This window comes from Hemiscyllium ocellatum, chromosome 16, assembly GCF_020745735.1.
Source record: "Hemiscyllium ocellatum isolate sHemOce1 chromosome 16, sHemOce1.pat.X.cur, whole genome shotgun sequence".
Lineage (NCBI taxonomy): Eukaryota > Metazoa > Chordata > Chondrichthyes > Orectolobiformes > Hemiscylliidae > Hemiscyllium > Hemiscyllium ocellatum.
In genome coordinates, this window is record NC_083416.1 from 24,976,257 (window position 1) to 25,048,345 (window position 72,089).

At 41.6% G+C, this 72,089-nt stretch overlaps 1 protein-coding gene across 1 annotated transcript; it reads left to right on the forward strand.

Annotated features, from left to right (window-relative positions):
- Window positions 1-15,889: 15,889 nt before the first annotated feature.
- LOC132823162 (gastrotropin-like) lies at window positions 15,890-39,749 on the forward strand. The gene is made up of 5 exons (XM_060836737.1): window positions 15,890-16,015; window positions 21,043-21,113; window positions 27,864-28,036; window positions 39,376-39,465; window positions 39,573-39,749. The coding sequence occupies exons 1-5, from the start codon at window positions 15,993-15,995 to the stop codon at window positions 39,624-39,626; spliced, it is 411 nt and encodes a 136-aa protein (XP_060692720.1). The 5' UTR covers window positions 15,890-15,992; the 3' UTR covers window positions 39,627-39,749.
- The last annotated feature ends 32,340 nt before the right edge of the window (window positions 39,750-72,089 follow it).

Consider the following 72,089-nt stretch of genomic DNA (forward strand, 5'->3'; position numbering starts at 1 on the left):
GTCCATCAAGCACTACAAGCCAGAGAGAACCTCACTGACTCCACTTCCAAAAAGCGAGAACTGAGTGCAACAATCATAAATTGTAAAATGTCAGTTGTTTATGATGTCAAAATCTGGTTTGCAATATCGAGGTGAACTTCAGCCTCTATTGGTTTTCCTTGTATTGTTTTATCCTTTCTGGAAATAAAAGTTCATATTTGGAATTGTGCAATTGCTTGCCTGTTTGTGATGTTCCTTTACTGGACAATGACAAGCTACATGTCTTTTATGGACATTGGAGACAGGTCAGCACTGACTTGACATATCAGACTTTCAGTGGATATCCCATTGATTGGTGAGTTGGTCCTGAAACAGCGCATGGTAAAATGTTGCTGGAATCAGATGGGATGGCCATTATAAAGGCAGGATAGGTAGTGAATGCAGCGAGTTTGGTAAGAAATCTCACTACACTTTGTGGTAAAAGATCCTCCAAAAAACTCAACACAACTCAGATTTAGCCACAAAAAAAAGAGATCCAGCTCTGTGTTATTACAGTTAATAGAGTTTACATTTTGGAACACAAATATTGGGCTTTGAAAGCAATACAACTAGTTTGGTATTTTATAAATGTACCCGTACATTGTAATGGAAAATTAACAAAATTAACATTTACTCTGAAATCTTGAAAGCCAATGCTTTACTAAATTTAAAACTTTCTGATATTTTGCAACCTTGCTGAAGTCTGAGTCGAGGGTCAGCTTGTCTCTGCAGAACTTTGTAAACATTCAACAAGAGAAAACCAAGCCCTCCGTTTCTTCCTCTCCCGACGTCCCAACAGCACCCTTCCATCGACACACTCATTCATTTGGTTGAACTGGTCCTCACCCTTAACAATTTCTCCTTTGAATCCTACCATTTCATCCAGACCAAAGGGGTAGCCATGGGCACCCGTATGAGCCCCAGCTATGCCTGTCTCTTTGTTGACTACGGAGAACAGTCAATCTTCCTTAGTTACACCGGTACCACTCCCCACCTCTTCCTCCGCTACATTGATGACTGCATCGGCGCCACCTCGTGCTCCCGCAAGGAGGTTGAGCAATTCATCCACTTCACCAACACATTCCACCCTGACCTTAAATTCACCTGGACCATCTCTGACACTTCCCTCCCTTTTCTGGACCTCTCCATCTCCATTAATGACGACTGACGTGACACTGACATTTTTTACAAACCCACCGACTCCCACAGCTACCTGGATTCACCTCTTCCCACCCTACCTCCTGCAAAAATGCCATGCCGTATTCCCAATTCCTTCGCCCCCACCATATTGCTCCCAGGAGGACCAGTTCCACCACAGAACACACCAGATGGCCTCCTTTTTTAGAGATCACAATTTCCCTTCCCACGTGATTGAAGATGCCCTCCAACGCATCTCGTCCACATCCTGCAACTCCACCCTCGAACCCTGCCCCTCCAACAGTAACAAGGACAGAACCCCCCAGTGCTCACCTTCCACCCTACCAACCTTCCAGAAACCTCATCATCCGCCGACATTTCTGCCACCTCCAAACAGACCCCACCACCAGGAATATATTTCCCTCCCCACTCCTTTCTGTCTTCCGCAAAGACTGTTCCCTCCGTGACTACGTGGTCAGGTCCACATCCCCAGCAACCCACCCTCCTGTCCTGGCACCTTTCCCTACCACCGCAGGAATTGCAAAACCTGGGCCCAAATCTCCCCTCTCACCTCCATCCAAGGCCCCAAAGAAGCCTTCCACCTCCATCAAAGTTTTACCTGCACATCCACCAATGTTATTTATTGCATCCATTGCTCCTGATGCGGTCTCCTCTAAATTGGGGAGACTGGACGCCTCCTTGCACAGCGCTTTAGGGAACATCTCCGAGACACCCGCACCAATCAACCCCACTGCCCTGTGGCCCAAAATTTCAACTCCCCCTCCCACTCTGCAGAGGATATGCAGGTCCTGGGCCTCCTCCATTGCCGCTCCCTCACCACCAGATGCTTGGAGGAAGAACGCCTCATCTTCCGCCTCACAACACTTCAACCCCAGGGCATCAATGTGGACTTCACCAGTTTCCTCATTTCCCCTACCCCCACCTTACCCTAGTTCCAACCTTCCAGCTCTGCACTGTCTCCATGACCTATCCTAACGGCCTATCTTCCTTTCCACCTATCCACTCTACCCTCCTCTCTGACCTATCACCTCCATCCCCACCCCCATTCACCTATTGTACTCTATGCTACTTTCTCCCCACCCCTATCCCCCATTTATCTCTCCACCCTACATGTTCCTGCCTCTATTCCTGATGAAGGGCTTTTGCCTGAAACATCAATTTTCCTGCTCCTTGGATGCTGCCTGACCTGCTGTGCATTTCCAGTCTCTAATCCAGACTCGGGTTTCTAGCATCTGCAGTCCTTGTTTTTACCTAAAAATATAAGAACAGTATATCAACAACAAGGGAATGAAAAGAATAACAACGCAAATCTTCACAGTCTTTGTCCTTGAGGGCATGATAAGAAACAGTATAAGACGAATACCTGAATTATGCTCAGGGCCCTTGCACAAGGCATTTTTGTCAAGTGCGTATGATTTCTCTGCAATGTAGAGGTTAAAATTACTAAAGCTCTTTTTGGTTGCTCTTGCTAGTAGTTGAGTCGAGTCAATTTAATTTCCACGACAGTAAACTTGGGGGCTTTTTCCGGGATCCCGCGACTGGGTGAGATTCTGAGGATTCCCAGGAGGCGCAGGTGCCATTGCCTTGAAGGTCTTTCACTTCATCTCGAGTGCTGAATTGGCCCTTTTGCGTGAGAAGACTGGGAATCTGTGGATCGCCTCAGCGCCAGGGTCTAAACTGAATAGGGTTGAGGTACAGAGAGACTCGTTCTAAGAGAATAAAGGATCAGGAAAAGGGTTCAGTAAACTCTCGCGTAGTATTTGAGCAAAACCCAAGGGAAGGGGATTGCCGTCTCTAGCGTGTTTAAGAGATAGCAAGTTTAAGGATGGTTTTAGGCTTGGAACCACCGCTGGCTGAGTTGGACTCGTCAAAGACCTATTGGGTACGTGATTTCTTGGTTTATGAAAACCAAGGCATTGAGGCAGATGCACCCATTGCGAGGTAAAAAGCAAGTCAAAGGGAGAAAGATAATGGTAGCAAGAGAGAGAGAGAGAGAAAGCTGAAAATGGGGTCCGGCAAGAGCAAACAAAAAGAGGGTCCACAGAGGACTTGAAATGGTCAACAAAAAATACAATATATGCGAAATAAGTATAGCCCAGAGTCTGTGAAGCAGTTAGAATTGTGGATTAAGGAATACGGTTTTCCGGAGAGAGGAAGTTTTAGTAAAAGATAGTTGGAAATATTGAGGTCAAGAGAGAAGGAAAAAAGGGAGGGAAAAATAGAACCTGTGAATTGGAGTGCTTATAACATGTGGAAGGCTGAGGCTGATATCAGAGAAAGGAAATGTCAAGTAAAGGATAGATCAAATACACATGCAAACACCAGCGCACATGCAGACATGCATGAAAACAACCTAACAAGTTGTACTGTGTCTTCAGTCTGTTTCAGATCCTGACGTTGATGACTGCCCTCTAAGACTTACAGCCCCCTACGAGATCTGCCTGACGAAGGTTCCAAGTCAGCGATCACTGCTGGATCACCGATAGCAAATTGTACCTGCAACCAAGTAAAGCAAGAAGCCTAAAATGAAAACGGCCACTCCAAGCCGGAAAGGCAATCAGGGCCTGTTTGTGACCACCCTACGACGGATGATGAGTGAGATGGTGAGGGGTTGACATACGATCATCTTACCAGGTAGTTCTGCAAGCACCAATGGTTGAAGTTGCAGACCCAGAAGGGTGCCCAGTGCTGGTCCGCCAACCATGGACCATGAAGGATTTGGAAAGTGCCATATGGGCAGTTGCCTGACCTACGTATGGTTGGAGGTAATAAGTTTGCTGAAGAAGTGACAAAGTTCTGGACCGAGTTCCGTCCCACGTTACACGAGATGAGACGTTTTCTGGGACGAAAACTTGGAGCCGATATCACCAAAATCAAGTATAGATGGCCAGCCATAAACATCCACACCAGATCAACTGACCCGCAAGCAGAAGAGAATGGAGACTTTAATGCTTTTGTTACAGCGCTGGCGACCGCCTGTAGGGAGGCATTCCCAGTGCAAATGGAAATGACCAAACTAGCAATGTGTAAACAACAAGAAGGTAAGACAGTGTCTGAGTACCTTACGTGCCTCATTGAAGTCCATAATGCCCACAGTGGACTGAGACCACCCGACGAGATCACATCGTATGAAGCACAACTGAGGAACAGCTTCATCAATGGGATGAAGGATAAAATAGCGAAGAAGATAAAGGACACATGTATTACCCAGAACACGGGAAAGCTGAATTTGATAGAACAGCAAGCGATACATGCTGAAAAATTGCTTACCCAAGAGAAGGATAAGCAGAAACTAAAGATGGAAAAGCAAGCACATAAAGCTCAGCTTACTATGATGCAGATGGTCACCCAGCCGTTGGAGAGAGGTGCTGAGAAAAAGTTAGCAGCTGGCAGCGGCAGATCTGGCGGGTGCTTTGTTTGTGGAGCAATGGACCACTGGGCGAGACAGTGCCCACACAGACAGCCTCAATTGGCCCTGGAGGCTGGACAGCAGTATGACTGACAGGGGAAGGCTGAGGTGGAGGTGGGCAGCCCACAAGGTACAGGTAAGCCTCTTTCCCTTATGCTTGGCAATAAAGACTTGCTTATGCTAATCTCTTCTTCGAACCTTATGGGCACTGAAACAAGTCCCACCCCCATAATGAGTGTTGAGGTTGCAAAGCGTGGACCACATGTTCAGTACAATGATGATGCATTTAAGTCAACGCCTACATTTTATAAAGGGAAGGTATCCCAGTTATCTTTTTTGGTAGGTACAGGGGAAACCCTGAAAGGCTTAGTAGTGACAATGGGCCACCAATTGTCCATAATGCCTTACAGTAAGATCAGTGATTATTTGGGAATAAACATGAGACAACACTGTGCCTACCACCCAGCGAGCGGTGGGGCAGTGGAAACAGAAAATGCTACCTTAAAAAATAAATTGACAAAACGTAGTGAGGAACTAAAGGTGGCATGGATAAAGACACTTCCAATTGTGCTAATGTATATGAGATCTAGGAGGAGAGGAAGAGCTAATCTTAGCCCATTTGAGATTTTGTTCGGGCGGCCGCCCAACACAGGTATTGGCCCAAGACCTAAGGTAAGACAGATAACAGGTCACTGTGTGGATGAGATGTTGTGTTACTGTATGAAACTCTCTACACTTTTGTCTGAAATACAGAATCAAGTGAAAGCAGCACTACTGCAACCAGCAGAAGGGAAGCTGCACCTGGAGACTGTATAGTGGTGAAAGACTTCAGGAGGAAAAACTGGAAAACGAAGAGTTGGCTGCGACCAATTAAAATGCTCCTTACAACACAGACAACTGTTAAGATCGCTGATTTTAGCTATCTGACTCTATAGATTTTTTTTAATCAGGCTCTATTTTTATTGTCCTGGTTGTCATAAAATGACAAAAAGGGGGAAAATGTAATGGAAAATGAACAAAATTAATTTGTTAATAAAAGTAATAAATAGGGTGGAACAGTGGCTCAGTGGTGAGCACTACTGCCTCAGCACCAGGGTCCCAGGTTCAATTCCATCCTTGGGCGACTGCCTGTGTGGACTGGTTGCACATTCTCCCCATGTCTGCGTGGGTTTCCTCCGGGTGCTTCAGTTTCCTCCCACAGTCCAAAGATGTGCAGGTCAGGTGAATTGGCCATGCTAAATTGCCCATAATGTTAGGTGCATTAGTTAGAGGGAAATAGGTCTGGGTGGGTAACTCTTCGGAGGGTCAGTGTGGACTGGTTGGGCCGAAGGGCCTGTTCCCTCACTGTAGGGAATCTAATCTAATCTTAACATTTACTCTGAAATCCATTTACTCTGAAATCTGAAAGACAATGCTTGTCAATGTAAAACTTTCTGACACTTTGCAACCTTGCTAAAGTCTGCAGTCAAGGGACAGCTTGTCTCTGCAGAACTTTGTAAACATTCAACAAGAGAAAAATATAAGAACAGTATATCCACAACAAGGGAATGAAAAGAATAACAACTCAAATCTTCACAGTCTTTATCCTTGATAGAGTGATAAGAAACAGTATAAGGCGAATACCTGAATTATGCTCAGGGCCCTTGCACAAGGCACTTTTGTCAAGTGCATGTGGTCCCTCTGCAATGCATAAGTTAAAATTAATAAAGCTCTTTTTGGTTGCTCTTGCTAGTAGTTGAGTCGAGACAATTTAATTTCCATGACATACATAACAGCCACCAGAGGGCTTTATTGAAAGGTTAAAAAAGCCGGATAGATTTAGAGATAATTTTATTTTAAAACATATATGAATAAATGAAAACCTGAACTGATGTTGTCAGTGAATCCATGCAAATTATAATTAACTTCACAGCCTACAACGTAGTTACATCTTTCTATTCTGATATGTTGCAACTTGAGTAATGGTCTATCAACTGCAACACCAACATTGATGTTCGTTATAAACACAAAATTTTTGCAAGTGGGAATCTGCTCATGGAGATATAGCTTCCACAAAGTCCTTGCACTTTCTCTTCTTCCTTGCATATTTACAGCAATGCTATCTTTGGTTAAGATAACGCACATTCAAAACTTACAACTTATTATCTTTGATGTATAATCTACCTATGTATAAAATATCATAAAATCCCATAACCTCCCTTACCACAATGGAAAATCCAATTTAAGGTATGCAAAAGGCTGCTTCAATTTTTTTTATCCACACATAAATTGTCCAACAAAGTAGAAGGGGTAATCAGGAAAAATGTCTCCACACAGAAGATTAAACTCAGAAAGAGGAGTGGAATCAGCTTTAATAGGAAACTTTGAAAGAAAATTGGATAAGTACTTGAAGACTAATTGGTAGGGTTGGGGGGTATAAGCTGGGTATAGCTACAATTGGCCAAATAACCTTCTTCTGTGTTGTAAGATTTTATGGCTTTGTGAAGCATAATAATATCCCACAATGTGGAAAATGCTAAAAAGACATAATAAAACAAGCAGAAATAATAACGTAAATTAAAAATCAAGTAAGAATGAAAGTGTTATAGTAGATAAGATGTTAATGGTTACAGTTATGATCTGGTATGACAAATTGTATTTATCTGTACCTATTTGTCAGGAGCATTTTTTGATAATTATTCTCTGCCTCCACTGCTCCTCTCTCTTTAGTTACCATGTCATAAAGGGAAACACAGATTTCTGTACTGGTCAATAGTTATACTTGACTACCATCTGCAGTGTTTTATTTTTATTTTCTACAGATGTTTGATTGGTAGCCTCTCCCACACCTGCAATCAGCCATTGGAGTCTGTTGAAAGGAATGACAAGTTGATCCTCAACCAGTTTGGCCATATTATCAATGCACATATCTTGACCATCCAGTCCTAGATTGGGACTTGCACCCAGAGCTTCTGGGTCAGAAGCAGAGATATTCCCACTGTGCTGCAAGACTTCCCTGATTTGAAACCCCTTTCCATAAAAATGAGATGGTAACTTTGGTTGCTCCCAAACATTGCCATGGGAATTCCATTGCCAAATTGCCCCACACATGTTCAATGTGAAACAGGCAACAAGGTATCTTTTCATGATAGGTGCTCATTATCATGAGTTCTGCATTAAGGCAGCAGTAACTACCCTGTTGAATGGCTCCACACATTTGAATGGAGCTCCAACTGTAACTTGTCATCAATGGTTAAAGTCACATCTGTACCTCAAAGGGGACAATAGATAATAGACAATAGACAATAGGTGGCACAGTGGTTAGCACTGCTGCCTCACAGCGCCAGGGACCTGGGTTCAATTCCCGACTCAGGCGACTGACTGTGTGGAGTTTGCACGTTCTCCCCGTGTCTGCGTGGGTTTCCTCCGGGTGCTCCGGTTTCCTCCCACAGTCCAAAGATGTGCTGGTCAGGTGAATTGGCCATGCTAAATTGCCCGTAGTGTTAGGTAAGTGGTAAATATAGGGGGTCTGGGTGGGTTGCGCTTCGGCGGGTCGGTGTGGACTTGTTGGGCCGAAGGGCCTGTTTCCACATTGTAAGTAATCTAATCTAAGGTGCAGGAGTAGGCCATTCTGCCCTTCGAGCCTGCACCACCATTCATTATGATCATGGCTGATCATCCTCAATCGTAACCTGTTCCTGCCTTATCTCCATAACCCTTGATTCCACTATCCTTGAGAGCTCTATCCAACTCTTTCTTAAACGAATCCAGAGACTGGGCCTCCACTGCCTTCTGGGGCAGTGCATTCCACACACATACACCACTCTCTGGATAAAGAAGTTTCTCCTCATCTCTGTCCTAAATGGCCTACCCCTTATTTTTAAGCTGTGTCCTCTGGTTCGGGACTCACCCATCAGCGGAAACATGTTTCCTGCCTCCAGAGTGTCCAATCCTTTAATAATCTTATACGTCTGAATCAGATCCCCTCTCAGTCTTCTAAACTCAAGGGTATACAAGCCCAGTCACTCCAATCTTTCAACATAAGATAGTCCCGCCATTCCAGGAATTGACCTTGTGAACCTACGCTGCACTCCCTCGATAGCTAGAATGTCTTTCCTCAAATTTGGAGACCAGAACTGCATACAATTTTCCAGGTGTGGTCTCACCAGGGCCCTGTACAGCTGCAGAAGAACCTCTTTAATACTCAATCCTTCATGTTATGAAGGCCAGCATGCTATTAGCTTCCTTCACTACCTGCTGTACCTGCATGCTTGCTTTCATTGACTGGAGTACAAGAACACCCAGATCTCTTTGTACTGCCCCTTTACCTAACTTGACTCCATTTAGGTAGTGATCTGCCTTCCTGTTCTTGCCAACAAAGTGGATAACCATACATTTATCCACATTAAACTGCATCTGCCATGCATCTGTCCACTCACCTAACCTGTCCAGGTCACCCTGTAATCTCCTAACATCCTCCTCACATTTCACCCTGCCACCCAGCTTTGTGTCATCAGCAAATTTGCTAATGTTACTATTAATACCATCTTCTATATCATTAATATATATTGTAAAAAGCTGTGGTCCCAGCATTGATCCCTGCGGTACCCCACTGGTCACTGCCTGCCATTCTGAAAAGGAGCCATTTATCACTATTTGTTTCCTGTCAGCCAACCGATTTTCAATCCAAGTCAGTACTTTGCCCCCAATACCATGTGCCCTAATTTTGCTCACTAACCTCCTATGTGGGACTTTATCAAAGGCTTTCTGAAAGTCCAGGTACACTACATCTACTGGATCTCCCTTGGCCATCTTCAGAGTTACATCCTCAAAACATTCCAGAAGATTAGTCAAGCATGATTTCCCCTTTATAAATCCATGCTGACTCTGACCTATCCTGTTAATGCTATCCAGATGTGTCATAATTTCATCCTTTATAATTGACTCCAGCATTTTTCCTACCATACTACTATAGACTAAATGGTCTATAATTTCCTGCATTCACTCTCGTTCCTTTCTTAAAAAGTGGTACAACATTAGCCACCCTCCAATCCGCAGGAACTTTAAGATTAGATTAGATTAGATTACTTACAGTGTGGAAACAGGCCCTTCGGCCCAACAAGTCCACACCGACCCGCCGAAGCGCAACCCACCCATACCCCTACCATCTTTGGACTGTGGGAGGAAACCGGAGCACCCGGAGGAAACCCACGCAGACACGGGGAGAACGTGCAAACTGCACACAATCAGTCGCCTGAGTCGGGAATTGCCCACGGTGGCACAGTGAATCTATCAAACTCTGGAAAATAATCACCAACGCATCCACAATTTCTAGAGCCACCTCCTTCAGTACCCTGGGATGTAGACCATCAGGCCCCGGGGACTTATCAGCCTTCACACCCAACACTAATTCCTGGTAAATATAAATTCCCTTCAGTTCAGGTCCTTCAGCCACTGTTACCTCTGGGAGATTGCTTGTGTCTTCCCCAGTGAACACAGATCTGAAGTACCAATTCAACTCTTCTGCCATTTCTTCCCCATAATATATTCCCTTGTTTCTGTCTTCAAGGGCCCAATTTTAGTCTTAACCATTTTTTTTCCCTTTCACATACCTAAAAATGCTTTTATTATCCTCCTTTATATTTTTGGACAGTTTACCTTTGTACCTCATTTTTTCTCTGCATATTTCCTTCTCGGTAATCCTCTGTTGTTCTTTAAAAGCTTCCCTGTCCACTGTTTTCCCACTCATCTTTGCTATGTTATACTTTTTCTCTTTTGACTATATATGTTTCTTAACTTCCCTCGTCAGCCATGGCATTATACACAGAAATATCTGCCATTGTTCCTCCACTGTCATCCCTGCTAAGGTATTGCACCATTGAACTTTGGCCAGCCCCTCCTTCATAGCTCCATAGTTCTCTTTATTCAACTTTGAAATATTGTCACTACCGATTGTACCCTCTCCCTTTCAAATTGCAGATTGAAACTTATTGTATTATGGTTACTACATCTTAATGGCTCCTTCACTTCGAGGTCCCCGATCAATTCTGGTTCGTTGCACAATACCAGATCCAGAATTGCCTTCTCCTTGGTAGGCTCCAGCACCAGCTGTTCTAAGAATCCATCTCAGAGGCACTCCACAAAGTCTCTTCCTTGAGGTTCAATACCATCCTGATTCTCCCAGTCTACCTGCATGTTGAAATCCCCCATAAAATCTTTGCGACAGGCCAATTTCAGCTCCTTATTCAACTTACACCTTACATCCATACTACTGTTTGGGGGCCTGTAGATAACTCCCAAAAGGGTCTTTCTGCCCTTAGAATTTCTCAGCTCTATCCATACTGAGTCTATATCCACTGATTCTAGGTTCCCCCGCACAAGGGACTAAATATCATCCCTTACAAACAGGGCCATCCCACCCCCTCTGCCCGTCAGTCTGTCCTTACGATAACACATATAGTCTTGAATATTCATGTCCCAGGCCTTGTCCACTTGAAGCCACGTCTCAGTTATCCCCACAATATTGTAGCTGCCAATTTCCAAAAGAACCTCAAGCTCATCCATCTTATTTCTAATACTTCGTGCATTCATATATAGTATTTTTAATTTGTTACTGCCCTCACCCTTCCTATCAACCCGAATTTCACTCAACCTTACGGCATGATCCCTTTTTGAGTTTTCTGCTTCATTGATACCATTGTCTTTCTTGACTTCCCTTGTTCTAACTTTCTTTTCAATTTCCTTCTTAAACGCAGCTGTGTTGCAGTAGCAAACCTGCCTGCCAGAATGTTGGTCTCCAACCTATTAAGGTGCAAACCGTCTCTTTTGTATAATTTATGCTTACCACAAAACATACCCCAGTGATCCAAGAATTTAAATCCTTGCTTCCTGCACCAGTTCCCCAACCACACATTCAAGTCCATTATCTTCCTGTTCCTGGCCTCTCCAGCCCGAGGAACGGGAAGCAAACCGAAGATAACCACCCTGGACATCCTGCTTTTCAGCCTTCTTCCTAGTTCTCCGAAGTCCTGCTGTAGTATGTTCCTCCTCTTCTTCCCGACATGTACTCACCTTCATCCTTGAGGATTTCCTGCACTCTGTCTGCGATGTCCTTAATCCTGGTACCAGGAAGGCAACACACCATCCTTAAATCCCGCCTGTTACCACAGAAACCCCGTTCAGTTCCTCTCACTATGGAGTCCCCTCCATGCCAACTTTTGATTGGCAGACCTGACCGCTCGCAGACTGGCAGTGTCATCTGTCTCTACTGTTTCCAAAAGTATCAACTAGTTCCTGGCAGGTGCTTCCCCCGTGGTCTCTTGCACCTGTCTCCTCCCTGCCTTCCTCATCGTCTTCTCTCTTCTGTTCTCTTCTGGTATGGTTGGTGTAATAACCTCGCTGAAGGTCTTGTCCAGAAAGATCTCATTCTCTCAGATGAGCCTAAGGCATGCTCGGATGAGCATGCATTGTGGCTGGAGCTAGGAATCCTACACAAACTAAAACTAATCTGGGAAGAAGTGAAGAATTGGGGAACAGTGAGATCTAGGTTTTTTGGATGCTGCACTGGAAATCTTGAAATCATGGAGAAGAGACCCTACATTTGCACGGGGCCAATTGACCTTAAAGACATACAGTGAAAGACTGTGGGAGCAGGTGACCACAATACCCAATGACAGAAGTGCAACCTCAAGGACCCAGGTGCAGTACCACATGAAGTTCATTGACCTCATAATGTCGGTAAATGAATCTTCAGATACCACACCCTGTCAATTGCACCAGCAATGCCAGATACTATTTAACTTATCACAACAGGATTCATACCTAACATTCATGCGCTGCACTTCACCTTCACACAAAAAATACTACTGAAAACGGCACAGCCACATTACGTAGCTTACACATGCTATCAATTATTTAACTGCAATAGCCATATTGCCCAAGTAATTGCATGACACTCACTAACATAGTTTGTTTTGCTTAGCAAGACAGGTGATAAATAATCAGAGGCCATGGGTGCTAACTAGAGGAAGGTACGGATAGTTACATACTTTAGGATTCGATGATGCAGGCCATTACTGGAAGGGATATTGCTAAGGCCATAACAAATGATGGAAGTCTGAATCTTCAAATTGCGTTCAAACTTTTTGTAATTCATGTAGCAGGGCACTCAAATTCCCCTGTACCGCATAGCTCTAAAATACATATTACACAATAGAAATATAAACAACACACTTCTATAAGGTCTCCCCTCAGCCTCTGATGCTCCAGGGAAAACAGCCTCAGTCTATTTGGCCTCTCTGTATAGCTCAAACCATCCAAACCTAGAAACAGCCTTGTAAATCCTTTCTGAACCCTTTCTAGTTTCACAACATTCTTTCTATAGCAGGGAGACCAGAATTGAATGCAAGATTCCAAAAGTGGCCTAACTAATGTATAACTGTAACATGACCCCCCCCAATTCCTATTGTCAACACGCTAACAAATGAAGGCAAACATACCAAAACTTTTCTTCATTATTCTGGCTACCTGCGACTCTAATTTCAAAGATATATGAATCTGCATTCCAGGGTCTCTTTGGTCAGCAACAGTCCCAAGGACCTTACCATTATTTGTGCAAGTCCTGCCCTGACTTGCCATTCCAAAACAGCACTTCACATTTATCTAAATTAAACTCCATCAACCTCATCTTGGCCTGCCAGTCTAACTGAGCAAGGTCCCATCTTACTCTAAGATAACATTCTTGGCTGTCCACTACACCATCAATTTTGGTATCATCCACAAACTTACTAACCATACTTGATCCAAATCATTTATACAAATGACAAAAAGTAGTGGACCAGCATTGATCCTTGTGGCACAATGCTGGTCACAGGCCTCCAGTCTAAAACGCAACCCTCCACCACCATCACCACCACCACCTTCTGTCTTCTACCTTCAAGCCAGCTCTGTATCCAAATAGTTAGTTCTCCCTGTATTCCATGTGACCTAATTGTACTACCCAGTCTACCATTGGCATTGTCGAATGCCTTACTGAAGTCCATATAGATCTCATCCATAGCTCTTCATCAATCCTCTTTGTTACTCCTTCAAAAAAACTTAGTTAAGTTTGTGAGGCATGATTTCCCACACACAAAGCCATGTTGACTATCCCTACTCAGTCCATGCCTTTCCAAATACGTGTACATCTTGTCCCTCAGAATCCCCTCCAACAAAGTCCCCATTACTGATATCAGGCTCACCAGTCTATAATTCCTTGGCTTTTCTTTACCAGCTTACTTAAAAGTGACACCATGTTAGCCAACGTCCAGTCTTCTAACACTTCACCTGTGGCTATTGATACCAATATTTCAGCAAGGAGCCCAGAAACACTTCCTCAGCTTCCCATAAGATTCAAGGGTACACCTGATCAGGTCCCAGTGATTTATCCACCTTGTAAAACATCCAGCACCTCCTCTTCTATAATATGGACTCACAGGTAGGATTTGCAACCAAACACATTTCCTGCAGACATAATCATAAGTAACACTGAAATTCTCTCCAATTTCCCACATCTAACAGGAATATCATCTTTGCAAATTGAGTCACAGGCACACAGGACAGTGAAGAAGACTTTTTGCACACTGGCCTTCATCAGTCAGGGCATTGAGTATCGAAATTGAGAAGTTATATTGCAGTTATGCAAGACATTGGTGAGGCTGTATTTGAAGTATTGTGTTCAGCTTTGGTCACCTTTCTATAGGAAAGATGTTATTAAACTGGAAAAAGTGCTGAAGAAACTTACAAGGATGCTCCCTGGGCTCAATGATCTGAGTCAGAGGGAGAGGTTGGACAAGGTAGGACATTTTTCTTTAGAGCGCAGGAGACTGAGGAGGGATCTTATAGGAGTATAAGATTATGAAAGGTATAGGTAGGGTGAATGCACTCAGTCTTTTTTCCACGGTTGGGGAATCAAGGACTAGAGGGCATTAGTTTATGTTTAGAGGGGAAAAATAAAAGGGAACCTTAAGGGCAACTTTACACAGAGGGTGGTACACATATGGAATGAGCTGCCAGCAGAAGTGGTTGAGGTGGGTACATTAACAACATTTAAAAGGCATTTGGACAAATACATGGATAGGAACAAATTAGAAGGATATCAGCCAAGTGCAGGGAAATGGGGTTAGCGTGGATGGACATTTTGGTTTGCATGGACCAGTTAGGGCCAAAGGTCCCCATGTAGTAGGATTCTATGAGTCTATGACTGATGAAGGCCAATGTGCCAAAAGCCTTCTTCACTGCCCTGTCTACTTGTGCCTCCACTTTCAGAGAACTGTGCACCTGAACTCCAAGGTCCCTCTGTTTCACAACACTCCATAAGGTCCTACCATTCACTATCAAACCCCTACCTTGATTTGACTTTCCAAAATGCACAAACACACACTTATCTATATTAAACTCCATTTGCCATTTCTCAGCCCACTTCCCCAGCTGATCAAGGTCCTGCTGCAATTTCTGATAGTCTTCCTCAGTGTGTACACTACTGCCAATTTTGGTGTCATCAGCTAACTTGCTAATCATGCCTTGCACATTCTCATCTAAATCATTGATGTAGATCACAAACATTATTGGGCCCAACACCGATCCCTGAGGCACTCCACTTGTCACAGGCCTACAATCTGGCAAGCATCCTTCTAGCATTACTCTCTGCTTCATACCATCATGCTAATTTTGTATCCAATTTGCCAGCTTGCCCTAGATTCTATGCAATCTAACCTTCCAGAGCTGTCTACCATGTGGAAGCTTATCAAAGGCATTACTGAAATCCATATAGACTATATCTACCATCCTGCCCCCACCCCACTTCCTGATCACTTCATCAAAGAACTCCAACAAATTTGTGAGGAATGATCTCCCACTCACAAAGCCATGCGTAGCTTAGGTTATCACAGATAGGTCTGGAATTGTTTTCATGAGCTATGGCATAAGTATGCTTAAGAAGCATTTAGATTATCATCCTGTACAGTAGGTGAATAATGAAGGGCTTATGCCCGAAACGTCGAATTTCCTGTTCCTTGGATGCTGCCTGACCTGCTGCGCTTTTCCAGCAACACATTTTCAGCATTAGGTGAATGATCCAATCCAATCTTCATTATCCTTTGACTTCACTCAATGATCAACAATTGCTTGCAATCCAGACAGGATTTCTTAATCGTTCATGTTTTGACAAAAATAACTTAGGGTCATTTAGAGAACTGAGGTTCATAAAACTCAAATGATTGAGTTTTGAATATACTATGTATTTTGGTATGTTGTGACTTCTGTAGAACGCAATAACCACTAGAGGGCTTTATTTGATGAGAAAAGAAAAATAGGACGCATTGATAGATTAAAAGACTGCATTTATTCTTACTAATGACTTAAAACCTGCATGAGTTGCTCCTACCTGTGAATGGTATCTGTTTACCAACTCAGGTAAGTTTTTTTTAACTCTTGTCTCACATATCAATTAATGTGACTGCTTAGAAAAAACCCAGTTTCAGGAAGTTACTATCCTGTACTAAATTCCAGAATTTCATTTGGTAAAAAATTCAATAGTATTTTTACATTATTAATAATTTCCAAGATTTTACAGGTTTTGTGTGCTCGTGATTTACAATTTAGCCTTCAGGACTGTGCAATTCTTAAACTTTGTTTTGCCAAAGTGAAATCTATACACATAGTAGCCAGTATACTATGTATAACATTGTTGAAAATGTGTTGCTGGTTAAAGCACAGCAGGTTAGGCAGCATCCAAGGAACAGGAAATTCAATGTTTCGGGCCAGAGCCCTTCATCAGGATGAAGGGCTCTGGCCCGAAACGTCGAATTTCCTGTTCCTTGGATGCTGCCTAACCTGCTGTGCTTTAACCAGCAACACATTTTCAGCTCTGATGTCCAGCATCTGCAGACCTCACTTTTTACTCTATGTATAACATTGCAACTCACTGACCTGAGCTCACCACCTCCCTTATTCTATTGCTTGTAGAAGAAGAGCTTTAAATTAAAGGAGACTTTTTTTGGAGAATGGAAATCTCTTTCTGACAGACAGCAAAAATTATTTGGGACTCTCTCAGACTCTCTCTTGAGTGCAAAGAATTTTATGGCCTCAAAATTTCACAGGATGTTTGCCACAAATCATGTTTGAGATCAGGTCAGCCAATCTCCCCCTTACTGAGCATCTATTATGAGAAGACTTTGGTACTGATGACTTAATAAAGTCTGGAGAATTATTCATATTTTTCACTAGAATATTGCAGAATGCGTGCTGATAAAGTAGAAGTTTTTTTTTAAGTTAGGAAAAGAGGCAGTTCAACTCATTTACTCTTGTAGCTACAATTTTCTAGCCTAGATAATACACATTTAAAAACATGATTTTTGTCTTGTGAAACAGATGTGTCAGCTGTATAAATAATATGATACCTTCCTACTCCAGTTGAAAGTTGAATGTAATGTTTATGATGGTTGTAAATAGCAGAGCAGTAAAGTTACCAAATTCACAATAAAAAATTAAGAACAAAGATAACTAACTTCAAAAAAAAGAATCAAAGGTCATAACAAATATTATCATGAAAACCATTAACTGCCAACTGTCAATGTCCCCTGATTTTTGATTAAAATGTCCAGTTAAGTAATTTGTACAATTTTAAAATATTATTTTAAGCTAATTAAAAATAACTTGACATAGTGAAATGTCTCCTGATGTTTCACAAGGACTGGAGATTTATGATTTGAATCATTCATTCTTTCAAGTTAAGTAACATTTTAATAAGACAACAAGGTTTGAATTTTGAGCTTTCAGATTATTCAAATGAAGTGACTTTGGAATAGTTTACCTTCAGATTATTCTTAGATTTGACAAGAGTTATATTAAAAAGGAAGTTTGTAAATATCTGGAATCTAGAGTTGAATGTTATTATTATCCCATATGTAAAAAGAAGCCATTATTAACTGTTCATCTCTGCATATATTTAGTTACAAATCACACAACACCAGGTTATAGTCCAACAGGTTTAATTGGAAGCACTAGCTTTTGGAGCATCGCTCCTTCATCAAGTGGTTGTGGAGTACACAATTGTAAAACACAGAATTTATAGCAAAGGTTTACAGTGTGATGTAACTGAAATTATACATTGAAAAATACCTTGATTGTTTGTTAAGTCTCCCATCTGTTAGAATGACCATGATAGTTTCACATCTTTCATATGTAAATCACAAAACCTTTTTTTAAAAACAAAAAGTTACATTCTCAGGTTAACTGTAACAATTGGTGTTAGCCAGATAATAAGTTGAAGGTGTTAGCCCCCAGTGTTCCCTGTCTGTGTCATAATGATTAGACTGATTTTAATCTAAAAAGTGAGTTAACAGAGTCTTGCAGGAATTCATGCAATTTTTGAGCAAAGTACAATGTAACTCTGCAAGTACAAATTCACCCCACAAATGTATATGTATATATGTACATGTGGGTTTTTGTGTGTGTGTGTGTGTGTGTGTGTGTGTGTGTGTGTGTGTGTGTGTGTAAGTTAAGTACATTAGTCTAGAGTAAATGTAAAGTAGTAGGGGAGTGGGTCTGGGTGGGTTATTCTTCAGAGTAACTTGTTGGGCCGAAGGGCCTGTTTCCACACTGGAGAGATTCTATTAAAAGATAATGTATTTCAGCGTTGTAAGCAAGAAAGTAATTTATTTGTTTGAAACCCTCTCCGTTTAACAAGAAGTCCATCATAAATATATCAAAGTCTGTAATTTGATTTTGTTACATATTTTAGGGGGGAGGGCTTTAAATTTGCAGATGGCCTAGACCAATTTAGCATTCAGAATATCATGTGCTGATCCTCAGTACTGAGCTTACTTGTATTTTCTCACCTTGAAGTTCAAAGTTGATCCAAGAATTTGTCATGAACCAAACAATTTTCCATACAATTTCTGAATGGATACTTAACAGTGCCGCTTCTGTCATTTACATTTCACTGGATACTTATTGTAGTAAATCTTCTTTCGCTGGGCACTTGTCATTTTTTAATTCATGAAATTCCCAATGTTGGATGTTTTAATTAATTGTTAGATCTCATAAAATTAGAGAAGGTCTTTTTCAATTTAATAGTGGAAAGCACTGGAGTAACCTAGCAGATCTGGCAGCATCTGTTGAGACTACCTTAGTTTGCTACATTTACTGGCGCATTTCGTAGCGATCATGCATTGAAGGTTACATGGGAGTTAGGTACATTTTATTTCTGTGGTGAAATGAGAGGTGTTCTTGAAGTTACTCAATTGAATATTCATGTTAGTGTGCAGTGTTGTATTGACCACTCTGTGTTACATTGTTAAAGTTGTAAGCTCACTTGGCCTTTCATTCCATGCATTGTAAAAATAAACATTGCCTGAGATCACTCTGAGATCAGCAGAAATAGTGGAAAAGTAGGAGGTAAATTCAAAGCCTGCTAAAGGATCTTGTTGGCTAACACTCTGACGTGGACCCACAAGATGATGTGCTGAACCTGCCATTGAGGACTGTCATTTTCTTATTTTTACCATGTTCCAAATACCAATTCCCAGCTTTACCCCACTCCCCCACCCCCCACCCCCTACCCTCACCCTCTCTAGAAGTACAACTCCAAGTACGAGCCTTTTCCCCACTCCAAACATTCACATGTGTCTCTGGAGTCGTCATGACATGCAAATACATTACATGTTTAAATAAAACTGCCACATGATGGACTTCAAGCCTGCAACATCATAAACACACCACTGACATCATCTCTGCACTTCAACCTACTGGTGGGGAATTGAAATAGCAGTTGCTGCCAAATTCAGTCACCCTACAAAGTATATTTCTGTCTTTTCCATGTTCCATAAAATCTATTCCCCATTTTTCAAAATGCCCAAAAGTATGGTAGCTGACCATTATTATCTGATATACCTTTCTTTTATTATTCTTTTTAGTTCCATTATTAGATGATTCAATGCAATGACAACCAGATGGGCATTTCCTGGTTTGTTTGCTAGTCAGGGTTTAATCTGATTAACCTGATTTCTGAGATTTCAACATAACTCAGTAAAGACATTTCATGAATTGTGAAATCATTAAGTACTGCTAATTTGGAACACCCGTGAATATGCAGGCACACAGGAGGTGCAGAGCCACTACAATTCCCAGTTCCACAAACCCAATCCAGGAGAATGTGAACCAGCTGTTACAATTGGACTCTGGTGTGGTGCATGTTGTACTGGAGACAGACCTGCACTTCCAGAAAGACTGAAGGCAGCATAGATCTGCTGTGTGTGGAGACAGGCTATAGAAAATGCTTCACTTTTTGATCCAAGAATTTGTTACACCCTTAAAAAGTATCTCTTCACCCTTCTACACAATCCCCATGCTCCTTTCTAACCAACACACGTCATCTCTTGCCCTTCAATCTACACCTCCATTATCTTACAGCCGCCATGCCAACCTATGCCCCCTATCCACTCTCCATGAGCCCTTCATATCTTCCTTTGCAATGCCTCTCCCTCTACCGCCTCCATAACCCCTTGCCCCTGCAGCCTCAATGTAAATTCATTCAGCAGACCTGAGGGCTCATGCTAAGATTAAATATAATGAAGTTTGTGTGTGTCAATTGGAGGATTCACTTTTTAAAAATAATTCTAAATGTACACAATCCCATCGATTGCATTAAAACATCTTCAATTACTTAATCCCTTTTGAAAACAAACATCTGTATTCATAGCCCCATACCAAAGCCTTTCTTAGCACTTGGACCTGTCAATCAAACAGTGAACTAACATACATCACATTGTGGCAATGGTGGCTGGTGAAATCAATATGGCTTCAGAAATCTTATGCATAATTGCCCCTCTGAATTACAGATATGCAAGTGTAACCTGGGTAATTCTCACCACACCCATAGCCCACCTGATCACAGAAAGAAGGGGAACCTGGCTCAGGGATTAAACATCCCGGTTAAGGGTCTGAACAAATGGATTCAGACCTCCATTTTGACTTTGGGCAAGCCTGACACCCTCTCAATCATGTGAAACATCAGGCCAGTTCTTTGTCACTGCTGAAGGGTTATCTTCTTATATTCCTACCAACAATGCTTTGAACCTTTGCTGTATTCTGCCTTGGAACCAATGTTAATTCTCATTTAAGTTTGACCAGGTTGCTTGGATTTACTGTTTTTTCCAACAGTTCAGGGTATTCCTTTTTGTCTTGGAGGAACTTACCCTGGTTGTAAGTATTTTGTCATTTAGATCCAGATTGTGTGAGCCAGAAGACTTGTATGAGCTGTACACCACACCTTTTTAAAATAGTTCAACAACTAGCCCTGAAAAAATTTCTATAACTAAAATTTAATGAAAGGTCAAACTAATGACTTAGATGAAATATATAGACTCTGAACATCTTCCACGGTGCCTGCCGCTTTTGTTGTCATAGGATTTATTAATTATTTAATTCAAATTTTACAGCAAGATGAATTTCACTGGCAAATACACACTTGAGAGTGACGAGAACTATGAACAGTTTATGAAGGCTTTAGGTAAGGAAGCGTTTTGTGGTAATGTCACTACTTAGATCACATATGTATCAATGTAATAAAGTACACCATGCTTTTTGCAGGAAAAAGTTAGTAAAAACAAATTTAATGGGTCATCATGCAAAGAGTATCCGGTGCAGTTTGTAATTTTAAAATGACACAGCACAGATCCAAAATTCCTGATTGTATTAGTTGTAATGAAATTATAGACATGAATTTTTTAAAAAAGTAAATTTTCTATTATGTGCTATCCAGCCGGCTCATTTAGTTTATTCAATGATTATATGATCCATATCAGCTAGAAATGTTTCAGTTTGATCGTCAGCCTGTGCTACCTTAATTGATCTCTGGTATGTTGGTTGTTATAACCAGCCTTCACCCCTATGATCAAAAAGGTCAGTTTTAACCACGTTTTTCAGCCTAATTGCAGTCAGCAAGCCCTGCTGAAAGTGAACATATGTGGATGTTGACTAACGATTGAATCAGGCAGTTAAGGGTCCTCCAGGTTGAAAGTCTTACTGACATTCACATGCCAAATAAATTATGGTCACTAGGGAAAAACAGCAGAGAGCAATCATCAAACTGTTAATAGCTTGTTTGTGCATTAGCAGAGGAAGGGGCATAAAAAGCAGTGCGCAAAAGAAAACAACTCATTTGAAACTTTTCTAAATATCATTGCTAATAAATCTCTCTTTTGGGACCAACAAAACCATTCACTTTTTGATTCCCTCCATCTCACTTCACTTTATTTCCAACTCCCCCTACCCCCACTCCCCACCCTTATTCCTGAAGAAGGGTTATACCCAAACGTCGGGCTTTTCTGCCTCCTGTTGCTACCTGGCTTGCTGTGCTCTTCCAGCCCCCTGTTTACCCACCATATACGTCAATGTCCTCTCTGGAAGTATAAACCGTATTCCTCACAACATTTTTACTACTTGCTTCAATGGCCCTTTCTATTTTTAAACTATGTCTCCCAGTTTATACACAGAGAAGGAGCAGATAATAAAAGGGATTTAGTGAGCTTGCAAAAAGATAAATAAAATTTTTGTATATCAGTAATGAAATGCAATGTCTTCCATTCTATTATTTTCCACAATGAAGGCTTTAAAACAACATGAGGAACAATAACTTCACATCTCATGACATAAAATAAGAAGTCAGGAACCAGTTCACTTACTTGACCTTGGGGAAGGGAATTTAACAAATTTCATTTGAAAGATACATTTTTATAAAATATAATAAGTCTGGCAATATTCTGATGATTTTTATTATAGTTTTGCCAGTCTAAAACTTTCTCGATTTGCAATTTCATTTTCTTAATCCCCTGAAGCTATTCTCTGTGGAGATCACGCCCTTTAAAATGAACTGTACAATAATTAGGCTCAATGCAAAAAATAACACAGGCAATGACTCAAAACATTCTTAGGTATGCTGAGGCAACAACAGTGAGCAGTTTAATCCTCAGATTGCTAGCAGGTCAAATCCAACCAGTCTTGGTTTAAAACGAAAAACTTTCAACTCATGCAGTACTGCAACAAATCTGACATTAAAGAAATAAAATAATTCAAATGTCACTGGTAGTTTTATTTATATAATATTAATCCTGAACTTCAGAAATGGTCATTTCTCAAACAATCACTTTAGCTCTGTGTTCCTTGTTATTTTTCACCATTTTTCCCTTGTTTTTATTTGATCCGATTCCCTCTTCTCACCATTTGCCCATTTGTCTTCCCCTTTATCCATCATCTTCCCCCTCTCTGCTTGCTATATCTCTACTTGCCTTTCCCTGCCATTTCTCATCTAGACTATGCTGGTTTCCTTTCTGTCCTTCCTCCCATCAACTAAATAACTCCTTTTCTGCACGCTCCTCCAATTTAATTACTTTTGTTACATTTGGCTTTGTGTACAAACAGTTAGGCTAATTTCTTTACTTCCCAAATATTCATATTTGCCATGATACAAAGGTTGTTGCCATAGTTAAGATGTGCTAACCACAGCATAACTTTATAAAGAGTCTTTGATAGATTAAATATGCGGCAAATGATTTTCAGTACAGCTAAGTGGGAGAAAACTACGTTGGGGAGATAAAGCAATATCTGAGTATTTCCAAATGATGGAAAACTAAGTCCAAAGAGAATTAAGGGTCCATGTACACAAATATCGAAAATATGTTAATCTAAGTGGCAAACCAATTTATAAGACTAATGGAAAATTAACCTTTCTAACTAGAGGGTTAAGAAAAGGAGGATGATTTGGTTCTCTGTTGGTTCTCTTGTATAAAGCCTTGTATTAACAACATCTGGAGTATTATGGATAGCTCTGGGCACCATAACATATAAAGGACATATTTGTTTTGGAAAGCTTGCAAATCAGACTCTCCATAATGTTACCAGAGCTTCAAGGATTACAATATGAACAGCAATTAAATTAACTAGATTTCTGAAATGGGGTGATTTTGAAAAGAATTGATAGAGTATATAGAAAAAATAACTTTTTTTCTGCTGATGGGAAGAAGATAACATGATCTTGAAGACAGAGTGGAGTCATTCAAGACAGAAATTGGAGAACACCTTTTTTGGAGCAAAATGGAACTGAAGTATGTACCACTCCTCTTTAAAGCAGTTGATGTCAGCTTATCTTTGATGGAGTGGAAGTGGAAGAGATGTTTCCACTAATAGGGAAAACTAGGACCTGAGGGCACAGGTGAAGGGTTTAGAATAATGAACAAAGAAAATTCCAACACAGGAACAGGCCCTTTGGCCGTCCAAGCCTGTGCTGATCCAGATTCTCTATCTAAACCTGTCGCCTAATTTCTAAGCACCTGTATCCCTCTGCTCCCTGCCCATTCATGTATCTGTCTAGGTACATCTTAAATGAATCTATCATGCCCACCTCTACCACCTTCGCTGGCAACACACTCCAGGCGCCCACCACCATCTGCATAAAGAATTTTCCACAAGTATCTCCCTTAAACCTTGCCCATCTTACTTTGAACTTATGAATCCTAGTAATTGAGTCCCCCATTCTGGGAAAAAGTTTCTTGCGATCCACCCTGTCTGTATCTCTCATGATTTTGTAGACCTCAATCAGATCCCCCCTCAACCTCCATCTTTCCAATGAAAATAATCCTAATCTACTCAGTCTCTCTTCATAGCTAGCACCCTCCATAGCAGGCAACATCCTGGTGAACTGCCTCTGCACTCTCTCCAAAGCATTCACATCCTTTTGGTAATATGGCAACCAGAACCGAACGCAATACTCAAAATGTGGCCGATCCAAAGTCTTATACAACTATAATATGACCTGCCTGCCAACTCTTGTACTCAATATCCCATCCAATGAAGGAAAGCATGCCATATGTTTTCTTGACGACTCTATTGACTGCGTTGCCATCTTTAGGGTACAATGGACCTGAACATCTAGATCTCTCTGTGCATCAATTTTCTCCAGGGCATTTACCTTTACTGCATAGTTCACTCTAGAATTGAATCTTCCAAAATGCATCACCTCATATTTGCCCAGATTGAACTCTATCTGCTATTTCTCTGCCCGACTGTTCAATCTATCTATATTCTGTTGCGTTCTCTGACAGTTCCCTTCACTATCTGTTACTCCGTGTCATCTGCAAACTTGCTAATCAGATAACCTATACTTTCCTCCTTATCACAAACAACAGTGGTCCCACCACAGATCCCTGTAGAATACCACTGGTCACACTTCTCCATTTTGAGAAACTCCCTTCGACTACTACTTTCTGTCTCCTGTTGCCCAGACAGTTCTCTATCCATCTGGCTAGTATATCCTGGATCCCATGCGACTTCACTTTCTCCATCAGCATACCATGGGGAACCTTACTGAGGTCCATGTATATGAAATCTACAGCCCTTCCCTCATCAATCAACTTTATCACTTCCTCAAAGAATTCTATTAAGTTGGTAATACGTGATTTTCTCTGCACAAAACAATGTTGCCTAACACTGATAAGCTCATTTTCTTCTAAATATAAATAGATCCTATCCCTCAGCAGCTTCTCCAGCAGCTTCCCTACCGTCACTTCCCTCACCATTCGATAATTACCTGGATTACCCTGCTCCCCTTCTTAATCAAGGGGGCCACATTAGCAATTCTCCAGTCCTCTGGGACCTCACCAATGTTCAAAGATGGTGCAAAGATATCTGTTAATGCCCAAGCTATTTCCTCTCTCATGTCCCTCAGTAACTTGGGATAGATCTGTTCCAGACCTGCGGACTTGTCCACCTTCATGATTTTTAGAATGCCCAACAGTTCCTCACTCCTTATGCTGACTGTTTAAAACAGAGACAATGACAAATTTCTTCGGTTGGATGGTGGTGCATTTGTAGAACCCATTGCCAAGGAAGGCTGTGGAGGCCAAGTCATTGCGTGATAGATAGGTTCTTGATTAGTAAGAGGATTAGAGGTTATGGAGAGAAGACAGAAGAATGAGGTTAAGGAACATATCAAACCGTGATCAAATGGCAGAGCAGATCTGATGGGTCAAATGGCCTAATTCTGCCCCAATAACTTATGGTTTTATGGTCAAATAATAGTTTTAAATCTGAGATCAATGGTTATTTTTTATTTACCCAATGGTATTTAGACATATGGAGTTCAGGGATGTAGCTAGGTTACAGGTTAGCTACCATCTAATTGATTGGCTGGAACAGGTTTGCTGGGCTGAATAGGCAGAAGTGGGTACTGCAAATGCTGGAGATTAGAGTCAAGATTAGAGTGGTGCTGGAAAGGCACAGCAGGTAAGGCAGCATCTGAGGAGCAGGAAAATCAACATTTCAGACAGGAGCCTTCATCAGATTCATCACATTACCAAAAAAACACTGTTACTATTCTTCATGCCCATGTCTATTAAAATTAATATGGCATAAACTTGGCTCAGGCCAAAACAGCTGGCATTCGGAAAAAGGGAAGGAAATATCAATCCCAGTGCCAGCCTGCCTCTCAGCTGTCAACCTTGGAATTTATTGAGTGCTGCTGACAAGGTCAGGAAAATGAGATCTTTTGTCTTATTCCTAAACCAGTAAAAGGTGATCACTTTAGTCAACCCTATTTAACTGTCATCCATTTTCATGCCACCTGTGAGGCGAAGTATATTTACCTCACCAGTCTAACAAGTTGTCTCTCCATCTCCCATACTTTTATAACCTCTTGTTTGGAAGTACAGAGCTTAAACATCACTGTAGAAAGAGAGAAATAAATAGCTATCCTTGTAGTATAAATTATTGTTCCCTTTGAAATTTGATGTTCTCACAATTCTGACCTGATGAGTGCAAGTAGAAAACTTCCATAATTTGTTTTTTTTCAGGAATACCTTAAAACTAATAAACAAAAATGTGCTCAAAGTAAATAAAATACATTTTTCGGTGACTTGGAGATAGCAAGGACTGCAGAATGTTAGAGTCAACAAAATGTAATGAAGCATCCCATCTGGAAACATTCCTGCTCCTCTGATGCTGCCTTACTGCTGTGCCTTTCCAGTCCCACTTTTTATTTTACATTTTTCTTTCATTTCCCTATGATTTTTCTGCAGGGTTTGCTCACAGCAATTTCTAGAAATTTTTTCTTTAATATCTGGACATTCTAACACAATCTGGAGTAGATTATTATCCTAGTTGCGGCATGAGGGAACGCTCATACCTTTGTGAAGAATGAAACATGGTCACATTGGACTTGCAGTCATATGAACGTTGCATAACAGTTTTTGTAAGATTTGTTCTTGGCATGCAAATGTGGATGGTAATGTGCACATTGATTGTATGTCCCAAACTGATCTTGAACAAGTGGTGAACTCTCTTCTTGAACTATTACAGTCCATGTGATGCAGATATGATCAATATGAATAGCTTTATAATTGAGACCTAATGGGGGGAACAGATAAAATCAGTCTTGTTCGTCCACATTTGTTGTGAGGCTAGGACAGCAGCTGAAGGGCTGATTGACATCTAGAGAAACCTCCACAACTGAGTAACCAGTCTGTGAGTGAGAACCATAGAGGTTCTCTGGCACAGAAGGAAATTATGCAACCTGTTGAGTCCGTACTGGCTCATCAAATGAACATCTTTACCTAGTAGCAATCTCCTGCATTTTAGACATACCTTTGTACAATATTTCCTTCCAAATAATCACCAAATATCCTCTTGAAAGTCCTATTGAACCTGCCTCCATCATACTTAAAGGCAATACATTACACACCATAACTGCTCACTGTATGAAAAAGATTTTTCTTGCAACATATTTGCTCCATTTGTAAATCACTTTGAATCTGAGTCCTCTGGCTTTAGATCCTTTCACTAGTGAGAATAGTTTCTCCCTGTCTTCTCTATTACACGATTTTGTGAACTTCTATAGATCTCCTCATAAATTTCTCCTGTTCAAGGAGAACGATCCCCAACTTCTTCAATCAATTTGCATAACTGAAATTTTTCGTCCTGGAATCATTCAAACTGTTCTGCAGTTTCTCTAATTCGTTCACATTCCCTTATAGTGTCCTGGCCAGAAATTATTTGCATATATTATTTGAATGTTGAACAATTTTTTGCAGGACAGTTAGAAGTTGTTGCTTTAAAGATAAATTCCAATATTTCAAAGTCATCTCCAGGAAGCCAAAACCATCAGTACTTATACAGAAAAAAGCGAAAATGAATGTCTATGACAGTATTCAACATTGTCGGTTGTTTCCAATTCTTTGTACTAATATGGCACTTGTTATTCACTCTGTAGGTGTACCTGATGATGCCATTGAGCGTGGGAAAACTTTGAAGTTTGTCACAGAGATTGTTCAGAATGGAAATGAATTTACTTGGTCTCAAATTTATCCATGCCACACTACAACCAATAAATTTATTGTTGGCCAGGAGTCAGAAATTGAGACGCTGAACTGTGACAAAGTCAAGGTAAATCTGTATGTTACTAACTGATCAACTGAATTTCTAACTGTACATGGTTAGTTTTGTTTGTTGTCATTGTGAAAGCCATTGTACACTTTGGTCAAGCATGCTGTTAAATATTTGATAAGTGATTTGGTTACATGTATAGACTGAGAGAAAAGAAATCCATCATGACAGCCCATACAGAATTTGTGAGACGCAAATACGTAGACATAAAAGAAACATGCATTGCAATAAACAAAATCCAGTGATAAGAATAATAGAGGTGAGGGTAGTGATAATAATCCTGGGAGTTCCTTCCATCCTAGAGGCCTTGTTCACATCAATATGCAGTGCTCATAGTGAATGTGTCAATCTTCCAGCTGGCGTGTTTAGCTGCTGGTGCAATGAGGCAGACTAAAGTAAATGCAATTAGGTCTACAGCTAATGTGTGAAAGGAGGCAAATCCACAGATGAATGTGTGCATTTAAATTCCAATTCCAAAATTCAACCTACCAGTTAGTGGGTTTAATCTCATTGATCCTATTTTTACACTCTTTCACGTGTTATATTATTCAAGCAAAGGTTTGGTGGTCACTCATTAACTGTATTCCAGCAGAGGTTTTATACCTGTGTCATGTTTCTCAAAATAGTTCCCAAAAAGTTCTCTTAATTTGTCACTAGGGTTTCTGAATGTCACTTGCCTTCAATGGATGTCAGTGGTTTATTATGAATATCCGCACAGGAATATAATGTTTAGTACAAAAAGTGGCATCAGTGGTATGACAGGTTGAATCCTCATACTGGTATTACCTGATTAAAGTAATGACAGAATATTCTCCCTCCCGCTCTGTGAGACTGACATAATGTCAGTCCTCAGACCCCTAGCCTCCAAAGTACAGTTTAAATCAACAATTCTGAAAAGTGTGAAAATAGGTAGGTCCCCTGGGCTGGATGTGATTTATCCTAGGATTCTTTGGGAAGCTAAGGAGGAGATTGCAGAGCCATTGGCATTGATCTTTATGGCATCACTGTCTACAGGAATAGTGCCAGAAGACTGGAGGATAGCAAATGTTGTCCCCTTGTTCAAGAAGGTGAGTAGAGACAACCCTGGTAATTATAAACCAGTGAGCCTTATTTCAGTTGTGGGTAAAATGTTGGAAAGAGTTATAAAAGATAGGATTTTAAATCATCTAGAAAGGAATAAGTTGATTACGGATAGTCAACAAGATTTTGTGAAGGGTAGATTATGCTTATCAAACCTTATTGAGTTCTTTGAGAAGGTAACCAGACAGATGAATGAGTGTAAAGCAGTGAATGTGGTGTATATAGATTTCAGTAAGGTGTTTGATAAGGTTCCCCACAGTAGGCTATTGCACAAAATACAGAGGCATGGGATTAAAGGTGATTTAATTGTTTGGATCAGAAATTGACTAGCTGAAAGAAGACAGAGGGTGGTAGTTGATGGGAAAAGTTCATCCTGAAGTTCAGTTACTAGTGGTGTACTGCAAGGATCTGCTTTGGGGCTCCTGCTATTTGTTATATTTGTAAATGACCTGGAGGAGGCATACAAGGATGAGTCAGTAAATTTGTGGATGACGCTAAGCTTTGTGGAGTTGTGGATAGTGCCAAAAGATGTTGTAGGTTACAGAGGGACATAGACAAGCTGCAGAGCTGGGCTGAGTGTAGCAAGTGGAGTTTAATACAGAAAAATGTGTGGTGATTCACTTTGGAAGGAGCAACAGGAATACAAAGTACTGGACTAATGGTAAGATTCTTGGTTGTATAGATGAACAGAGATATCTCTGTGTCAATGTACATAGATCCCTGAAAGTTGCCACTCTGGTTGAGAGGGTTGTTAAGAAGGCATACAGTGTGTTCGCTTTTATTGGGAGAGAGGTTGAGTTTAAAGCCATGGGGTGATGTTGCAGTTATACAAAATTCTGGTGGGGCCGCACTTGAAGTATTGCGCATAGTTCTGGTCAGCGCATTATAAGAAGGTTGTGGAAGCTTTGGAAAGGGTTCCGAGGAGGTTTACTAGGATAATCCCTGGTATGGAGGGAAGGTCTTATGATGAAAGGCTGAGTGACTTGAGGCTATTTTAGTTAGAGAAGAAAGTTGAGAGATGACTTAATTGAGACATATAAGATAATCATAGGGTTAGATAGGGTGGACAATGAGAGCCTTTTTCCTGGGATAGTAATAGCTAGCAAGAGGGAACATGGCTTTAAATTGAGGAGTGATAGGTTTAGGACAGATGTCAGTGGTAGTTTCATTACTCAGAGTAGTAGGGGCCATGGAATGCACTGCCATCCAATAGTAGTAGACTCATCAACTTTCAGGGCATTTAAATGGTCCTTGGATAAACATATGGATGAAAATGAAATAGTGTAGGTGAGATGGGCTTCAGATTGCTTTCGCTGTCAGTGCAGCATTGAGGGTCGAAGAGCCTGTACTACGTTGTAATGTTCTATGTTCTGTGTTAATTGTTTTAAAATTGCTTTGGGCATTTTCATTAGCGTATACTGAGTATGAATATATAACATGAGATCCTTTGTTCGCATTTGGTTGGACTGGTCCCTATCAGTGACATCTTTCTTTCTATAGCATATGGGAGAGTATTATGATATCCCTTCCAGTTCCTTTCTTTATAATGCCACTGTTTTCTTCAAAAGTTCTGAATCCCATTCTGTCACTAGAAATGATTGGGATTAGATTAGATTACTTACAGTGTGGAAACAGGCCCTTCGGCCCAACAAGTCCACACTGACCCGCCGAAGCACAACCCACCCATACCCCTTACCTAACACTACGGGCAATTCAGCATGGCCAATTCACCTGACCCGCACATCTTTGGACTATGGGAGGAAACCGGAGCACCCGGAGGAAACCCACTCAGACACGGAGAGAACATGCAAACTCCACACAGACAGTCGCCTGAGGCGGGAATTGAACCCAGGTCTCTGGTGCTGTGAAGCAGCAGTGCTAACCACTGTGCCACCATGCCACCCTAAGCCTAGGATCTCTTTGATATGCTGGGGGGCAACTGTTATTGGACATGCCAAGGTTAATTGCCTCAGTGTGACATTCCTGCCCTATTTACTGTAGCTTGATAATTAATGAGCTCCCTTGTCTCACACTTATTAGTTACAGATCATGATTTACCCTTATATTTTCCTGTCCCTCATCCCATTGTACTATGAGTCAGGTGTGAGTATAGTAATTTCAATGGGGAAGGGCGCCACTCCAGTGGTTGAATCCCTGATATATCTATTATTATCGGCATTAATTCATGATGGACATTGTCTAATAAAATTTTGCCTATGGGCTTAATTACTAGTCTGTTACATGAACCTGGAATGCTTGTGAGACAAGCTGTGGAAAGAGCCTTTGCTGGCCTTGGTCTAGTTTTTAGTTTCATATTCTAGAAATTCTCCCTGCTGGGGCTTCCCAGGGCATTGTTTGCTAAATTTGAATCCTTTGTCCAGGCTGTGCTCCATATCTCACTATCGTGCACCCATTCACAGTGAATCCTCACCAACCATCCATGATCCCTACGCTCATGAAACAAAATGTGGAACACTTTTTGGGTTTTCTGTACACCATAAATTGATTATTACATCAGAAATTAACCAATTTCATGAATACCTTGGTTTCCTATTTGCCCATGCAACATGTTTAAATTAAGCAATCATACTTATACATAACAGAAATAAAAGGCTTCATTGCTGCCTTGGAGTATTTTCTCTATCACAGTTCCTAACACAGATCAAGACTAATTCCTATAAGTATCAGTGTTCAGCATCTGACTCATATTTTAAGCAACATTACTTAATTGTTAAATTGTGCCCCATTCCTAGCTCCCCTTTCCTTTGACATGTGTGGTGGGTGATTCTTGGGCTTCAGTAAATGTTGACAATTGAGTCAGGGTTGTACGGGCTGTATCCATCATCATCTGGGGAGTCTGCATTCTATTGGAGATGCCCAACAAATAGGGGAAGGGCTATCATCCTCCTCAGACTACAACTATTCTGTTCATCGGTTTTGTATTTTGTATCTGAAGCATTGTCGGCTATCCCTAGGTGGAGAGAGTGGTTGGGAATGTGGTGTGTAGCTTGAAGGGAAGTCAGCATCAGACTTCTTGTCCCTGGTGGCATTTGAGAATGGGGGGGGTGAACCTGAGATTCGAATATCGGGTTTCATGGGTTACCAGGATCTTCCAGCTGTCACCTTGTTTCAGACCCCATTTGCCGAAGTGGGTTTGAAAGTGATGGGAGTTACTTTGAGGGGCACAGGACTTTATTTGGTTTACGCGGTATTACCCTGTTTTACCTGAATCCAACAAAAGTTTACAAAACAAGGGTTTAACTTGGGGAAATTGGGGGACTAGGAAGGATCAGGCTGACAGATTTGGAGCATAATTTGTTGCCCTACCTCATTTCTGAGGGGTGAATGTTGCCATTGAGATAAACACAACTTTGTTTTTTTTTGTCTTGTGCCCATTTTTATGGCTGTGGCCATTTCCACAGTTTTTATGTTTTCCAGTAGGATGTGGGCAGGAGGTTTGTGTGTGAGGGCAACTATTTTGAGTTCATAGAATCTTTCCAATGTGGAAGTGGGCCATTCAGCCCATCAAGTCCACACTGATCCTCTGAAGAGAACCCACACAGACCCATCCCCTCACCCTATCCCCACAACCCTGCAATTTCCATGACTAATCCACCTAACCTACACATCTCTAGACACTATGGGCAATTTAGCATGGCCAATCCACCTAATCTGCACATCTTTAGACTGTGGGAGGAAATGTGAACACCTAAAAGACACCCAGTCAGACATGGGGAAAATGTACAAACTCCATATAGACAGTTGCTCAAGAGTGGGATCGAACCTGGGTCCTCAGCATTGTGAGGCAGCAGTATTTAACACTGAGCCACATGCCACCATTCTGATTGGTCCAAGCATAATAGAAGTATCAATTCATGCATTCAATGATCCCACTGGATTGGGGGTTAGAAGCATTGTGAACATTTTGATTGATGCCAAAGAACACCATAACTTCTTGCATAACATGTCCAATGAAGTGGGTGCTCTGATCAGACTCAACACTTGGGGAAGGCTCCACTTTGTGAAAATCTGTTGCACTAAGACTTTAGTCTTTACTGAGTTTGTGTGTGTGCGGAATGCTTCAATTTGATAAAGGTATCAATGATAACTAGAACTTATTTGAATTCCCCTCAACCCTTGTAATCAAGCTGAAGGTTGATTCAAAAACCCTCTACTGGTCACATGTGTCTTAAGTTGCCCTTGTTAGGTTACTGGTGTAGGTTGTTCTGTGTACATATCAATGTGATGTCAAGAGTGGGCCACCAGCACAGACCTTTAATCCTATCCCAGGTGAAATTGACCCCTTGATGTCCATGAACATCATAAAGTTCAAACATTATTTGATTATGGTCCCAGCATAGAGATTGTCCTTTAAAACCAGGCCACCTTGATCAAAATTTTATTTTCCCAATTTTTATAGCTACCTGAATATTTTCCTTGGGGGATATAGTTCAAATCTGGGTCAGAACTCTGAGCATGTTTAAGTCCTCAATGTGATTGTGTGTTTGACTGTGATTGCTATGGTTTGCACTGGTTCAGGGACTGGTGGCTGCCAGGATTGTCCTTGTCGAACCCCTTGCTTGTTCAGTTTGTCTGTTCGAATGTATCAAGCTGGGGAAGTTTTACTTCGATGATCCCCCAACTCTGACCTTTCCTTGTTGGAAAACACATTTTAGCAGAGGTATAGATGGGAAGGGCTTTCTGTCTGCAGAGACAGAGCCCTGCTTTCTCAGTGTGGGAAGAAGTCTGTGAAGTTGTTGCAAATGCCTATGCTGATGGAACAGATGTTTAGTGGTGGCAGGAGCTGTTCCTGATTAGCCACAACCTACTTAACTTCAGCAAGCTCGAGACTTGTGCACTTCTGTGGCTAGGGATCTTTAAAGCTATTTCCGTTATGGGTTCCCTCTGCAATCCTCAATCTCTAAGCCACAGCCTGTTTTCCTGATCCTATTCTCAATCATCAATGAAAATCTTTAGCGGCTGTTTTGATCCCCTGTCCAGTTGGCCTCCCTTTAATTTGGATAGAAATGGCACTTTGAGGTTGTTAGTAGCTAGAATTTGGCACTGGTGTCCATCACAGCTATTGTTGAGGTTGACTGATAAAAAGGCAGGTTCTTGGATGCATTTAATGCTGATGTTGGAGCATGAGGGTCCACCTTACTGTGTGGATCGAGCTCACCATGCATGAGATTAGATTCCCTACAGTATGGAAACAGGCCCTTTGGCCCAACAAGTTTACACTGACCCTCCAAAGAGAAACCCATACAGACCCATTCCCCTACCCTATATTCACCCCTGACACTGGGCAATTTAGCGTGGCCAATTCACCTGACCTGCACAACTTTGGACGGTGGGAAGAAACCGGAGCACCCAGAGGAATCCCACACAGACACGGGGAGAACATGCAAATTCCATGCAGACAGTCGCCCGAGGCTGGAATCAAACCTGGGTCCCTGGTGCTGTGAGGCAGCAGTGCTAACCACTGAGTCACTATGCTGTCCTTTGATTCTGCCCTCTAACAGTAATTGGATAGGGGTAAGTATGGTGAGGGGGTTTAAGCCAACAATATATGAAAAGTGAGGATTAGAATGGTGCTGGAAAAGCACAGCAGGTCAGCCAGCATCCGAAGAACAGGAAAATCGACATTTCGGGCAAAAGCCCTTCATCGGGACTTTTGCCCAAAACGTCGATTTTCCTGCTCCTCAGATGCTGACTGACCTTCAGTGCTTTTCCAGCACCACTCTACTCTTGATTCTGATCTCCAGCATATGCAGTCCTCACTTTCATCTAATATATGAGAAGTGTTGAACTGTCCAGAAAACTGCCAATAAATGTCACTCATGGATGGAGAAGCCATGCTCAACCAGAATTAAAAACCTAGATGCAAATGTACTAATCTAAATCTGTTGTGTCATTTTTGTAGCAGAACAGAGTAGTGTCAGTGGTTGCTACCTACTGTGCAAAAGGTAGTTCAGGGTCAGACACTTGCAAGGCTGGTGCTCTTGTTAAAGTTTGGCATTTGTATGTTTTTCTGTCCAGTTACTAACATTCAGTCCTGTGAAATAGTGGGCTTTGGAGGGTTGCTTTTTCACATTTTTGGGGCGAGTTGCAACTGTCAGTGCCATTATTGGGGTGACTCTATTTGGCTCCCAATAGTCAATGGTCAGCCTCCAGGACACATCAGATTTCTAGACAGTCATAGTCATAGAGATGTACAGCACGGAAACAGACCCTTCGGTCCAACTCATCCATGCCAACCAGATATCCTAAATTAATCTAGTTCCATTAGCCAGCATTTGACCCATATCTCTCTAAATCCTTCCTATTCATATATCTATCCAGATGTCTTTTTAAATGTTTTAATTTTACCAGTCTTCATCATCTCCTCTGACGGTTCATTTCACACACACACCACCCTCTGTGTGAATAAGTTACTACTTCGGTCCCTTTTAAATCTTTCCCCTCTTATCTTAAACCTACGCCCTCTAGTTCTGGACTGCCCCCAGTCTGGGGAAAAGATCTTCACTATTTACTCTATCCATGCCCCTCATGATTTTACATCCTTTTGTAAGGTCACCCTTCAGACAAAATAGCCCCAGCCTATTCAGCCTCCCCCTATCGCTCAAACCTGGCAAAATCTTTTCTAAGCCCTTTCTAGTTTCACAGCATCCTTCATAAATGAGGGAGACAAGAATTACATGCAATACTCCAAAAGTGGCCTAACTAACATCCTATACAGCTGCAACATGACCTCCCAACTCCAACACTCAATGCACTTTCCAATGAAAGCAAGCACACTAAACACCTCCTCACTAACCAATCTATCTAAGACTCCACTCCCATGCCTCTTTGTTCAGCATGTTATGGTCCAGGCCAGACCCCCTCAAAACATTTCAAGCAAGCAGCCCGGACCCTAACTTTGCTAATTGTTTTAAGCAGGTATATGGTGGATAATCCAGGAGGGTTGCAGCTGGTCAAGCCACTTAGTTTTAAACAAAACAAAATTTATTTACACCATTACCAAATGAAACACAAACAACAGAGAACCAAATAACCTGACACATCTGAAAACCCAACAGATAATCCCAATTTAATGATGCTGTTGTAAATATTTGCAACAATCCCCATAAACACTCCTTGACACAAAAGGTAAAATCAAACACAGGGTCTTACAGAAAGAGAAGAGGATCAGCATGGACTTGCTCCTCTTGGGTCCAGGAGCTTCACAACTGCCTGTCTGCTTTCAGTGAATAGCCAGACTGCCAAAAAATCAAACCAGAGAAGCTGAGTTGGGAGAACTGGCCACTCCCCTTTCATTGAACAAGTGTTTTTTTTTCAACTTAAAAGCCAATTGTCTGAGGCAGTATCTGATAGCTTTAATCAAATTGACCCGAAAACCCTTCCAAGCCAGACTTTTCAGAATCGCTGTTTTTACCACCTTTCTGAAAAGAAAGCCAAGGACAACATAATCTTGTTAAAGGAGTAGCATCATCACAAGCAACACTCCCCAGGACCTTACTATTAAGTGTAAATGTCCTGCCCTGATTTGCCTTTCCAAAATGCAGCAACCTCGCAATTATCTAAATTAAACTCCATCTGCCACTCCTTGGTCCACCGGCCCAACTGATCAAAAGCCCATTGTACTCTGTAATAACCTTCTTCACTGTCCACTACACCTCAACTTTTAGTGTCATCTGCAAACCTACAAACCATAACTTCCATGCTCACATCCAAATAATTTATATAAATGACAGAAAGCAATGGACTGATCACCGATCTTTGTGGCACATCGGTACTAAGTTAGCCTGAAGCAGTGTTTTTAAGACCAGTAAGACTGTGCTATTTTAGGGTCTATAGATTGTTAAGGTGCAAAGATGGCTTTCAGCAGAGTGATGTATTCATCCTGTATGATGTGGAAGATTAGGGAGAGTTTCCATGTTACTGACAATTATGTCTGCAGGAAGTGTGCTTGTTTGTGAATCCTAACAGATCACATGGATCAATTGGAGTGGCAGTTAGAGGCAATAACGAATTTACAGGAGCTACGGGGTGTGATGGATGGCAGTTGCAGGAAGGGAGATAAACTAAAGTCACAGCCAGATAGATGGGTGACCTCCAGGAAATATACAGGAGGGAGGCAGGTAATGCAGGAGTCTCCTGTGGCTATCCCCATCTCAAACAAGTAAGCTGTTTTGGAAAATGTAGAAGGTGATTGACTCTCAGGGGAACGAAGCACTGACAGACAGGTTTCTGGTACCGAGACTGGCTCAAATGTAACGAGGAGTAGGCCTGGTTCCAAGTGGTCAATTGTAATAGGGAACTCTCTAATCATAGGCACACAGACATGGGTGAGATACTAAACGAGTATTCTGCACGAATATTTACTGTGGAGAAGGATATGGAAGATAGAGAGCATGGGGAAATAAATAGTGACATCTTGAAAAATGTGCATATTACAGAGGTGGTGGTGCTGGACGTCTTAAAATGCATAGAGTTGGATAAATCTCTAGGATCTGATCAGGTATACCCTAGAACTCTGTGGGAAGCAAAGGAAAAGATTGCTGCCCCGCCGCCCCCCCCCCCCCCCCCCCCCCCCCCCCACCACCACCTTGCTGCGATATTTGAATCACCAATAGGCACAGGTGAAGTTCTGGAATACTGGACGTTGGCTAACGTCCAGTTGTTTAAGAAAGGTAGTAAGGAAAAGCTAGTTTACTATAGACTGATGAGCCTGACATCGGTGGTGGGCAGGTTGTTAGAGGGTATCCTGAGGGACAGGGTTTGCATGTATTTGGATAGGTAAGGACTGATTGAGCTTTGCATGTGGAAAATCGTTTTTCACTTAATTGATTGAGTTTCTTGAAGAAGTAATGAAGAGGTTGTATGAGGGCAGAGCAATGGATGAGATGTATATGGACTTCAGTAAGGCATTTGACAAAGTTCCTCATGGTAGACTGATTAGCAAGGTTAGATCATATGGAATACAGGGAGAACTGGCTCGAAGGTAGAAGTCAGAGGGTGGTGGAGGAGACTTGCTTTTCAGACTGGTGGTCTGAGTTAGTTTCTTCCCCAAAAGTGACAGGTAATTGGAGGTAAACCAGTTAGGCTATTTAGATAGACATCCGGAAACAAGTTTGTTCTCTTGTAAAAAAAACTTCAGGAACATTATCAAATGCACCAATCACTGCTTATAATAAGTGAGTGTGCGCTGTGTGATTAGGTTGATCTCATGGTCTCCCCATAGTTAGTACTTGCAATTAAGCTGAGACCAGAAGATCTTAGTTGTTTGGAGTTTGAAGCAGAGATAAAATGGAGACTCCTAAAACAGGAATCCAACTCTGTATCTACCAGCAATACTAGCTTCATTGTTTTTTAACACAACGTGGACAGTAAATCAGGTAACCTATCATTCTCAATCTGCAACAACCTTTTTTGATTTACAGGTAAACACTAAGATGATCATGGTCTAAATATACAGAAATGGAATCTATTTCTGAATACTAATCTGAGTGTTGACATAGAAGTTGGCCATATTCTTTAGAAAGTGAACAGTGCAGTACAATCAATATTAAAGTTTTATTCATTCCGTGTTATCTCGAATAAATGAAGTTTGGAGATTATTGGAAATAAACAAAATCTACTATAAATAAATTTAAATAAACATATAAGTATTTATTCTACTGCCTATATAATTAACGCAGCATACAAATCAGAGCATTCCAGAGTCCCATGCTGTATGGTGCTTCTCTCAATCAGGACAATGGTTACTTTCTATCCCTTTCCAAAAGGGAATTAAAGCTATCAGCTAGGACTCTATTCCAGAATGTACTGCGATTCAACACATACACAGATATAGATACATAAAGGCATATCTTATGTTGATGACACCATATCTTGATCCTAGATCCTAACTCCAATAGAATTCAGTATTGGATCTCCAAGAGACATCCTGCCAATCCCATATTCTATAACTTTGTAGAAACATTCTTCCCCAGAGATTAGTTAGAATATAGATTTCGTGGTCACTTGAGGTAGAGGTGAATAGCATTTAGGGAAAGCTAGATAAGCTCTTGTGGGTGGGATGGGGGGAGGTGGAGAGAAGGAAAAGTTGAGTATGATGATGAGGATAGATGGAAGGAGATTGGGGAAGGCACGGGTGGAACATAAACGACAGCACAGACCAGGTGGGCTGAACTGTCTGTTTCTGTGCTACAAATTCTATGCAATAATTGAGAAAAGGTGCTTTTGGTTTACTCCAGGTCACAGTACACCAAGACGCAGGAAAGCTCCTCATGAATTTTCCTAAGTATACTCACACTGCCACAATTGAAGGAGGAAAACTAGTTGAAGTAAGTATTCAGTTACATTTTAAATGTTCATTTAATACTTTCTAAACACGTTGTTTTATTGTGCAATGAATCTTTCGACTAAAGACTAAATTTCTTCTTGCATTCAGAACTCAGTGTGTGATGGGATCACTTTAAAAAGATTCCATAAGAAAACAGTTTAAGATGAGGAAGACTGGTGTTTCCAAGAATCACTGCTGATGCTAAAATCAATAAACATGTGTCCAAATAAAGGAAATGTCTATACCACAGCTCAAAATGTATGATTAAAGTAAGCCAAAAAAGAGGATTTCTGTTTGTCTTTTTGTTCACTGAAAATTGAATAATTACCACTGTTTCTTATCAATACGGTATTAAGAAATGGCATGAAAATAGCCAGACACTATAAAACTGGCGCAGCTTAATTTTATGTTCATCCTTGTGAAATATTCAACTGCTTTTCTGAAAGATTGAACAACTTTCTTTACTACCTGAGTTGTAATATTACTCAGTGGAAGCATGACAGATGAATGGGATGTGCATTGTTGCTCATACATACAGATTCTACTCTTTGATATGACAACATGGTTCAATCAAAGCAATAGCTGACAGAATATTCTATGGTTCTATGCAATCTTATTCAGGGTTGCTCTCCACTCAAAGTAAGCACACCAGGAGGATGGCTTTATCCACAGATCATGCAAGTTACAAAATCATAGCATTATAGAGCATGGAAACAGATCCTCAGGCCAACTCATCCATGCTGACCAGATATCCTAAACTGATCTCGTCCCATTTGCTAGCACTTGGCCCATTTCCCTCTAACTCCTTCCTATTCATATACCCATCCAGATGCCTTTTAAATATTGTAATTATACCCACGTTCACCACTTCCTCTGGCAGTTCGTTCCATACATGCACCACCCACTGCATGAAAATGTTGCTTTTCAGATCTCTTTTAACCTTTCCTCTCTTACCTTAAACCCATGGCCTCTAGTTTTGGACTCCCCTACCCTGGGAAAAAATACCTTTTCTATTCACCCTATCCATGTCCCTCATGAATTTACAAACCTCTGTAAGATCACCCCTTAGCCACCGATGCTCCAGGGAAATAAACCCCAGTCTAATCAGCCACTCCTTATAGTTTAAACCCTTCAAACCTGGCAACGTCCTTGTAAATTGTTTCTGAATCCTTTCAAGTTAAACAACATCTTTCACATAGTATGGAGACCAGAACTGAACACAGTTTTTTAAAAGTGGTCTCACCAATGTTTTGTACAGCTGTAACATGACATCCCAACTCCTATCTTCAATGCATGGACCAATGAAGGCAAATGTACCAAATGCCTTCTTCACCACTCACTATAACTGCGACTCCATTTTCAAGGAATGATGTACCTGTGCCCCTAAGTCTCTTTGTTCAGAAATATTTAACACCAATGTATTTTAAAACAACAGAATGCACAAAACTCCATGTTCACTGCTATGTAATGTTGCCTTTTGATATTTAGTTTCAGGTATCAACAGAATTTGTTGAAAAAGATATACTCTCAAAGATTTGCATCTTCCACTCATTACAACAGAAACAAGAATGTCAAAGAGAACATTAATTTTTACATCATGAGATAAAGGTGCCGAGTGAGTGTATTTGTACTTCAGAACTTAATTGTGCAAAGTGATTTCAAAATTACACCAAGGCAGCAACATAAATCCAAAACCAAGGTTTAGGCAAGTACAGAATTAAAGCAAGATATTTTCAATCTCTTCAGTTTGTCCAGCTATATTGGACCCATGGACACATCATATATCTGCTACCTTTAACTTCAATCCTTTGTAGATTACAGAATGCTTTCCATGTCACTCATTAAAGATTCAAATAACTAATTTAACTCCTGCGCAAATTCAGCTGTGTGCAGAGCATGGAAGCTAAAGTTTCATTCAGGCAGGGCCCAGGCACATTAAGCAGAGCTAAACTTGATCAAGACCCTAACTGCATTAATAGGCTCAGTTATGTATAATCTAACTCTGATAAAGTGAGGAAGTTAAAATGCCGCAGAGGGGTTAGTTCCGTGCTTTGCTTCTCTTTCAGGACACAATACTTAAGGGTTAAGTATTTCACTACCAAAGGACTTACTGCAGTAGCAATTGAAAGCCTGTACTCTCACTATACAGACAGAACATCTCAGTAGGGGGGAGGCTGACTATCTCTCAGAAATTGAGCCTCGTGGAGTCACACATGTGGATTCCCCCTTTACCTCCAGACAGAGGTATTTGCCCTTTCCAGACAAGACTGATAGCCTTGGCTACAACCCTGTTAAACTGCCTCCTGCTCCCATGGTCTTACTTGTCCTCCATATTAGAACAGGTATGTGAATCTCCCATTCATTTCCCCTCCATATTAGCATAAGCATGTGAAATTCACCATTCACCACAGGCAAAACCCTTCTGCTTTAATCTCTTCCCATCAATGCATAATCATGAACAATATGATAATCAGTTTCTGTAATCCATTCACACATTACCACAGGACATCAATATTCATCAGGCTTTGTAAATTCATAATTACCTACTTTAAACTATGTAATGACAATCATCCATGTGACTGATAAACCTTTTGTATAATTCCTATAAAATATACTGTCATTGTATGTAGGGCAGAGATTCATGGAGACGAGTCACTACAAGTAGACACACGGCTACTTTGGGGACATTGAGAATCTCTTGCCAGCTGTCCGATAATAAAGCATTCACCATTGTATAGGAACTTGTGTTGTCCAGATTGGTGGAACAAAATATACATCAACAAATGGACTGAAGCAGGCAGGAACCAGGAAATCCTGGTGCAGCAAAAAGAAAGCTCCCACTATTTGAATATTGATACCATGACACTTGAAATAGTTGGTTTATTTCTCTTCTCCACTCCACATCATAATAAACTTCAGCATTAGTTCTATATGAATTTCAGAAAGGTATTCAATAAGGTTACTCATGGTAGACTGGTCAGCAAGGTTTGACAACATGGATTGCAGAGAGAACTAGTCATTTGGATACAGAACTGGCTCAAAGGCAGACGAGAGAAGATGGTGGTGCAGGGTTGCTTTTCAGACTGGAAGCCTGTGACCAGTGGTGCGCCACAAGGATCAGTGCTGGGTCTGCTACTTTTTGTCATTTACATAAATAATTTGGATGTGAACATATAAAGTATAGTTAGTAAGTTTGCAGATGACACCAAAATTGAAGGTATGGTGGACAGCAAAGAAGGTTACCTCAGAGTACAATGGGATCTTGATCAGATAGGCCAAAGGGCTGAGGAGTGGCAGATGGAGTTTAGTTTAGATAAATGTGAGGTGCTGCATTTTGGAAAGGCAAATCAGAGTAGAATTTATGCACTGAATGTTAAGGTCCTGGGGAGCGTTGCTGAACAAAGAGACCTTGGAGTGCAGGTTCGTAGTTCCTTAAAAATGGAGTTGCAGGCAGACAGGATAGTGAAAAAGGTGTTCAATATACTTTTCTTTATTGGTCAGTACATTGAGTACAGGAGTTGGGAGATTATGTTGCAGCTATACAGGTCATTGGTTAGGCCACTTTTGGAACATCATGTGCAATTCTGGTGTCCCTCCTACAGGAAGGATGATTTGAAACTTGAAAGGGTTCAGAAAAGATTTACAAGAATGTTGCCTGAGTTGGAGGGTTTGAACTATAGGGAGAGGCTGAATAGGCTGGGGCTGTTTTCCATGGAGTATCAGAGGCTGAGGGGTGACTCTATAGAGGTTTATAAAATCATGAGGGGCATAGATAAGGTACATAAACAGGGTCCTTTCCCCGGATTGACAGAGTCCAGAACTAGAGGGCATATGTTTAGAGTGAGAGGTAAAAAGTTTAAAAGGGACTTAAGGGACAATGTTTTCACGCAGAGGGTGGTGCGTGTATATAATGAGCTTCCAGAGGGTGTGGAGGCTGGTACATTTACAACATTTAAAAGGCATCTGAATGGGTATATGAATAGGAACAGTTTAGAGGGATATGGACCAAGTGGTGGCAAATAGGACTAGATTAGTTTAGGATATCTGGTCAGTATGGATGGGTTGGACTAAAGGATCTGTTTTGGGCCATACATCTCTATGACTCCATGACTCTGTCTCTGTCATTGGAACTTATGTTCACAATAACCTTAATGTGTAGGAGCAAATTACTGAAGATCCTGGAATCTGTACAGAAAACAACAAATGTTGGAGATCACAGCAGGTCAGGCAGCATCCATGGAGAGAGAGCAAGCTAACATTTCAAGTCTAAGGGACTCTTCATCAAAGCTGACGTAAAGTGTGGAGGGGGCAGAATTTATGCTATAGTTCGGAGGGATGGATTGTCGGGTGTGGGTGTGGTTAGTAAATGTTGGTGTGTTTACTCTTTTTTTCATTCTTACTAATTGTTCAGAGCATGGTTAAAATAAAAAATAAATTAAATGATGAAAAATACTATAGTACTGTAGTACAGTTCTGCTACAAAGCATGTTTCTTCAACACGAATTGGCTATAACACAATTAAATATTTTTAGACTCTTATTTGAAGAATGTGAACTTTCCTTACTTGTATTGGCTCTAACGTGAATCCTGCCCCATTGATTTAAATGGTGCTGCCATTATGCAATTTTCTTATAAAGTGGGATCACACGTGAATGAAACTAATGCATTATATCAGAACAGACTGTAGTTATAAGGTTCATTGTGAATGGAGAAATCATTTAAACACTACTCACAAAGCACTTGTGAACCATCCTCTTCTATCCATGCAATATCCCTCATGTTACTATTGTAATTAGAATTCATTCAATTACGCTAAACAAATCAGAGGTTCCTAAGCTTGCCTGACACCTGTTTAAGAAGTGTATCTCCTCAGTCAAAATCACCTGTTTTATGTATAACAAAAACTGATCTTTTAAAAATAAATTACTTATGGGATGTGACCATCACTGGATAAGTCAGCACTTACTGCTCATTCCTAGTTGCCCAGAGGATAGCTAAGTGTCAACCATATTGCTATGATTCTGGAGCCAGAGCAGGTGGGGATGGCAAATTTCTATCCCACAAGAGTCATAGAGATTTACAGCACGGAAACAGACTCTTCGGCCCAACTCATCCATGCCAACCAGATATCCCAAATTAATCCAATCCCATTTGCCAGTACTTGGCCCATATCACTCTCAATCCTTCCTGTTCATATACCCATTCAGATGCCTTTTAAATTTTGCAATTGTACCAGCCTTCACCACTTCCTCTGGCAACTCATTCCATACATGTACCACCTTCAAAAGTTGCCTCTTAGGTCTCTTAATTTTTTTTCTCTCTCACTCTAAACTGATGCAGTCTAGTTCTGGACTCCCCGACCTCAGGGAAAAGACCTTGTCTATTTACCCTAACCATGCCCCCATGAATTTATAAACCTCTATAAGGCCACTTAGTCTCTGACACTCCAGGGAAAACAACTCCAGCCTATTCAGCCTCTCCACGTATCCTAAATCCTCCAACCCTGCCAACATTCTTGTAAATCTTTTCTGAACCCTTACAGGTTTCATAACATCCTTCTAAAAGGAGGAAGACCAGAATTACACAAAATATTCCAGAAGTGGCCTAACCAATGTCCTGTGTAGCCGCAATATGACCTCCCAACTCCTACTGTCAATGCTCTGTCCAATAAAGGAAGGCATATCAAACGCCTTCTTCACTATCCTATCTACATGCAACTCTACTTTCAAGGAGCTATCAATCTGCACTCCAAGGTCTCTTTATTCAGCAACACTTCTCAGGACCTTACCATTAAGTGTATAAGTCCTGTTCTGATTTGCCTTTCCAAACTGCAGCACCTCACATTTATCTAAATTAAACTCCACCTGCCATCCTCAGCCCATTGGCCCATCTGATCAAGATCCAGTTGTAATCTGAGGTCTTCTTAGCACTCCTACACCTGCAATTTTGGTGTCATCTGCAAACTTACTAACCATACCTCCCATGTTCACATCCAAAACATTTATATAAATGATGAAAAACAATGGCCCCAACACCGATCCTTGTTGCGCACCACTGGTCACAGGCCTGAAAAGCAACCCTTCTGTCTTCTACCTTCAAATCAGTTCTGTATCCAAATGGCTAGTTCTTCTTTATTCATGAGATCTAACTTTGCTTATTGGAGGCAGATGATTGCAGATAAAGTGACGGCTGGAAAATGAGAAGCCTTCAGAAATGAGGTAACGAGAATCCAGAGAAAGTGTATTCCTGTTAGAGTGAAAAGAAAGGCTGGTAGATATAGGGAATGCTGGATGACGAAAGAAATTGAGAGATTGGTTAAGAAAAAGAAGGAAGCATATGTAAGGTATAGGCAGGATAAATCGAGTGAATCCTTAGAAAAGTATAAAGGCATTTGGAGCATACTTATGAGGGAAATCAGGAGGGCAAAAAGGGGACATGAGATAGCTTTGGAAAATAGAATTAAGGAGAATCCAAAGAGTTTTACAAATACATTAAGGACAAAAGGGTAACTAGGGAGAGAATAGGGCCCCTCAAAGATCAACAAGGTGGCCTTTGTGTGGAACTGCAGAAAATGGGGGAGATAATAAACAAGTATTTTGCATCAGTATTTACTATGGAAAAGGATATGGAAGATATAGAATGTAGGAAAATAGATGGTGACACCTTGCAAAATGTCCCTATTACAGAGGAGGAAGTGCTGGATGTCTTGAAACGGTTAAAGATGGATAAATCCCCAGGACCTGATCAAGTGTACCCGAGAACTCTGTGGGAAGCTAGAGAAATAATTGCTGGGCCTCTTGCTGAGATATTTGTATCATCAATAGTCACAGGTGAGGTGCCGGAAGACTGGAGGTTGGTTAATGTGGTGCCACTTTTTAAGAAGGGTGGTAAGGACAAGCCAGGGAACTATAGACCAGTGAGCCAGACGTCGGTGGTGGGCAAGTTGTTGGAGGGAATCCTGAGGGACAGGATGTACATGTATTTGGAAAGGCAAGGACTGATTAGGGATAGTCGACATGGCTTTGTGCATGGAAAGCAGGTCTCACAAACTTGATTGAGTTTTTTGAAGAAGTAACAAGGAAGATTGACGAGGGCAGAGCGGTAGATGTGATCTGTATGGACTTCAGTAATGCGTTTGACAATGTTCCCCATGGGAGACTGGTTAGCAAGGTTAGATCTCACGGAATACAGGGAGAACTAGCCATTTGGATGCAGAACTGGCTCAAAAGTAGAAGGCAGAGGGTGGTGGTGAAGGGTTGTTTTTCAGACTGGAAGCCTGTGAGCAGTGAAGTGCCACAAGGTTTGGTGCTGAGTCCTCGACTTTTTGTCATTTACATAAATGATTTGGATGCAAACATAAGAGGTACAGTTAGTAAACTTTCAGATGACACCAAAATTGGCAGTGTAGTGGACAGCGAAGAGGGTTACCTCAGATTACAACAGGATCTTGACCAGAAGTGGCAGATGGAGTTTAATTCAGATAAATGCCAAGTGCTGTATTTTGGGAAAGCAAATCTTAGCAGGACATATACACTTAATGGTAAGGTCCTAGGGAGTGTTTCTGAACAGAGACACCTTGGAGTGCAGGTTCATAGCTCCTTAAAAGTGGAGTCGTAGGTAGATAGGTATGCTTTCTTTTATTGGTCAGAGTATTGAGTACAGGAGTTGGGAAGTCATGTTGTGGCTGTACAGGTCATTGGTTAGGCTACTGTTGGAATATTGCATGCAATTCTGGTCTCCTTCCTATTGGAAAGATGTTGCGAAACTTGAAAGGGTTCAGAAAAGACTTACAAGGATGTTGCCAGGGTTGGAGGATCTGAGCTATGGGGAGAGGCTGAACAGGTTGGGGCTTTTATCCTTGGAACGTCGGAGGCTGAGGGTGATCTTTTAGAGGTTTACAAAATTATGAGGGGTGGGGATAGGATAAATAGACAGCGTCTTCTCCCTGAGGGCAGGGAGTCCAGAACTAGAGGGCAGAGGTTTAGGGTGAGAGGGGAAAGCTATAAAAGGGACCTAAGGGGCAACTTTTTCACACAGAGGGTGGTACCTGTATGGAATGAGCTGCCAGAGGAAGTGGTGGGGACTGGTACAATTGCCACATTTAAAAGGCATTTGGATGGATATATAATAGGAAGGGTTTGGAGGGATATGGGCCGGGTGTTGGCAGGTGGGCATAGATTGGGTTGGGTTATCTGGCCGGCATGGACAGGTTGGACCGAAGGGTCTGTTTCCATGCTGTACATCTCTATGACACTATAACCAGTGTCCCATGAAGAAACTTGTCGAATGCCTTACTGAAGTCCATAGCGATCACATCCACTGCTCTGACCTAATTAGTTCTTTCCATTGCTTCTTCAAAAAGCTCAATCAAGTTCATGAGACATGGTTTCCCACACACAAAGCCATGTTGACTATCCCTAATCAGTCCTTCCCTTTGCAAATACCTCCTGTCCCTCAGGATTCTTTCCAACAACTTGCCCATCACCAATGTCAGGCTCACCAGTCTATAATTCCCTGGCTTTTCCTTACCGTCTTTCTTAAATAGTGGCACCATGTTAGCCAATCTCCAGTCTTCTGTCACCTTACCCGTGACTATCGTTGATACAAGTATGTCAGCAAGGGGCCCAGTAATCACTTCCCTAGCTTCCCACAGAGTTCTAGGGTTCACCTGATTAGGTCCTGGAGATTTATCTACTTTTATGCGTTTTAAGATATTAGATCTCCTCTGTACTAGGGACATATTTCAAGATGTCACTATCTATATCCTCATATTCTGTATCTTCTAAGTACCTCTCCACATTAAACACTGATGCAAAATATTGGTTTAGTATCTCCCCCATCACCTCTGGTTCCACACACAGGCTGCCTTGCTGATCCTTGAGGGGCCCTATTCGCTGCCTACTTACCCTTTTTTCCTTAAGGTATTTGTAAAAATCCTTTGATTCTCCTTAACCCTATTTGCCAAAGCTATCTCATGTCCCCCTTTTGCCCTTCTGATTTCCCATTAAATATACTCCTACTGCCTTTATACTCTAAGGACTCATTCGATCTCTCCTGTCTATACCTGACACGCTTCCTTCTTTTTCTTAACCAAAACCTCAGTTTCTCTTGTCATCCAGTATTCCCTATACCTACCAGCCTTGCCTTTCACCCCAACAGGAATATATGACTCTCGTCTATGGACTCTCGTTTTCTCATTTTGGAAGGCTTCCCATTTTCCAGCTGTCCCTTTACCTACAAACATCTGCCCCCAATCAGCTTTTGAAAGTTCTTGCCTAATACCATCAAATTTGGCCTTCCACCAAATTAGAACTTCAACTGTTAGATCTGGTCTCTCCTTTTCCATCACGATTTTAAAACGAATAGAATTATGGTCACTGGCCCCAACGTGCTCCTCCACTGACACCTCAGTCACCTGCCCTGCCTTATTTGCCAAGAGTAGGTCAAGTTTTGCACCTTCTCTAGTGGGTACATCCATATACTGAATCAGAAAATTTTCTTGTTCACAATTAAATTCCTCAACATCTAAACTTTTAAGACTATGGCAATCCTAGCCTATGTTTGGAAAGTTAAAATCCCTGACTATAACCACCCATTATTCTTATAGATAACTGAGACCTCCTTACAAATCCCACTCAATACTGCAGATGGATGGGGAAAATATATAATACAAGCCCAATAAGGTGATCACCCCTTTCCTAGCTCTCAGTTCCACCCAAATATCTCCCTTCGATGTATTCCTAGGAATATCTTTCTGAAGTACAGCCATGATGACATCCCTTATCAAAAACACTACTCCACCTCCTCTCTTGCTCTATTTCTATCATTCCAATAGCATTTGTAACCTGGAATATTAAACTGCCAGTCCCGTCCATCCCTGAGGCACATCTCTGTAATTGCTATGATATTCCTAACCATGCCCCAAGTTCATTTGCCTTCCCTGTTACACCTTGTGCATTGAAATAAATGCAGTTTAATTGATCAATCTTACCTTGTTCTCTGCTTGTCCCTGCTTGCCCTGACTTATTGACTTGCTCCTTTTCCCAATTGTACCAGTCTCAGATTGATCTCTTTCCTCACTATCTCCCTGGGTCCCATCTCCCCACCTTACTACTTTAAATCCTCACCAGCAGCTCTAGCAAATCTCTCTGCCAGTATATTAGTCCCCTTCCAATTCAGGTGCAATCCGTCCTTCTTGTACAGGTCATTTCTATCTCTGAAGAGATTCCAATGATCCAAAAATGTGAGTCCTTCTCCCATACACCAGCTCCTCAGCCATGTATTCATCAGCTCTATCCTCCTATTCCTCACCCTCACTAACTCATAGTATCTAGAATACTCCCAGTGTTACCACCCTCGAGAACCTCTTTTTAAAATTCCTGCCTAGCTTACTATATTCTCCATTCAGAATCTCATCCTTTTCCCTTCCTATGTCATTGGTTTCCAATGTGCACAACCTCCTGCTGATCCCTATCCCCCATGAGAACATTCTGCACCCTCTCAGATATATCCTTGATCCTGGCACCAGGGAAGCAACACACCATTCTGATTTTTCACTGCTGACTGCAGAAACGTCTGTCTGTGCCTCTGACTAGACAGTCCCCTATCACAATCGATCACTTGGAACCTAACATATCACTCATTACATTAGAGTCTCTCTCAGTACCAAAAACTTGGCTATTTGTGCTGCATTCCCCTGAAAGACCATCATCCCCTACATTTTCCAAAACAGCATACTTGTTTGAGATGGGGATAGCGCAGGAATCTTCTGTGGCTATCTGCCTACCTCTCCTACCTTTCCTGGAGTTAACCCATCTAACTGACTGTGCCTGCGGTTTTCCTCTCTTCCTGTAATTGCCATCCATCATATCCCCAGCTCCTGTAAATTCCTCATTGCTTCTAACTGCTGCTCCAATTTTCTGTAGACACATGTTACCGCTGGTTTTGAATTCCCCTATCATTGGGAAATCCTTCCTGCATTGAATTTTCCAGGTTCCTGTGAGATGCCCCTGAATTTTTCTAAACTCCAGTCAATATTGTCTTAACCAATCCAATATCTTTTACTATATCAGTCCTGCCTTCCTGGGATGGAGTCTGGTAAACCGTCGTTGGACCCTCACCATGGGTAGAAAGTCCTTTCTCAGATAAGGGGACAAAACTGCACAAAACACTTCTAGTGCGGTTTCACCAAGACCTCGCACAATTGCAGCAAGACACCCTTTCACTTATACTAAAATTCTCTTACCATGAAAGCTTACATACCATATGTCACCTTTACAACTGCTGTCCCTGCACACTTAAATCATCCTACGACCTTTCAGGAGGAGCATTAACAGTTGGTTGGAGATAGTGCTGATACCTGCATGCTGTCCTCGCCGTACATGTTTTCAGATGATGTCATTAAGCACACTGTACAAATGCAAAATAGCAAAAGCCAAGATAGGAGCCCTGGGAACACCACAGGCAAGGATATAGAAGGGGAGACACTATACATGATTCTTTAGCCACAGTTGGATAGATATGAAAGAAACTGGGCAAATGGAATCCCACCTGGCTGGTCAACATGGAGAGCTGTGAAAGAGAATGGTGTAATCAATCTTATTGAAAGCTGCAATTTAGACAAATCCAGAGGACGAAAAGGGACAGTTTACCTCCAGAGATACAAAGCTTGCCATTTATGAATTTGAAAAACCCATTTCACTACTGTGGCAAAAATGGAAAAACTGACTGAAGGGATTCAGACATGCAGTTTCAGGAAAGATTGATATTTGGGTTACATTGGTTCAAAACTGGTGAAAATTGGAAATGGAGCAAAGTCGAAGGAATCAAAATGGCTTTTTGAAGAGATTTTGGGGTTGGAAAAAGGACAGCATTGAAATGAACAATAAGTCTGCAGCTGAAAGGTTCAGTGCAGTGATGCAGTGCATCAGTGATTTTTATGTTCTATTGTTACAAATTAAGACATCCTGCAATTTTGTAATACATTGAAGAAAGGTCAATGATAGGTTAGATTTTTGGCAACAAAATGTTCCAACTTATTTATTGCACAAAATCACTGACCATATCTTCTATTAATATAGGTTCTGCATCATAGCTCATTATTCCAAGTTTCACAGTACGTTTTTAGTCAATAAGTCGCAAATGTTCATTGAACAGTGACTAACAACAAGAACTCCAAAAGATTAGGATGTAGTGCAATACAGTCATTCATAAACACTATGAAAAAACATCAAGGGTTAAAACATGAATGAAGACTTTTTATGTCTTAAACATTAAATCATAAAATAGTGCATTACAGTGGCAATCTACTAAGACAGCAAGTAGCTCAGTAGTTAGTACTGCTACCTCACAACACCAGGGACCCAGGTTTGATTCCAGCCTTGGGCGACTGTCCGTGTGGAGTCTGCACACCCTCACCGCGTCTGTGCGAGTTTCCTCCAGGTGCTTTAGTTTCCTCCCACTGCCCAAAGATGTGCAGGCTAGGTGGACCGGCCAAGCCAAATTGCCCATAAGGCCCAGGAATTTGCAGGCCAGGGGGATTAGCCAAGAGAAAAGCAGTTTTACACAGAATGAGGTTAGGACAAGGTGGTCTTTGTGGGATGCACTTTGGAGAATTAGTGTGAACTTGCTTCTGCACTGCAGGGATTCTATGATTCTAGTATTTCTACCAAAGTAGTGAATTCCTGTGTTACCCCATTTATCTGGAAATTTGGGTAATGATACCATGCAAATAGGAAGAAAAGAACATTGCTTGACTGGAATTCACACATAGGTACTAATAACTGTGGCAAACTGAAAAGTAGCCAAGAGCATAAGCCATTTCTGGTGAAATGCCGATTCTCCTGTTGCTCAGATGCTGCTTGAACTGCTGTGCTTTTCCAGCACTACACTCCCGACTTTGATCTCCAGCATCTGCAGTCCTCACTTTCTTCAAACTGAGAAGTGTTAAGCACCAAATGATGTTCCAAGAGAAGAATAAGAGAAGATTTTTGGTACAGACAGTTCTTTGTTCCAACAAAACTTAACCCCAAAACTTGAGTGCACCTGTACGAACTTCTCTGCTTCACACAGGTTCCTGTAAATCTTTGTTAACTTGCATGAAGGTGGAAACAGTGAAAACCGGAACATCTGAACTCTTCTCAGGAAACTGATTAAACTAGCACAATTTATTTTATAGAAACAGGAAAGGATATTCAGCTCCTAGTCCAATGAGTGACGAGAGTAAGTTTAGGCCGGTCAAGGATAGTAGCGGGAAGTTGTGCTTGGAGTCTGGTTGTGGGTAAAGTGTTGGAAAGGATAATAAGAGATAGGATTTATAATCACTGAGAAAGGAATAATTTGATTAGGGAATAGTTAAGATAGTTTTGTGAAGGGTAGGTTGTGCCTCACAAGCCTTATTAAGTTGTTTAGGTGACCAAATAGGTGGATGAGGGTAAAGCGTGGTGATATGGTGCATATGGACTTCAGTAAAGCACTTGATAAGGTTCAGTAGGCTATTGCAGAAAATACAGAGGCATGGGATTGAGGGTGGTATGGCAGTTTAGATCGAAAATTGACTAGCTAAAAGAAGACAGAGGGTGATGGTTGATGGGAAATGTTCATCTTGGAGTTCAGTTACTAATGGTGTACTGCAAGGGTCTGTTCTGGGGCCACTGCTGTTGGTCATTGTGTAAATTACCTGCATGAGGGCGTGGAAGAATGGGTTAGTACATTTGCAGATGATACTAAGGTTGGTATAGTTGTGGACAGTGTGGAACAATATTGCAGGTTACAGAGGGACATGGATAAGCTGCAGAGCTGGGCTGAGAGGTGTCAAATGGAGTTTAATGCAGAAAAGTGTGAGGTGATTCACTTTGGAAGGAGTGACAGGAATAAAGGCAATTGGTAAGAGTCTTGGTAGTGTGGATGAGCAGAGATTTCTCAGTGTCCAGGGGCATGGATCCCTGAAAGTTGCCACCCAGGTTAATAGGGTCGTTAAGAAAGTATACGTGTGTTAGCTTTTATTGGTAAAGGGATTGAGATTCGGAGCCATGAGGTCACGTTGCAGCTGTACAAAACTCTGGTGCGGCCGCATTTGGAGTACTGCATACAGTTCTGGTCGCCGCATCATAATAAGGACGTGGAACCTTTGGAAAGGGTGCTGAGGAGATTTACCAGCATATTGCCTGGTACAGAGGGAAAGTCTTATGAGGAAAGGCTGCGGTACTTGAGGCTGTTTTCCTTAGAGAGAAAAAGGTTGAGAGGTGATTTAATAGAAACATACAAGATGATCAGAATATTAGATAGGGTGGACATTAACAGCCTTTTTCCTTGGATGGCAATGGCTAGCATGAGAGGACATAGCTTTAAATTGAGGGGTCATAGACACAGGAGAGATGTCAGAGGTAGGTCCTTTACTCAGAGCAGTAAGGGCGTGGATAGCTCTGCCTACGATAGTAGTAGAGTCACCAACTTTAAAGGCATTTATTTCGTTATTGAATAAACATATGGATTGATAATGGAATAGTGTAGGTTAGATGGGCTTCAGATTGGGTTCACACGTTGACACAACATCAAGGGCCCAAGGGCCTGCACTGCACTATAAAGCTCTATGATGCTGCAAGGTTAAATCTCAGGCAGAAAAGGACAGTAAGTATGCTAATCACAGGACAGTACCCAGGCAAGGAGCTCCAAGTTTAATTCACACTCTAGGACGCGATTGCCAAGGAAGGTGTGTTCATAATGTGGTCAAACAGGTTGAGCATCAACCTGCAAATCCCTCCAACACATGACAACAGGATTGAAAGGTACAGGTTGCTACACCGGCTTGACTACCTGAGTAAGTGACTGTTGATAATATTTTATGTTTAAAGTTATCAGCACATTACTTCTGAAACATTATACCAAGATTCTGTTACGCCAGACATTTTCTGCAGTCTGGTTTAAGAAGTTGATTGGTACTCAGTCAGTATTGTTTGGGTTTATTTGTCTGTGTCAAAGGATCTCAATGTTCATAAGGAAACAAAACGTTAGAGTTTGGATACATCAATTTAGGAAGGACACTTAGCTGGTCAGATTTCAGGAAAAGTGCCAGGGTAGATTTTCCTCACTCCCACCAATATCTATCCAAAGTTGGGTGATGTCAACTGCAGCCACTAAGTAAGAGAGGGAAAAAAACACAACAGTTCCAAGCCTGGATTTTAATCAAACAATCTTCTGTTGGCACTCCAAGTATATAGGCATGTGCAAGCTTAATTCCTATGCTCTGAGCTATGATCATCAGTTCCCATCTTTAGGGCTCACAGGTGAAGAACAATCATTTGGCAATATGCTGAAGTACTACTGTCCCCAGAGGAACTTACCTAAGTAGTGTGTTCGAAAACAGTAAGCGAGACAATGGGTGATGCTCTGACAGACCCCTTAGTGACCAATCCCTTAGTGCTGCACCTTCATACAATCAGAGATAGAATGCCCAAAATGAAAAAGCGAAGATTAGTTGTAAAAAAAAAGGAAGATGTTGGTCTGTAACTCTACTAAGCAAAAAGCAGACATAGAAAAGGAACAGTAGAACACAGAGCTCAATGTATATGAGGAAAGTATTATCACGGAAATCTCAAAGTGAACCTATTCAGCCTTGTATTGTAACTGTATGCCACCTCTAAAAACGCAGACTTTTTTGGCATCACAAATGCTGGTGTTGGCTCCCCCTTTCTCCCCCCTCAGTTGGAGTTTAGATAAAAGCGCCTGTAGTGCACTACTGACTTGCCTAAGTTCACAAACTGCGTCTTTGGTAGACGACAAAAACACCACACACAACAGCTGCTCAAGATTCTGCAGCATGGAACTCCTTTAACAACTGCAATAAAGATGGCAAAGAATTGCAGAACAGACTGAAATAGCATCCCCTCAAGCTTTCAGCACAGTACTAAGAAATTAATGAATGACAGAAATCGCCTTGAAGGATGAACTCTTCAACACATCAATAAGAGCCAATCTCCTGACAGTGAGGAACATTCATCTATTACAGCTGCTGAGATAAAAAAAAACAATCAATTCCTGGGTAAGGACAGAATTCGGACAACTCCAGTGTCACTAACATAAAGGGCATAATCAAATCACTAATAAGTTTCATTCTGGTACCAAAAGCCCTCAAATCAGGTTCAGCAAATAGAATAGGGCTCAATGAAACAGAATGAGGTGCAAGTATCCGGTTTGAATCCAACACAGTAATGGACCACAAATTCTGAATCCCAACACTGTCAATACACTCACTACCAAATATTTCTCTCACCATCCTCAGCTAGCCTTCATGCCAGCATGTTATTTGATTTGGACCAAATAGAAGTATATTGCTTAGAGTGGATGAGACATTCTGACCAGACGAACAGACAAAAATGCTGAGTGTGTATCCAATTATCAGAGAGAAAGTGCCCAGACGGGTATAATCCAGATTCAGAGGACTATGTGTGAATATGTTGGCATATTTTAAAGAAAATTCATAGGATCCAAACTGGGAACTCTGACTTCCTTCAATCTCCCCTTGTTCATAATCCGCAGAGGCTTTGAAAGCCCTAGCCTGAATCACAATCAGTACTTGATTAATTTTGCTCTCTCATCTACCCTTTTCACCTTGGGAATGTGTTGTTGTAACGGAGGGTAGTACATGTGGGATAACAAAAACAAAGCAACAACTCAGATCCTATTTCAAAAAGTGTTCAAGATCTAGTGTACAAAAATGGAACATACAGCTGAGAAAAGTATATCTAACCAGGTTGTGAAAACGTACTGCCCAGTTTCCAGATTTAAACTGGAATGTGGGTAAACAGAACATTTAATTTACACATTTGAATTTAACTAGTGTTAGCTCAAATTTTGGAACATGCTTCATTCCAAACATGCTACAAAACATGACAATTTATTTCCAATTCAGCATTTGCAGCATTTAAAGTAAAGTTTAAATTACAGAAGAACCTTGATTATCCAAAGGACATGGGCAGGGAGTATTTTTTTTCGGTTAATCGAATGCAGGATAATCAAATGCCAGCTAACATAGTTCGCCAAGCATCAGGACCTTACGATCTTGTTCAGTAATCTGAAATTCGGTTAATCAAATGCCAGATAATCGAGGTTCCTCTGTACACAACACTGGTGTTTGTATGCATTTCCAGTACCATGTCAGGTCAGTTAAAACAGCAACAAAAAAGGCTTTTTATTCCTGAGTGGACTGCATAGAGAAAAAGTGTACAATAAATGGAGTCAACAAGGTCTCCTGCAGTTCTCCCATCGCTATTTTTTCTTGCTACATTCCTTATGGCAGGCATTCTTCCAGACTGTAGCTTCACATATTTTGTTACGCTCTGAGGTCGTACACAAATTACCATGCAGATGAGTGACTGAATGGGCTAAACCATCAAGTTGCTCAAAGTAAGCATCTACAAGTCCAATCCTGTCCTCATGGAAAATTATTCGATGGGGAAATCTCTCTTGTTGACCATTTCATTTTCCTCAGCATCCATCTCTTTCCTTGGAAATCTTTTTGGACTGCTGTAAATGGAGATTTAGCTCAGATGGCTGGACAGCTGGTTTTCAATGCAGAGTGACATTGTATTAGTTATCCCAAATGGGTTTTCAACAATATTGACTTTGATTACATGATTGCCATTACGTTAGCTTTTAATCATGGTTGATTTTTTTGTTTACTGATTTTACTACTTGCCATGGTGGGATTTGAACAAATGGCCCAAGAAAATTAACCTACTAGTACAAAGGCATTACCTCTACACCATTGCTTTCCCAGTGCTACCACTAGAATATTTATTTTGCCTGGGGACAATAAAGGTAAGAACCAATGCTGCCCTAAACATTATGGATATTGGTTTCCTGAAATAAGTCAAGCTATTTTTCTGAGGTTAGTGAACTACAACTGGTAAGTCAGTGATGACAGAATTGTCAGTTCAAAATGTTGACTGAAGGAACAAGATGGAAAATTGAGACATAGAATTATGGGAACATTGAATGTTCTGTCACAAGAATGGTTAAGGCAGAAAACATTGCATAATTTCACAGAAAATGAATAAATGTTGTCAACAATGGCAGATACAGGCCTATTGGAAAGGAAAAAAAGGTCAATTGGATTAGTTTTGGATAGCTCCAGCAAAGAAGCAGCATACGCAATGGACTAAAGGGTCTTCCTTTTAAATTACAAACCACACTGAACAAGTATGTTGTTCCTCTACTGCCACTACTCCACAGTCACAGCATGAAATGAAAAAAATACTTTTACACTTACCAAGATGACCTGTTAAATAGCTTATCTGTGTTAGGTTTTAAACAAGGCCCATCAACTCGGTTCATTAATAAACACATAATTGCGTTTATTATCAAATACAACTTATTCAATGAAGGTGCAATAATTAGCTAACATACACGCAGTTACAGAAGTACAAAGATGTATCCCTATAAATATCCCCACAACACATGCAAACACACTCACTCTTTGTCTTCAGGAAAAGAGAAATAAAAGATTTCTCTGCAGAAAATGGCTTTCTGAAAAACACTTTGGCCAATGCGTTATTCTTGAAGGCAAAAGGATAAAGTGTAAAAGTATTCTAGAGTTTGCTCCTCTGATATTCTGATGCATGTAATCAAGGTATGGTTCTCTCTGCGTCTTGAAGCCACTGCTTGCTCAGGAGATACAATCCAGAGCTGTTCTTTCAATTACACTTTCTTAAGAACAAACAGACTTCACCCTGAACTGATGTAGATGATTTTCATGTTTGTGATGGGAAAATGCATTCTTCTGACTCAGCTTATTTTTAGCAGATATCCCTCTAACTTGGTTCTTTGCAAGCTTTCCTCTGACTGAACCAGATGAAACAATAGTCTCTCTAAGCCAGTCACTGGTTCAACAACCAGTGATGTGATTTCTACAATGCCTTGTTAAAGAAATCCCTACCATCCACAATTGACTTTCTACAACTTCTTTAATAGAATCCTCTTCAGCTATGTCCACAAATCCTGAAATAAATTCCTTTTCCACAATCCTTTAAAAATTAAGCCCTCCAAGCAACATTAAATGTCGTGTTTTTGTAACACTTCATACATTATGCTTTGGTGCCTGTGTGTGAGCATGCACATACAGTAGTTGTATTTTGATCCATTTAGTGCAAAACATTTTCTTGATTTATTCAAAAATGTCACACAAAAACAGTAGATTGGTTAGACTTTACTATGAAACCAGGATAGTTACCATGTGGGTTTGCAGGCTGCAAAATCGAAAAGCTGTTGGAGCAGGCCTTGAATAAATTTAGATATTTTTATCCTTTTTACATTATCTAGTCGATTCTTCTGAGCTTGGCGCAACACAATTAAATGTCCTACTTGTGCTTTGCATAATTAAGACCGATATTTTTGCAAGCTAGCCAAAACTGTTCAGTCTAATTTCACATCAATATGATTTTACCTTCATTTTGATGTGCTGGTTGAGACCTCAAAGGAAAGCAGTGTCTGTTTTGGCATTTTTGACATGTGCTCTTTTGCTCAGGTAATATTCCATTGGAAAAGGAATCGTATGAGGATTTGGTGTGCTTTGTTCACTGACATTTTAGGATCAAATGCAGAATTCTAATAGAGCATCTGAATTCAAGCAAAAATAAGAAGGATATTCCACAGTGTCCCTTTGATAATAATCTGCAGTATTCCATCCTCATTTGTTGCTACACAATTTGTAAATTTGTCTTTGAAAATTGAAAACAAGAAAACCCATTTCTGTTCAGCTTCTTTTCTGTCTAACCTTTTTTGCAGTTTAGGTTATCAGGTCACGTCCTGCTACAATCTTTTATTTCACATGCCATAGATAAAACTACTGTGGTTGTTTTCACAAAAGAAGGCACCAAATAGCAAAAAGTGATCAACAAATACAGACAGAAATCACAAAAACAAGTTAGGATGTCAAACAATAAAGGCCTTCAGCTATAGTTGGCAGTTGCTGCTGAGATAGCTGGCATATTTGGGACTGTCAGCTCTGTTTCTGATATTCAGCAGTTCTTGTGAGTATTCAATCTTTCAATTATTTCCTTAAGTGTCTCTTTTTCCTGATCTCCAACAACAAGTGAGGAGCTCAGGACATCGTTGTCAAGAAGACCTCATCATTTCACCACTTTCTCCTTGTCTAAACCTAATCCCCCCATTACAATCAACTTATGTTCTATAGAATCGCGGATACTATAGAGCACAGAAGGGAGCGAGTTAGCCCATCTTGTCCATACCAACCCAAAGATACCCAGTTGCAATTTCTAATCCCATCTTCCTGCACACAACCCATAGCCCTGCAGCTTACAGTGCTAAAGGTGCAGATTCCAGATCAGAGTCTCTGCCTCCACCACAAACTCAGGCAGTGAATTCCAGACTCCCACCATCTTCTGCATAAAAGATGTTTTTTCCCTCACATCCCCTTTAATCCCTCTGTACCTTAGCTTGAATCAATGATCCCTGGTTTTCAAACTCTCTTCCAAGGGAAACAGGTTCCTCCTGTCTAGTGTATCGCTTGATATGCCTCAATCATGTCACCTTTCTCCGTTCCAAGGAAAACAACTCCAAACACTCCGATTTCTCCTTGTATCTACAATTCTTCAGCCCTGGCAAGATCCTGTTAAATGTTCACTGCACTCTTTCCAGAGAAATTAGATCCTTCTAATTTCCTTCTAACCAGAACTGCATTGAGTACTCCAGTTGTGGCCTTCACTAGTGTCTTAAACAGTTTCATCATTATATCCCAACCTTTGTAATCTGCACCTCTACCAATGAATTATGGCATTCTATATGTCTTTTTTCCAACCTTATCTACCTGCACTGCTACTTTTAGGGACATGTGCACTGGCACACCAATATTTCTCTCTTCATCTTCCCCTCTCAGTATGTTCTCATTTATTGTGTATTCGCTTTTTCTGTTTGATTTTTCCAAATACATTACCTCACACACATCAGAGTTAAATGCCATCTGATTACAACAATTTGACCACCACTGAAGTAAGACTAATGGGCCTATAATTATTTGGCATTTCCTTTGTACCCTTTTTAAATAAGAGAACCACATTCCCTCCTCTCTATATCTTCCATCTTCTCTGATGTCCTCTTAGTATTGCCTTCTTCATGACCTCCACTTTCTGTTTCCCAAACTTCAGTCTTCCTGGACTGCCATTGCCTTTCTGGCCCATGTGTTAATTTACATCTTGTTGGCACTGGAACAGATCTCTCACAAATATGTAATTTTCCTCACTTAAGAGGTGGCAAGAATAGGAAATAATTTATCCTAGACAGAATTTTAACCCCTTCTCAACAACTCTGTAATTGAGTGCAAGGTGAGAAGACGCAGTGGTAACTATCTCAATTTGCCAGCAATTAAAGGCCTGTAACAGGAAGTCTTTAGGGCCCAGCAGGTACCAACTTCTGATGTTTTGGTTTGCCAAGAGCTGCCAGCCAATCAATGTCAATGTGATCGGATGATCTACTTGCTTATGTGCTGCCTGTAAAGCTCTAAATGAGCTAATAAGTGAGAAATAAGCAAGTGAAGGTAGTGTATGAGCTGCTATCTAACATGTTCACACTACGCTTTGGTAAAGAGTTAAAATCCCAATCTCAACGTTGTAGAAACAGAGAAAATACGGGCAGGGGGAGGCCAGTCAACCCTTTGAGCCTGAACTGCCATTCAATATGACTATGATTAGTTCCAACTCCCAATTCTTCTCCATACCCTGGATCCCTTTAGCCACAAGGGCCACGTCCAGATCCCTCTTGAATGTATCTCATGAACTGGCCCCAACAACTTCCTGTGGGAGAGAATTCCACAGGTTCACAACTCTGAGTGAAGAATTTTTTCCTCATCTCAGTCCTGACTGGCTTATCCCTTATTCTCAAACTGTGACCTCTAGTTCTGGACTTCCCCAACATTGAGAACATTACAATAGAACATAACAGTGCAGTACAGGCCCTTCAGCCCTCGATGTTGTGCTGCCCTGTGAAACCGATGTTGCGAAGCCCATCTAACCTACGCTAATCCATTCTTGTCCATATGCCTACCCAATGACTACTTAAATGCCTGCAGAATTGGCGAGTTTACAACTGTTGCAGGCAGTGCATTTCATGCCCCTACTACTCTGAGTAAAGAAACTACCTCTGACATCTGTACGATATCTATCACTCCTCAATTAAAGCTGTGCCCCCTCATGCTTGCTGTCACCATCCTTGGAAAAAGGCTCTCACTGTCCACCCGATCTAACCTTTGTTTATCTTGTACATGTCAATTAAGTCTCCTTTCAACCTTCTTCTCTCTAATGAAAACAGCCTCAACTCTCTCAACCTTTCTTCGTAAGACTTTCCTTCCAGAACAGGCAATGTTCTAGTAAATCTCCTCTGAACCCTTTCCAAAGCTTCCATATCCTTCCTATAATGCAGTGACCAGAACTGCATGCAATACTCCAAGTGCGGCCGCACCAGAGTTTTGTACAGCTGTTGCATGATCTCATGGTTCTGAAACTCGATCCCTCTACTAATAAATGCTAATATACTTCTTAACAACCTATCAACCTGGGTGGCAATTTTCAGGGATCTATATCCATGGACACCAAGATCTCTCTGCTCATCTGCACTACCAAGAATCCTACTATTCACCCAGTACTCTGCATTCCTGTTACTCCTTCCAAAGTGAACCACCTCACACTTTTCTGCATTAAACTCCATTTGACACCTCTCAGCCCAGTTCTGCAGCATATCTATGTCCCTCTGTAACCTACAACATCCTTCGGTACTATCTGCAACTGTACTGACCTTAGTGTCATCCGTAAACTTACTAAGTCATCCTTCTACGCTCTCATCCAGGTCATTTTTTAAAATTGTCAAACAGCAGTGGCCCCCAAACAGATCCCTGCGGGACACCCCTAGTAACATTCTTCCCACGTTTAGCCAGTCCAGTCCCATCAGGATTTTATATATTTCTGAGATCCCCCCTCATTCTTTTAAATTCCAGTGATTACAAGCCCATTCGATCTAGATTTTCTTCATACGTCAGAGTCAAAAGTGTGGCGCTGGAAAAGCACAGTAGATCAGGCAGCATAGAGGAGCAGGAGTCAATGTTTCAGGCATCAGCCCTTCATCAGGAATCCTGATAAATGGCTTATACTTGAAACATCGACTCTCCTGCTCCTCAGGTGCTGTCTGACCTGCTGTGCTTTTCCAACGTCACACTTTTGATCCTGATCATCAATATCTGCAGTCCTCACTTTCTTTCTCCTTTCTTCATATGTCAGCCTTGCCATCCCAGGAATCAACCTGGTGAAGCTTTGCTGGACTTCTTCATAGCAAAAATATCCTTCCTCAGACTAGTAGATCAAAATTACACACAATGTTCAAGGTGTAGCCTCATCAAGGCCCTGTACAGCTGCAGCAAGACATCTCTAACCCTATGTCTAGGTTAGAGTGCTGCTGGAAAAGCACAGCAGATCAGGCAGCATCTGTGGAGCAGGAAAATCAACGTTTCCGGCAAAAGCCCTTCATCAGGAATAGAGGCAGGGTGTCTGCAGAATGGAAAGATAAATGAGAGGGGGAGGGGGTGGGAGTGGGGAGAAAGTAGCATAGAATGGAGGTGGGGATGGATCCCCCATTCACCTATTGTACTCTATGCTACTTTCTCTCCACCCCCACCCCCTTTGTTTATCTCTCCACTCTGCAGGTTCCCTGCCTCTATTCCTGATGAAGGGCTTTTGCCCAAAACATCGATTTTCCTGCTCCTCGGATGTTGCCTGATCTGCTGTGCTTTTCCAGCACCACTCTAATGTAGACTCTGGTTTCCAGCATCTGCAGTCCTTGTTTTTACCTATCTCTAACCCTATACTCACTCTCTTTGAAGACCAGCATGCCATTAGCTTTCCTCACTGCCTGTTGCATCTGCGTGCCAACCTTCAGCAACTGCTCCGCGGTGAGGGGAGGCAGTGGACTACTGGTATTATCACTAGACTGTTAATCTAGAGATCCAGGTAATGTTCTGGTATCCCAGGGCAGATGGTATAATTTGAATTTGATGAACTCTGGAAGTAAGAGCCTAATGATGACCATGAGTTGATTGTTGGAAAAACCCATCTGGTTCACTAGCGTCCTTTAGGGAAGGAAACGGCCATCCTTACCTGGACTGGCCTGTATGTGACTCAAGGCCCACAGCAATGTGTTTGAGTCTTAACTATCCTCTGGGCAATTAAGGATGGGCAATAAATGCTGACCTAGCTAGTGATGCCCTCATCCTGGGAATGATTAATAATTTTAAAAATGACACTCAGGTTTCGTTGCACCTCACATTTTCCTAAACTATGACCATTTGGATCACAGTTTATTCTAAATTAATCTGTCTTCCTGTTTTTGCTATCAAAGTGAAAAATGTTGCATTTGCCAAGTATTTGCCCATTCAGCCAGCCTGTCCAAGTCACTCTGCAACCTCTTAACATCCTGCTCACTGCACTGCCACTCAGCTTAATGTCATCTGCAGATTTGGAGATATTGCATTCTATTTCTTACTTCAAATCATTAATGTGCATTGTGAACAGCTGGGGCCCCATCACTGAACCCTGTAGTACTCATCACTGCCTGCCACTATGTAAAGGTTTAATACAACACACTGCTTCATGTCTGCCAACCATTCTCCATCAATGTCAATACGTTACTTCCAATACCACAAGCTTTAATTTTGCTTACTAATACTGTACTTGACCCTACAAGGAGTTTCATATCATGTATTTTATTCCAGCACCAAATCAACTACTTCCACCTCCATAGCATTAACTAACTCTATTCAAACCTCAACTCATCTGCTGCAAAAATCATCATACATGGTTTCATCACTTCTAGATTTGAGTATTCCAAATCACCCCTGAATAATTTCCTATTATTCACCCTCTGTAAACTTGAGCTCATCATTATCCTAGTTTAGATCAAGACACAGTCACCCAACACTTCTGTGCTCGCTCATCTACAATGGCTCCTGGTCCAGCAATACATTAATTTTAAAATTATCAAAATGTTCTTATAACAGTTACAGAGTCTTAGAGTTGTATAGTACAGAAATAGACTCTTCAATCCAGCTCATCCATGCCAACCGGATATTCTAAATTAATCTAGTCCAGATCTCTTGCAAAACTTCCTCTGGAAGTTCATTCCATGCAGACAACATACTCTACATGTAAAAGTTGCACCTCAGGTACTTTTTATATATTTCCCCTTTGACCCAAAACTTATGCCCTCCAGTGTTGGACACCCTAACCCTGGGGAAAAGACATGGTTATTTACCTATCCATGCCCTCATGATTACATCAGTCTCTATTTGGTCACTCCTCACATTTCTTCTGGCATGGTCAGTTTGCTCTGCCTCCCTGCTATCACATTCATGTCTACCGAGTGTCCAAGAGCCTCGTAATTCATAGAGGCATCCAGCTGTACAGCACGGAAACAGGCTCTTCAGTCCAATTCATCCATGCCAACCAGATATTCTAAATTAATCTAGTCCCATTTACCAGCATTTGGCCCATATCCCTCTAAAGCCTTCCTACTCATATACCCATCCAGATGCCTCTTAAATGTTGCAACTGGAAGCTCATTCCATACACACACTACCCTCTGCATGAAAAAGTTGCCCCTTAGGTTTACCCTATCCATGCCCATCATAATTTTGAAAACCTCTACAAGGTCACTCCTCAGCCTCCAACACTCCAGGAAAATAGCCCTAGCCTGCTCAGTCTCTCCCTGAAGCTCAAATCCTCCAACCCTGGCAACACTGATAAATCTTATCTGCACCCCTACAAGTTTCACAACATCTTTCCGGTAGGAAGGAGACTGCAATTGCATGCAATATTCCAACAGTGGCCTAACCAATGTCCTGTACAGCCGCAACATGGCCTCTCAACTCCTGTACTCAATACTCTGACCAATAAAAGCAAGCATATCAAACGCCTTCTTCACTATCCTATCTACCTGCGATTCCACTTTCAAGAAGCTATGAACTTGCACTCCAAGGTGTCTTTGTTCAGCAACACTCCCTAGGACCTTACCATTAAGTGTATAAGTCCTGCTAAGATTTTGCTTTCCCAAAATTCAGCACCTTGCATTTATCTGAATTAAACTCCATCTGCCACTTCCCAGCCCATTGACCCATCTGATTAACATCCCTCTGTACTGTGAAGTAACCCTCTTTGCTGTCCACTACGCCTCCAATTTTGGTGTCATTTGCAAACTTACTAACCATATCTCCTATGTTCACAACAAAATCATTTATATAAATGATGAAAGGTAGTGGACCCAGGAACGATCCTTGTGGCACTCCACTGGTCACAGGCCTCCAGTCTGAAAAACAACCCTTCACCACCACCCTTTGTCTTCTACCTTTGAGGCAGTTCTGTATCCAAATGGCTAGTTCTCCCTGTATTCCATGAGATCTAACCTTGCTAACCAGTCTCCCATGGGGAACTTTATCAAATGCCTTACTGAAGTCCATACAGATCACAGCTACCGCACTGCCCTCATCAATCCTCCTTGTTACTTCTTCAAAAAACTCAATCAAGTTTGTGAGACCTGCTTTCCATGCACAAAGCCATGTTGATTATCCCTAATCAATCCTTGCCTTTCCAAATACATGTACAACCTGTCCCTCAGGATTCCCTCCAACAACTTGACCACCACTGACGTCTGGCTCACTGGTCTATAGTTCCTTGGCTTGTCCTTACCACCCTTCTTAAACAGTGGCACCACATCTGCCAACCTCCAGTCTTCCGGCACCTCACCTGTGACTACTGATGATACAAATATCTCAGCAAGAGGCCCAGCAATTACTTCTCTAGCTTCCCACAGAGTTCTCGGGTACGCCTGATCAGGTCCTGGGGATTTATCCAGCTTTAACCGTTTCAAGACATCCAGCAATTCCTCCTCTGTAATCTGGACATTTTGCAAGATGTCACCATCTATTTCCCTACAGTCTATATCTTCCATATCCTTTTCCACAGTAAATACTCATGCAAAGTACTCATTTAATATTTTCTGCGGTTCCACGCAAAGGCCTCCTTGTTGATCTTTGAGGGGCCCTATTCTCTCCCTAGTTATCCTTTTGTCTTAAATGTATTTGTAAAAACCCTTTGGATTCTCCTTAATTCTATTTGCCAAAGCTATCTCATGTCCCCTTTTTGCCCTCCTGATTTCCCTCTTAAGTATACTCCTACTGCCTTTATACACCTTTAAGGATTCACTCGATCTATCCTGTCTATACCTTACATTTGCTTGCTTCTTTTTCTTAACCAAACCCTCAAATTCTTTAGTCATCCAGCATTCCCTATACCTACCAGCCTTTCCTTTCACCCCAACAGGAATATACATTTTTTGGATTCTCGTTATTTCATTTCTGAAGGCTTCCCATTTTCCAGCTGTCCCTTTACCTGCGAACATCTGCCCCCAATCAGCTTTCGAAAATTCTTGCCTAAAACCGTCAAAATTGGCCTTTCTCCAATTTAGAACTTCAAGATTAGATTAGACTTAGATTAGACTTACAGTGTGGAAACAGGCCCTTCGGCCCAACAAGTCCACACCGACCCGCCGAAGCGCAACCCACCCATACCCCTACATTTACCCCTTACCTAACACTACGGGCAATTTAGCTTGGCCAATTCACCTGACCCGCACATCTTTGGACTGTGGGAGGAAACCGGAGCACCCGGAGGAAACCCACGCAGACACGGGGAGAACGTGCAAACTCCACACAGTCAGTCGCCTGAGTCGGGAATTGAACCCGGGTCTACAGGCGCTGTGAGGCAGCAGTGCTAACCACTGTGCCACCGTGCCGCCCACTACTTTTATAATGAAGGAATATAGAACTTGGAGGGGGCAACTGGCCCACCAGCTTAACAAGCCTATGCCCCACTGAAGATTTTAAGTATATTGCATTATCGTTTAAAAGGAGAAAATTCTTTGCATGTCTAGATTCGTAATTTACATTAATATATATATATCTTGCATGGTCAAATTCAACCAGAGAATTCAAGTAGTTTTGTAGTTTTCCTTTCAGCTCCATCTACTGGTATAAATAGAATGAACTGCCTTTTCAGCAAATGATGTATCTGAGCTTTCAACTAACTAAGAAGCAACCAAAGCAGTTTCCTGCAAAGGTTTTTGTTGATCAAATTCGGTATTTTTCTCCAGGTTTCTCTCCACTCCACACCACCCCCTCCCCCATTCTCACATACCTACTTTTGTTGATATACAATCCTTACTGCATCCAAGTGGTCAATTTTCATGTTTGAGGTGAGACAGGTTACTTAACATTGGAAAACATATTATTCCTGAACTATCATTGTAACACAAATGACACCAACAACAATGTGTAACTGAAACTGCGATTAATGTCCTCCCTCCAGTTCCAGAAACACAGCCAATCTCTCTTTACACAGCAGGAACAGTTTATTGGCATTCCCTACTGAAATTAGCACTGCTCCTAAATACTCCAGCACATCAAAATGTTTCCACACAATACCTGTGAGAATTCAACAAGAGAAACAAGATGATCCAGGAGAAGCTCAAAACAAAAATAGAGAAATGAGGATATGATCCAGCATAAAGGGAGGAATGCAGACATGAATTGGGAGCAAGGACAGATTACTAATGGAAATTGAGGGAGGGGAGAGAAAGAAGAATGTGGCAAGTAGTGGGAAAAAGAGTGATAACAGTCGGCTTATGTGGTCAGATTTTGGTTTAATTTGACCATTCTTATACTCAATTCGCTGTAATGACAAAATCAAGGAAACCATTTTGATATTAATACATGGCTAAAGGAACCATTTTGTATTCTCCATTTATCACCACATGTATGAATCAAATTATTGTAATAAGATAAGAAGCAGACATGAAACTAGTATTCTTATAAATAATGGGCCTTCATTCAGTTATAATCAATAAATTAATAACCCTATTAAGAAGACTGGGTTTTAATTTAAAGTTTGTTAAGTTCATTTATTGTACGCCTCTGTGTTTATTTGAGGAAATGTCGTTTCAGGTAAATTCTTATAGCAATTAAACCACGTTGGAACCCTGATAAACGTCCCTAGAAAAGGCAAATCATGACCTTGGAGAGCTTGGCCTAATGGTTAAGAAACCATGCTTTGCATCAAGAAAGCAAGTAGGAATTTATTGCCTGAAAATCTGTTATTACTTTTCTTTAAGACAAAAACCATTCTCCAATGACTTGGGATCACAGTGGCTGTGCATTAGTATCAGTGTTCCCTCCACATTCCACCCTTACTAAAATGGAGGCAATTTCTGTTCACAAAGCCATTTTAAGAATCAATATCTTTCAGTAGTACATCTGCTACATCATTCAGATACAAAGCCAAACACCTGCGTACTAAACCAGGAAGTAGATAAACGATTAGACATGATCACTTTGATAATGGGGCTCTGGCTCTGCAAAGAATGTGCTTAGGCAGAATCTCATCATGTAACCAATGTAACTGGAATGTATTTGTTATAAGCATGTTTGAATCATGGCTGAAAATGTGTTGCTGGAAAAGCGCATCAGGTCAGGCAGCATCCAAACAGCAGGAGAATCGACGTTTCGGGCATGAGCCTGAAGAAGGGCTCATGCCCAAAACGTCGATTCTCCTGCTCTTTGGATGCTGCCTGACCTGCTGCGCTTTTCCAGCAACACATTTTCAGCTCTGATCTCCAGCATTTGCAGCCCTCACTTTCTCCTATTTGAATCATGGGTCAACTAGAGAGAGATGGTCATGTGACAAACCAACTAGCCATTTGCGAGTTTAAATGCCTGCTTTCCCTATAGATAAGGACATGCAAAAGAGATACTGCACAAATAAGAAAGCCATTGTGTATTTGTCTCCCCAGACAATTTGTAAGGTTTGAACCGTATCTACTGATTTTGATTATCCAGATGCCACAGAGATTTTTAAAAAGTACTCAACACAGCAGCTGTTATCTCCAGAAGAACAGATAAATCATCCAACATTCAATGCCAAAAGAAGCAAGACTGCCAAATTCAGTCTAAAGCCAATCAAGTCACCAACCTTCAAGAGCTACATTTCCCAATAAGCTTATTGGACTCTGAATTGCTCAGGCTATTAACTCACTCTGTAATTGATTTGTGCGACTGAATTTCAACATTGAACTTATTCTAATTTTACTTTAACTGGATCAAGTACAATGAAACAGTTTTAAGATATGAATATTTTAAATTTCAAGTAAATCTGATAATTTTATACTATATTCTCAAAACACATTGAACATTAAACAGTTACTGAATCAGCATATATTTCCTTTTCAAAAATGCCTGTTGTGGTCAAACAAGGGATGGGAAAAGACTGGAGCCATTCAATCCCTCCTCACCTGAATGTAAAATAATGAATAGATGCGGAGGTGTCAGTGTTGGATTGAAGTGGACAATATTAAAATTCAGAGTTGAAAATGTGTTGCTGGAAAAGCGCAGCATCCAAGGAACAGGAGATTTGACATTTCGGGCATAAGCCCTTCAGGAATGAGGAAAGTGTGTCCAGCAGGCTAAGATAAAAGGTAGGGAGGAGGGACTTGGGGGAGGGGCGATGGAGATGTGATAGGTGGAAGGAGATCAAGGTGAGGGTGATAGGCCGGAGTGGGGTGGGGCCGGAGAGGTCAGGAAGAAGATTGCAGGTTAGGAAGGCGGTGCTGAGTTTGAGGGATTTGACTGAGACAAGGTGGGGGGAGGGGAAATGAGGAAACTGGAGAAATCGGAGTTCATCCCTTGTGGTTGGAGGGTTCCTAGGTGGAAGATGAGGCGCTCTTCTTCCAACCGTCGTGTTGTTATGGTCTGGTGATGGAGGAGTCCAAGTATCTGCATGTCCTTGGTGGAGTGGGAGGGAGAGTTAAAGTGTTGAGCCACGGGGTGGTTGGGTTGGTTGTTCCGGGTGTCCCAGAGGTGTTCTCTGAAACGTTCCGCAAGTAGGCGGCCTGTCTCCCCAATATAGACGAGGCCACATCGGGTGCAGCGGATGCAATAGATGATGTGTGTGGAGGTGCAGGTGAATTTGTGGCGGATATGGAAAGATCCTTCGGGGCCTTGGAGAGAAGTAAAGGAGGAGGTGTGGGCGTAAGTTTTGCATTTCTTGCAGTTGCAGGGGAAGGTGCCGGGAGTGGAGGTTGGGTTGGTGGGTGGGGTGTGGACCTGACGAGGGAGTCACGGAGGGAGTGGTCTTTTCGGAACGCTGATAGGGGAGGGGAAGGAAATATATCCCCTGGTGGTGGGGTCAGTTTGGAGGTGGCGGAAATAACGGCGGATGATACGCTGTATATGGAGGTTGGTGGGGTTGTAAGTGAGAACCAGTGGGGTTCTGTCCTGGTGGCGGTTGGAGGGGCGGGGCTCAAGGGCAGAGGAGTGGGAAGTGGAGGAGATGCGGTGGAGGGCATCGTCGATCACGTCTGGGGGGAATCTGCAGTCCTTGAAGAAGGAGGCCATTTGGGCTGTACGGTATTGGAACTGGTCCTCCTGGGAGCAGATGCGGCGGAGACGAAAGAATTGGGAATATGGGATGGCATTTTTACAGGGGGTAGGGTGGGAGGAGGTGTAGTCTAGGTAGCTGTGGGAGTCAGTCGGTTTATAGTATATGTCCGTGTTGATTCGGTCGCCCGAGACAGAAATGGAAAGATCTAGGAAGGGGAGGGAGGAGTCTGAGATGGTCCAGGTGAATTTGAGGTCGGGTGGAAGGTGTTGGTAAAGTGGATGAACTGTTCAACCTCCTCATGGGAGCACGACGCAGCGCTGATACAGTCATTGATGTAGCTGAGGAAAAGGTGGGGGGTGGTGCCAGTGTAGTTGCGGAAGATGAGCTGTTCCACATATCCTACGAAGAGGCAGGCATAGCTGGGGCCCATGCGGGTGCCCATGGCAACTCCTTTGGTTTGGAGGAAGTGGGAGGATTGGAAAGAGAAGTTGTTCAGGGTGAGGACCAGTTCAGTCAGTCGAAGGAGGGTGTCAGTGGAAGGGTATTGGTTGGTACGGCGGGAAAAGAAGAAGCGGAGGGTTTTGAGTCCTTTGTGATGGGGGATGGAGGTGTACAGGGCATCATAATTTTGTAAACCTCTAGATGGTCACCCCTCAACCTCCGATGCTCCAGAGAAAACAGCCCCAGCCTTTTCAGCCTTTCCCTATAGCTCAAATCCTCGAATCCTGGCAACATCCTTGAAAGTCTTTTCTGAAGTTTCACAACCTCTTTCCAATAGGAAAGAATTGCATGCAATATTCCAACAGTGGCCTAACCAATGTCCTGTACAGCCACAACATGACCTCCCAACACCTGTACTCAATACTCTGACCAATAAAGGAAAGCATACCAAACGCCTTCTCCACTATCCTATCTACCTGCGACTCCACTTTCAAGGAGCTATGAACCTGCACTCCAAGGTCTCCTTGTTCAGCAACATTCCCTAGGACCTTACCAGAAAGTATAAGTCCTGCACAGATTTGCTTTCCCAAAATGCAGCACCTCACATTTATCTGAATTAAACTCCATCTTCCACTTCTCAGCCTATTGGCCCATCTTGTCAAGATCCTGTTGTAATCTAAGGTAACCCTCTTCGCTGACCACT

What these genes read in the sequence shown, in the direction of transcription:
- LOC132823162 (XM_060836737.1), top strand. Translation starts at nt 15,993, where the DNA reads ATGGTATCTGTTTACCAACTCAG. An exon ending in ACAGTTTATGAAGGCTTTAG is followed by an intron (nt 21,114 to 27,863) that starts GTAAGGAAGCGT and finishes TTCACTCTGTAG; the next exon opens with GTGTACCTGATGATGCCATT. An exon ending in TGAACTGTGACAAAGTCAAG is followed by an intron (nt 28,037 to 39,375) that starts GTAAATCTGTAT and finishes GGTTTACTCCAG; the next exon opens with GTCACAGTACACCAAGACGC.